General features: G+C 37.1%; 1 protein-coding gene across 2 annotated transcripts; it reads right to left on the bottom strand.

Moving 5' to 3' along the window:
• Positions 1-2,254: 2,254 nt before the first annotated feature.
• On the bottom strand, positions 2,255-57,572 carry EFNB2 (ephrin B2). Of its 2 annotated transcripts, XM_043997342.1 has the most exons (5): positions 56,304-57,572; positions 29,425-29,708; positions 8,590-8,682; positions 7,725-7,838; positions 2,255-6,051 (listed from the first exon to the last, which is right to left on the bottom strand). In XM_043997342.1, exons 1-5 carry the CDS (start codon positions 56,423-56,425, stop codon positions 5,663-5,665), a joined length of 1,002 nt encoding a protein of 333 aa, XP_043853277.1. In that variant the 5' UTR covers positions 56,426-57,572; the 3' UTR covers positions 2,255-5,662. The 2 variants fall into 2 exon arrangements, with proteins under 2 accessions (XP_043853277.1, XP_043853278.1); XM_043997343.1 differs by lacking the exon at positions 8,590-8,682.
• Positions 57,573-64,823: the final 7,251 nt, after the last annotated feature.

Consider the following 64,823-nt stretch of genomic DNA (forward strand, 5'->3'; position numbering starts at 1 on the left):
CCAATGAACCACACAGTGCTATTTTACTGATCTCCACTCCTACCCCACCCCCAACTATTCTGCCAAAAGCAGTCATAACAGGAGCTTTGAAAAATTGAATATACCTATGACTTACCAGCTGAAATAGATACAATTTAATGATGTTTTAAAAAGGATGAACTGAGAAGATGGTGTTTTCTAAAGTTTCAGATGGACATGTTAGCACTTTGTCATCCCTCCTCTGTGATAAGGAACCTTTTCTCTTATTTTGTTATCAATTGTCCACAATTTAAGTGAAAACCATCAATCCCTCAAGGACTTGTGCCTTCACTGCTTAGGAGTCCCTTCTACTTAAGCAGATCACAACTCATCTCTAACTCATTGTCTAAAACATTGTCTGAGGATAGGGGCACTAAAAGGACTTGCATGTGGTCAGATAGTGTAGGAGGCAAGATTTGAACCTGGGTTTTTCTAAATTTAATCCTATATCTATTTCCCATGCTCCACTGGCTCATGTTTAGATGAACAACCAGACATCTTAATTTTATTTTCTACTTAACTAAACCCATCAACTTTGATTCACACTGGGAAACTTGGTTTCAAACTGAATGTTGAAAGTATGGCAATATGGTGATTAGTGGTGGGGTTATCTGGTATTTAAATTGCAGGTTTGTAATTGATAGGATCATAGATGGAAAGGCCATTAAATCCAACCCTTAATTTTACAGAAGTTGAGGCTAAAGGGAGTTGTGACTTACCCAGGGTCCTACAGGTAGTATGTATCACTTGAACTCAGATTTTCTGCAGTTCTTTGAACTACAGTTCTTTGAACATGTTGTCCTTTTACACACAGTCTCATTTGATCCTCACAAGGACATGGTGAGGTAGGTGCTATTATTCCCCTTTATAAGAGATAAGGAAACAGACAGAAAAATTGGGTGACACGCCAAGGGCCTTACAGCTGATGTCGATCAAGATTTGAACCTAGATATTCCCAACTCAAAATGGATTGCTTCGTCCTCTATACCATGCAATCCTTCATCCCAGCAATGAAGGAAAACTAGAAAGCACCACAATCAATACCCATACTCTGGTCTTATTCTTTTCTCTTTTTCCCTCTGGGGAGCCAGAACTTCAAGACAAGAAGTAATCTCAGAGATCACCTAGTCCAACATCCATTTTTCATTAGAGTCCCAGAGAAGTTAAGTGATTAGTCCAAGGTCAACAGGCATATCAAGGACCAGAGCCCAGGCCTCCTGATTCCCAAGGCAGTGTTCTTTCCACCACATAATGCTACCATTGTTTAGCCACAGATGATAGCCATAAACCAGAACCAGCTGATTTGATTATGAGAGAAGCCTGAGAGAAAACAAAAAATGCAAATCCATCACCGCTGCTGGAAAACCAACTAGAACATTCCCTAATGATGGCAATGTTTCTCTAAATGCACTGGGCCATGGGTTTTCCTAAGGAAATGTGGCCTACACCAAAAGCAACTTAAGCAAACTAAAGAGGGTTACTTTTTGTAGTTACATAATGGCTCTCCCAGCAAGTAAGAAGCTGATTTGGCTGCAATGTGAGTAAAGCCGATTAAACTCACTGCCAGCCTCCAAGCTTACCTCAAGTCCACTATCAATAAATGTGCCCCAACAACCCAAGCTTCACCTATAGGTTTACTTTTTGCCAGTATTAACTTGTCAGTCATTCCTCCCTAGGTTACTTAGGGAAAACAAATGAGAATTATACAATGAAGGCTTCGCTTAATAAGCTGCCTTTCCCAAGTGAAGATTTTAAGACAACTCAGAAGCAATCATTGGAATGACAAAGTTATCTTTCCCCTCCTCTCCCACCCTGTTCCAACTCCTCCCACCCCCCACCCCCCAATCATGCTTTGTAGATGATTATCCAAATGATGCACTGCTAATTAAACTCTGGGACATTTTCAGAATGACTGGGTTTTAGAAAACTGAAGAAGATATAAAATTAATTTTTAAATGTGTGGCTAGTTTTTCAGGAAATGGTTGCTGAGTTCATGGCTGTTTGAGGTCAACATGCCCTACTTTGAAAAATTTATGCATACGTATCTCCAGAGAGAATGCTACAGGTAAAATTCCTCTGTAAATTACAGAGGAATTAGACTAGGGTAAAAGAAAAGAAAAGAATCAAAGAAAAGAAAAGAAAATAAGAGGAAAGGAAAATACTTTGAAGGCAACTTTTCCATAGGAAAAAAATATTTTATTTTTTAAGAACAAATTCAGTTTGAAACAGACGTGGAATGTGGTTTTTCACGGATTTCATTTTCCGGGGGGGTGGGGATGGGGGGGAAAGGACTAACTGCGATGTGGAACTAAAGCAGATTTAAAAACCTATGACAGGCTATTAAAAAAAAAACAAAGAAAGAAAAAAATATTTATAACTCAAGCATAATACTGTGTTACTTACAAATTGGACAACGAAATTTTAAATAAATATTCATGGTACACAATTACGGCACAAATATGCAGCAATTTGGCAACCTTTTATACCATTTTTTTCCTCATTACAGTGCAAAGGGGAAAGACACTGCCTTTAAACAAGCTGTAGCTAAATACATTGCAAAATTCAAATTTTATACAAAACATCTTGCTTAGACTTTATAAAAAACCAACATTGCTCTATGTACACAATCTGGTTAAGAAAAGCCATTTCTGTCTTGTTTTCATGTGTATTTTATTAAAAAGGTGAATAAGGCTACTGTAACACCCCGAATCCATATACAGTATATCTGAACCTATTTACAGCATCTTCACTTAAACATGATGGTGCAAATTCCAAAGTCAGGTGACCAAGGATGATAATACAAGCAAGGCATTTACAGTAACTTTCCAAAGCTGAACCAACTTCAAATAAAGGAACAGTTGGTAGATTGTCATATTCTGCACCAGACACAAAACAGACACACAGTACACATTTTCAATTGGTTGCAGGTAACTCTTCATCGATTCATCTGATTTTTCACAGTTCAGTACATGACCAAAACGTAGCCAACTGATGATACATAAATTTGATTTCATTAAAATCAGACTCACTATTTTCCCAGGTTCCCCCTTCTTTTCCCTCTCCCCACCCTGAAAATAAAATTTTAATGGCTTACAAGAAAATCTTGTATGGATTCACATAAAGAAGAAAAGGGTTGGGGGGTGATGGAAAGAATTACATATGGACTGTGGTTAGTCACCATGGTAACATTCCACAGAACTATGATATAGATATATATAATATATATTGCAGATATATATTATACATATATGTACACACACGCCACACACCCATTCTCTCACACAAACACGCATTTTGGACCAACATCATTTTTCAGGTTCAGGAAATAGAGAGAATTATCATTTCTGTGACAGTTCATTTTTGCAGGTACTCACTGGAGGTTTGAGAACCTTAAAATGCTGTTGCTACATTTTTTTTCCTTCCAATTCAGAAAGCAAAGTGTTACCATAGTAACAGGACCATGTTAAAGATGTCTATTTTGCATAGCACATAAAAAGTAGGTTTCATGTTTACTTTTTTTTTCTTTTCCTTCAGAAGGGAAGGCAGGGAGAATGAGGGAAGGGGGGGCGGGTAAAAGCTAAACTTTTAACTGGAACCCCCTCAATGTGACCTGCTGGATTCTAGCGAACACTTCAGCCATAAGGCAAGGGAAAACACAACACAGAAAATAAATGCCAGAACATCTTGTCATTGTTAAATATATGATGCAGCAACATCGATTTCCTGGTATTTGGGGGCTTGTATTTCCTAGTCTACTGTTACGTGAGATGCCTTCAGAGGACTTTTGTTATTTTTATATTTGCTCTCATTATTGTTATTTTTGGAATAAAGTTGTTTTTCCCAGAAGTAGCTGTCCAATTAAACAAAATCTCTTTTTCTTCTTCTTTTTTTTTAAAGCACTAAGAGGTCAGACCATTTAATTGCCACAAATGAATTTCACATCTTCTGGTGTGCACTCTGTGCAATCTTAAAATATATATTAGTAATAATCTTTCATTTTATATCCCTTGTGTTCTATACACCTATTATAAATAAGTCATATCTTCCTCTTCCCCCTCGACATCATAATTTATTTCAGTCTTGTGGACTCATAAGAGGTTTGCCATATGTGCTTTACTTGGAAACAAGAGCACCGGGTGAACTGCTGTGTCAGTCACAGTACCTAAACTGCACCATGCAGCCGGGACAGCACCGCCATAAACCAAAGTGTCATAAGGCTCAATCTGGGTCTCTGTGTACGGGGGATGGGGGACGGACAGGGAAGGGGAAGGGGAAGGGGAGAGATCTGACCTACCTTTTATATATGAGAATTCTTTAATAATGTCAATGATGATGGAATTACAGCCCATTTGACCTTTGGCTTTTGAATTTCTAGGTCAGATTTGGCTCTCTGCTATTCTCCTAAATGCTTTTCCTGTGTTTCATAAAATGTGATAAGTATAGCAGCTGAGTCTGCTTTAAAAACCATCCCGAAGCAGACTAAGACTTTCCTACAGCTTCAGAGCTGTGTCTCTTATTGCCAGTACCACAACAGTCCTGCCCTAATATATCATCAGCGGCCTACTATTGTCTTTCCCTCCAAGCTTGTTCATTTACTAACAATACCCCCCTTTGTTCTACTGAACCAAAAGGTACTACTTTTTTTCTCTCTGAACATTGCTATTTGATAACAGTGAATTCCTTCAAATGTAGCCCTAAATCCACTGCGTGTGGTGTTGTGTCTCCTACTTGCCTCTTAAAACTTAGCAAACCAAAGTGCTGTGCTACCTAAAAATGTTTTTGTTTTGTTTTGTTTTGTGTTTCCAGCTTCATGTTTCAGAGGCAGCAGCATTGAACTGCAATTGCAGTCAGCCCTTTCCCCCGCCCCACCCCCATCCACGAACTCCTAGTCTCATTCGGCGGACAGCCTGACTTCTGGCTGGAAGGCTCCTTATTAGCAAACACAATTTCTAGAAAATGTATTACCCATTCAACTATAGCTGCTGTAGCAAATGGAAGGAGCAAACAACTCCCAACAACATTAATGTTCCATTAGTGACGCCGGATGTGGAGTGAAAGGAAATCTCATGTGAAGTAGCATGGCAGGGCCCTGGATAGAACAGAAGTGAATGTAACAGTGATGGACTAAAAGCAAGAGAACTTTTAAGAGTCTTACTTAGCCACAGAGGTCTGTGGGACATATCCAGTATTCGCTGAGAGAGAGAGAGAGAGATACACACACCGAGTCGGGAGACTGTGTTTCAAGCTGGACATCCTAGAACACCTTTCCAGCGTGTCTAGAACTATTATTGTCCACAAATCACTCCTTCTTCCCTTGGCTTTTTATACATGCCTGAATGCCTGCAGCATCACATGGCTTAGAGGATGATGAATGTGTAACAAGAGTACAGCGATCAGAATGGGTATCTTCTATATAAAGTCTTCCAGCTTCTAGTGAATATTTTATTCACCAAGACAGAAATTCTACAGACTAGGTAAGCTGTCCAGCTCAAGAAGGCTCTCTTCGAAGGGGCTTGGTGCCTTTTTCCCCCACTGTGCTCTAGTCAATCCTAATGCACAATGTGTCATTAAAAACCCTCAACTGAAAGCATCTGACCAGTAAATTTCCTCTGGGAAATCAAAAGGTACCACCAGAGAGTTTTTTTCAGACTTTGTAGTAAATGTTTGCTGGACTCTGTGGAGGCATTTCTTGGACTATGTACACTGGATGCCCATAATCTCCACTGACTTTTTCATAGTGAGGGCAGAAAACACTGTCTGCAGTCCTTAAGGGGATAATAATGTCACTGGGCTCAGAGCCATTGTTGTTGCCACTTCGCTTGGGGGTGGCTAACGTACTGAGTGACAGTGTCGTCGTGTGCTGGGGTGAATGCTTCCTATGTCTTCTCCGGTACTTTAGTAAAAGAACCACTAGGGTGATGATGATGACAATGAAGATGATGCATCCTGAAGCAATCCCTGCAAATAAGGCCACTTCGGAACCAAGGATATTGTTCCCCGATTGTCCAGCACTGTTGCCATCTGTGCTAGAACCTAGAGAGAATCCAAGAGAAGGAGAGAAAAACAGAATTTATCACTGCCCTGGATGCTGACAGGCTATTTCTGCAGCCCTTAAAAAAATGTGAAAACTAAGCAGAACCAAAGAATTAACTGGCAGCTAAACTTTGACAAACCAATTACCCTGTTCGACAGCTGAATGCAAACAGCAGAAGTCAGCAATCAATAGGAAACAAGACTTTGTGTCTCTGGGTCTGACTTTTATGCTGCTTTCAAACCACATTGTTTTCTTTTCATACATCATCATCCATCAGCAGCAAGGACTGGCAGTGACAGCCAGCTCTTGATTCATGCCTCATCTCTTAACCGATGTTAGCTAGCCTGAGGCAGCAACAGGGGTAGAAAGAAAAAGAAAATAGCCAGTTCTTGGCTCAGGTTTTACTGTTCACATCGTATTGCCCTGATGCCTTACTTTAAGGATGGTGGTTTCTTGGGGAAATCTTCAAAATAGCTGACTTCTAAGGAAATGCCCCGCCTACTGGTTGAACAGTCTCAGAATGGGGGGAAAAAAAAAGAAAGCATGATGAGAACCAGGAAAGCGGTCCGACTCATAACCCGGTTTTATTTTTTGATTTGCACTTAAAATACAGTTGGAAGGCAGGAGAAACTCACACTGAACAGACTGCCAACCCAAATGTTAAGAGCTAAAAAAATTGCCTGGCATCATTATATTATCCATTTATCAGTTTGTCACAAGAATTTGACACATCTTGTCATAGAAAGTTAGAAATAACAACTTCCCTCCTTGACGCTTGATAAGAGATAGAATATTGCTGCAGATGCTAAATTCACATGACTACCCACTAGGCACACAGATCCCAGAGCACAAAATTGCTGACGTCTGCTCAACAAGTGCTATATAAAAAATTCATTAGCATGGCAACAAATATATAGCTATTGCTAGAAGAAGACTGTTGAGAAAATGAAGTTAAATGACAATCAGGTTTGCCTGGCGGCATTCTAAATCTCTCTTTGTCAGTGATCTGTTTGATTTTTATATAAATTTAAAATGCAAAATATTTTTAAAGCACTCTATTAAAAAAAAGACCAAGGCTAGAAAGTAATCTTTTAAAATCCAGCTATCTGAATGTACAAAAGGATCAATTAGGCTCTTTGTGGACTAGATATAATTAGATGAGAGATTAGAGCATTAATTATATATACATTAATGTAAGCTTCAAACCGATGCGGAAAACTGGCTTGATAATACATTAGGCAGGAAAAAAGAAAGACTGAAAATTACTCTGGTCTGCCAGTCTAGTGTTGCAGACTAGCTCTTAGAGCCACTAAATAAAGTTATTTTGAGATGTGTATAGCCCCAAATTTCTTGAAAATAGATTTTATTCTTATTAGATGCAATTAATTCTAAATTTAACCAGGTGGAGCAGGGTGGTAGAGGAGAAAATATCTGTTAGTTTCACTGCCTGGAGAATCTCTTAATGGGGAAGGGTAACAAAAATATGTTTACTTGGTTCTATTCCTGAAAGACTGCCTCCAGCTAATTACAGATGACAATATTTTCAATAAAACAATCAGCCAAACAGAAAACCCAATAATCCCAGGGTAATGGCAGGGAGAGGGGGAGAGAAGTGACCAACTGATCATTAGGCTAGAAAGTACCATCCCATAACAAAATCATGCTTATCTACCTGGATTTGGTTTTACAAATGGACTTGTTGTTGAACTTCTCCCATTTGTGCCAGCTTCCAGTTCTGGACGTCTTGTTGGGTCATTATTCCTGGTTGACCCAGAAGAACTGGCATCTATATGAAAAACAAATGATTAATTACGGCTTAGACATCTAATGATATTAGCTTTATGAGCTGGATATAGATCTCATGAGGCATGAATAGCTCTGAACAGAAGATTCTTTATGCAAAGTACTGTGAGATACAAGAATGTAATTTTCCTTTTAAAGCAAAATGGTTATACTAGTGATTTCAGAGGTTTAGATTGTGAGGCCATCTGTGGAAACTATAGGGATTCTTGCATTTGGCAAGCAAAGCTTTGCAGATGACATTTCAATTTAACTGAGCAAGTTGATTGACTACTATACCAATTTCTAATTAGAAGAATAATTCTTTCTTTCTGCACAATAGGTTATCTATATATGAAAAGACACAATGAACAAAAACCTCTTCTGTAGTCAGAATTCAGGAACGAGCAAAACTGTAGAAACATTAGTTTTCATTTTGTATCATGTAATTTTGAACCGTGGAGATATTTTGCTTTTGAAGAAGGAAAAAAAAAATATTGAAATGCTGGCTTCCTGGCTAGCTTTTTCTTTTAGAGAGATCTCCAATAAAAGATTCTTATTACATTGACTTGAGGAAATCTGTCAGTAGCTCAGAGTACAGTAAAAAAAAAGGCTTTGCTTTCAAAACTCAGGGGAAGAATGAGTGAGCTAGACTCTGTTGGCACACACTGGTCCACCCTATTAAAAGAAGCCTGAACTCTAAGTGTGGGGACTGAAACAGATCAAAGGGATTTCATGAAGCAGCAGATGGTCTTTACCTTGTCCAACTTTCATGAGGATCTTCATGGCTTTTGTCTGGCACACCCCTCCCTCCTGGTTATCCAGGCCCTCCAAAGACCCATTTGATGTAGCTGATTAAAAATAAAATGAACAAAAAAAATAAAGAAAGAAAAATCAGGAAATCAATAAGCCAAGTTTACATGAACATGAAATGTCTGAAAACAATTTTAAAAAATAAGAATTCGCTCTTAGTCAGTCAAGTTTTCCAAAAGGGTTTGTTCCCCAAAAGGCATGAAATGCTCAAAGTCAAAAAGCAAAAGAAAACAAAAGAAAAACCAAAAAAACCACAAAAAATAAAAATAAAAATGAACAAATTGGCAGGTTGTATATTTTACATAAACAGTGGGGTATGTATGTTATTAGGCTTCATATTTACTCAAGCACTTTCTTCTTCCTTCACAATTGACTGTCTAAGTATTATTATTCTAGATAAAAGGGATAGTGCCTTCCAAAAAAAGCCAACCAACCAACTATTTCAGGGATAAGCTCAAAAGAGCAAGGTACTTAATACGGTAATTTTTAAAGTGACAATCACCACACAACACCTGCTTCCTTCAGTATAGATTTCCTGTTGGAAGAACAATTAGCTTGATTCTCCTCCCTGCACCAGGGAATATAAGTTCTCTAAGCAAAATATAGAGAGAGACCCTTTTTGTCCCTCCCCTCAACCCTTTCTCTTCCCTGGCTCTTCTACAGTATCTCAAGAGATTTATTCTCCTGTAAGCATGGTTACAGGTCCTGATGTCATTCTTTAAATATAGACATCTACTTTAAAAATAGAAAAAAGGGGTTTCCTGTAAAATGCTTTCAGAGATTCACAGCCTAGGCCATATCTTTCACAATAATAGTCAGGTCTTGGGTAACATTTGAAGGAATGGTTTGCATCCACAACACTACTCTATTCCCTCTACAATACTGGAATGAATATGAGGTGACTTCTTTTTGACACAACATGCCTCATCAATCTGGTACAGAGGGCTTGAGAGTTCTATTCAAAGGCCATGGTACAGATAGGTAGGTAGGTGCCTGTAGGCTTCCTCATTGTAGTCCTGCCTTCTGCCCTGATACTGTTAGAAGATGGTTCACAAAGGGACCCCCACCCCCCCCCACCCCGAAGAGGACTGGATAATTGCAGTACACGGGGGGGGGGGGGGAGAATATGCGGACACTGTGATAAATCTAGTTTAAATATTCTTTTAATTCTGTTAATTGTATTTTTATTGTGAAATGCTTTGTTCTGGCCCCTGTAGACGGTGAGTCCTGATGAACTCTGTAAGTGAAGCTAAGCAGTTAGAAGAGTGACTGCTAGGGAAAGACTGTATTTAAATAAATGGATTAGTAATATCAGTTCCAGCCCCAAAGGACTAGAAGCAGCCAGAAGTAGGAGGTTCAGAAGAATGTATTTCTCTCTTCTAACTGCAGAGGTCAAGTAATGGAGTGTTTCATGTGACAGTGGAATTTTTTTTAATTAAAAAAAAAATCTCTGAAAAGCAAGAGAACTTTACATAGAAAATAGCTTATGCACTTTTGCTCAGGTAAAGGGAGGTCAGGATTTTTCCTGGCATAAATGCAAAGAGCATTCTCCAATGGGGATACAAGAGTATGTTCTCCAACTGTGGTGTCTGAGAATTAAATTCTACCTGATCCCATACGTGCACCTAAGCCTTAAACAAAGAAAGCTGATCCTTTTATGCACCAGGAGACAGCATATTTACTACCCTTGCTTTCTCAAATTCTCAGGATTCATTCTGCTTTCTGCCTAAGAAAGTAAACAGGTGTTTCCCCTGTGTTCATATTGTTCCTTGCTTTTCCCAAAGCACATCTTCCCCACCTCCCCAATTCAATAAACTTCATTGGCTCCCTATTACTCCAGTGGCTCCTTTTCTAGGTTCAAATATAAACTCTTCTGTCTGACATATTAAGTTTGTCACAACTTCATTTTATCTTTCTATTATTTTTCCACATTACTCCCTTCCACACACTTTACAGTCTAGCCATACTGGTCTACTTGCTGTTCCTCAAATACAGTACTAAATAACTAGCCTCCCAACCTTTCTACTAGCTGGACCCATAATTGGAATCTATACCCTCCCTCACTTCCACCTTTTGGAATCCTTGGTTTCTTTCAAGATTCAGCTCAAATGACCTCTCTACATAAAGATTTTCCTAAACCCCACAGAGCCAATACCCCTCTTCCCAAACTTACTTTGCACACATTTTATATATATTCTGTATATATTTATATATGCTCACGTAAGCTCCCTTGGAACATGGACAGTTTCACTTAAGTTTTTGTTGCCTCAGAGTTTAGCATATTGCCGGCATATAGCAAGCATTTAATAATTGTTTATTGATCACTTGATTAATATTTATAATCTACTCCCAATCCTAACCTTTCTGCTATAGATGGTACTGCATTTTTTCCATTTTAACAGGCATTTGTGAAACTAAGTTCTAAGCTTAAAATAACTTTATTGTAACATGTTCCTTCCATACAAAGCTCACGTAAGATGACAGAAGTAGATCTGGATAGTACTTGAGATCATTCAGTCTAACAGATGAGGAACTGAGACCTGGAGAGATTAAAATCAGACTGGTAACAAGCAACAGAACTGGGATTTGAACTAAGGTTTTCTAATTCCAAAAATATATATATTCTTACCCCTGTACTAAACACAGTTTTTCAGCTTGAAGGCTCTACTTATAATATTACTAATTGCATTATTTTAGTGATGCCATGGATTCTAAATAACTAAATTATCTTCCATACTACTCAACAGCAATAACCCTCTACTTAACATTTTGCATGAACCTAAGCAACGAACTGAATCTTAATAGCCTGTAAGAATCTAAGTTGATCATGTTTCCTTCATTTGGGTCCTCAGTTTTTCCCTTTTTCCTCTCCCTTTATCAGATTCCAACATAGATTTCATATCTTCTCTATGTCTAGTCTACCAAGTGATCCATCCTTTAAAAAACAAACAAACAAACAAGGAAACCACACATTTCTCTAAGTAGACTCTCATCATTTCTGGATATGGATTTAATTTAAGGCCCTACCTACATGGGGCAGCTCTTGACCCATCGCTCTTTCCCCTTTTGAGTTTTTTCAAATAAAGAGATATCTGCACACTAAGAATGAAGTGAAGAACTGTGACCAGTGCTTAGATGATAACCTCACTTTTCTATATGCATTCCTCAATGCTTTTCATCTAGATACAATTTATATTCATTGGATTGACTTTGATTCTTGTTCTTTTTTTCTTTGCCCCATCTCACATTTGTACTCTGCTATTGGCTAATGAGCAGTCTTTCTATATGTCTTATTCTTTGTTGTAGAAATGTGTGTGTGTGTGTGTGTGTGTGTGTGTGTGTGTGTGTCAGGCCCCACACAATGGAAGGTCAAAAAAAAATCAGTGCTCATGGTATTGATATGATAAAAACAAGATTTGAAGCATGCTGCTAAGTCCCACAAAAAATAATGGGAAGAAATGTTTGCCCTTTTTTTAATCTCTGAAAGTGAGGGAGGGAGAAATTCTGGATGTAAAATCAAACATGCTGGTGCCAAAGGTACCAAATGTGCCAAACTTTATGTACCTTGTGCCAAGATACAAGGATAAGGGGAAGGTATAAAGGAAGGATGTAATGATAAATAGATATAATATTTTTTAAAAGTTGGACAGACATATTGGCGATGGGTTCTTAATCTTTTTCATGTGTCATAATCTACTTTGATGGCCTGGCCTATGGACCTCTTCTCAGAATAATATTTTAAAGGCAAAAATAAAATACATAGGTTTACAAATGACCCCAATTATACTGAAGTAAAAGTTATCAAAACATCGTTTAAAATAAGTTCATAGACTCCTAGTTAACAATCCCTAGGCTAAGCAGTCACTTCTGATTACATCTGATTTGTGACTGCCTTGGGTTGCCAACATTTGAGTCATTTTAAAATTTCTTGTCTCCGGAATAACATTTCTGTTATGTTGGGACAACCGGATTTAGCCTAAAATGCAGTCAGACCAAGTCTCCCATCCACAAAATTCAAAACAGAACAAAACAAAACAAATTAAAAAAAAAAAAACAAGAGGTAGCTAGAGTTGATGCTTCAGAGACATAAGAAGATATATAAAATGAAGCTGATGCATGTTTTGATGAGACCAAACTGATTTTGGTTTGTTTTTGCTGCTGCTAAGCATTGATACTAGATGTATGAATCTGCAACAGAATCAACTTTTCCTGACCTCCAATGCTTCTTCTGAAGACATAGAATATTGCTTAGAGTCGAGGACTGACTGCATACTCTGAGAAATGACTTTCAGAAAAGGACCAGGATCTGCTCCCCCCTTTAATTAAACTGATAATTAGCCAAGGTTACTTGAGGAAATTATTCCCAAAAAATGTCATTAAAACTGCCAAAATATCACCTGATGTATTTGACTATAGGGTTGTTTGGGTGGGGGTAGCTGAAATCCACTGCTCTAGGCTTCAGAGTGATGAAGGACTTTCACTTTATAAGGGAGGAATCATCTGGGATGTCAAAGAAAACACTGTTTCGAGATGTTAATACTTGTTGAAAGCTTCATGTACAAAAGTCAAACATAATACCAAGTGCAAAATATTCCTGAATGTTCTCAGCTGGTTTTATATTTGATCCTAGAGTGCAAATTACAGCTACCTTGATCCAATTCTCTCCCCCCCCCCAACCTATTAGATGCTTGTCTGGGGAAAGGAGGGGGTAACAATAATCCTGTAGCCCTCTTACATTGGCTTTGACTACTTGCTGTAGTACAAAGATTTTTTTTCACTTTATGGTTTTGGGTTTTTGTCATTATTAGTACGTTGTTGTTTTTAATGATAGTTTGAGCTGGAGACTATGAACAGTTATGAAATCATGAAAATAATTTTCTGCTTTCAAAAAGAGAAATTAATGTTCTGAATCCTGTCTTTCCAGCAACAACCACCAAGAAACCTTTAAAACACAATTCTATTTGAAAAAAAAAATAAGAGGCATTACCTAATGCTTAGGAATAAAGCTTTGTAATAAACTTTAGGAACATGTAAGCCAATGATTTTAGCATTTGCTATATATTTTTTTAAAATTATTATTCTAACTAGAAAGCAAAAATACAGTTATTCATTAATCTTCAATTAAGTAATTGCAAATATTTCTAGATTATCTTCATCATAAACTAACGAAGCTACAAATATGAGATGGCTAAATGGATGAAATTATATTTACTCAATTAAATAGGGGCAGGGGGATCTGATTTTTGTCATACCTGAGTTTCTGGTAAGTGGTAAATTATTATAGGCTCCAAAAAAATAATATATAAGATGGAAAGTTGCCATAAATAGTTTTCCATCAGGCAGACCTCAAATGTGGGGGCTAAGTTTACTGGATCCCCTCCTCCCCCCAATGGGCTTGATTTGCAGTAAGCAAAGATATCAAAGATTCAGTCAAAGGTATCCAGAATCCATGTTGTTTAAATGTCTCCACATATTTCTGAAAACTGTACCAATCAGATTTTGAGTTTTCAGTTCTCTTCTTTTACACTTTCTTGCAGTCCTTGCTAACTATGTGTGTACTGCCCTGGCTATCAGAACAGAAAAAGGGAACCCGAGAAAACCAGAATAAGCAGACAAGAGTATTTCTGGCTATGATTTTTATACAGTCCCCATGGAGAGGAAGTAATATTACATTTTAATATGTCTTCATTTGATTGTTATTACTCTGCTTCCCAGGAGGCTAAGCTGCTGCATGGATCTTGGCTGTTTCCAGCCCATCACGTTGGTAACATTGCTCTAATCAGATGGAGAATTAAGCTGCTGGATTTGTGCCTATATATGGCTTTCCATTCACAAAGAGATTAGAAATGATGGCAAGAATGCAAAATCAAGGCTGTTTCACTCTAAAAACTAAAAGAAAAATCCCTACTACCTTCATTATTTTTTTAAAAAATGTTTAAACTATAAAAGCCTGGCCTATACACTAGCACTATTTCTTATGTATAAATTACTTTTAAGTAGAGAGGGGGCAGAGTGAGAGGACTGAAAACAATTTTGTATCCTAAATTAAATAAAAGAATTCCTCAAAACAGAAAAGGCCAATGAGAGAGAGAGAGAGAGAGAGAGAGAGAGAGAGAGAGAGAGAGAGAGAGAAGAACTGAGTAATGCTTGAAACATTTTCGACAGAAATAAAAACTTGGACTTTATGAAAAGCAACATTTATTGTCATTGATAAAATAATTCAATCCCATTTGTGACTGGTATAATAAATTATATAATAATCCCAATCTCATTTAATTATAAAGCAAATTCACGACTGAGGACTGGAATTGTGCTTTCTCTGGTACAGGGAAGAAGTCCTGGGTGAAGAAATTCCTTCTACCAATGCAGGCCAGCATCTTTTCTGTCACTAAAAGCCTTAGAAGGCTTCCCAAACCACATAGAGGCTAAAGTTAAGTGACTTGCCCTGGACCACACAGCCTAGCTTCAAGGCTAGCTCCCTATCAACTATGCTGCCTCCATGAGAGGCAGGTTACTTACAACAACAACAAGAAGAAGAACAAAGCAAATCTCCTATAGATAATCTTTTCTATGTATGCTCTTCTCTTCCACCATGCTATCATGTATAATCCACCTTGGACTGAGGTTTCTTCAGTCCATTCCACCTCTAAACAGAAATGGGGGCTTTCAAGACAGATTTCTTATATGTCAGAGAAGGGAAAAAGAATATGCATTTAATAGTGCCTTTTATGTGCCAAATACTGTGTTAAATGCTTTTTATAAATGCCATCTCATTTGATCATATCAGAAGAAATATGTAGAAAATAAAGAACTTAACAAAATATAATTTATAAAGAAAAGAAAGGCAAAGTGATTGTTAAAAATGCACATGAAATATGAACTAGATTATGCTTTTCTTCTTTTTACAAATCTTTGGGTTTCCACTAGAGACAAAAATGGAATAAGTTATGTCAGCCAAGGAATACGTAGGTGGATAGATGTTGGGTTGCTTAATATGAAAAGTATTGTGCAACAAAATCAGGATACATCTATCTTAACTAACTGTCATCAAACATTAACACATTCAAAAACATACTTCAAGAGATAAGGACTAGAAAAGGAATAAATTTCTAGGTACCAAACTGAAGTGGTTTGATGCTTTGGTTGGCATTAATGACCTGTGGCTATCATTTTCAGAGATAGTGTGGCTTAGAAAGACAGGCTTCTAGTGAAGCTAGAACTGTGTTAAAGTCTAGACTGTTAACCTATGCTGACTATGTGATACAGGTCCACACTTTTCAGCTCTAGCAAACTCTCGAAGACATCACAGTGGGGGGGGAGGGGAAGACTTCATTGGGGGAAAAGGTGTCAACTTGAACTGACAGATGGAATTTCTTCACCTGGGAGTTTCCTAAAACAATGGAAACACAGGTCTACTTCCTATCCTATACTTTTAAGGCAACTAAGAAGACAGGGCTAAACATAAGTCATGACAATATTCAACCAAAGACAAGCATTTCTTTTGCTTGGTAGCCAATTAAGAAATTCCAGGGAAAGCATGGGACAAGGAAACAGTTAGGTGCAAAGGCAGCAAATTCTGTGAGCTTTTGGAAAATGTCCTGAATGAAGAGCACAGCATGACTTTCCAAAAGGACTGCTAGACTAGTCTGTCACTAAGAGCAAGAGTCATCACCATCTTTTCAAAACTCTACCTAGAGGGGCAGCTAGGTGGCGCAGTGGATAGAGCACCGGCCCTGGAGTCAGGAGTACCTGAGTTCAAATCCGGCCTCAGACACTTAACACTTACTAGCTGTGTGACCCTGGGCAAGTCGCTTAACCCCAATTGCCTCACTAAAAAAACAAACAAACAAAAAATTCTACCTAGAAACTTCTTCCCATGAAGCAAAAAGAATGAAGAATGAATCCACTTTGTGGATGCTTCTATGTATTTTTTTCTATTGCAATATTAAAGAATCAGTTGATGCAAGAACAAACCTTTCCATGAGGAAATGTGTGATTCAGCATTTCTTACCACTTCCCAATTTTTTAATCCCCCACCCATGTTTTATCGTTTTTTCTTTGCTAAAATGAGTAGGGTATTTTCACTTGTAAAATGCTATTCCATGTTTGTGATTTTTGTATCCATGAAAATCTCATACAAGATTCAAGTGCTAAGTTATTACTAACAAAGCATGCTTTTTAAAAAAATGTGCTCTGGTCATTTTGGACTAATGCTAATAGTTACCTTTTTGAGAGGTAAATCATAGAAAAACCAATTTAGATAGGATTATACTTCACAGCTGAAAGGACCTTGTGGGTCTTGTTTTAAAGATGGGGGCTTGCCCAATGTCACACAGATGGCAAGTATTAAAGGTGGGATTTGAGCCTAGGTCCCCTGTCTCCAAGACCCGTGCTGTGTCTCCTATATCAAACGGCCTCTAGAGTAGCAAGTTACAATTTAATCTTTTTGACCAGTTCAGTATTTCCCACAAATACCAAAGGCTACTACAGATACATTAATTCTGAAATAAAAGATAATAAGGAATGGGTTACTTTCTCTTCTAGTTTGCAGTATGCCTCATATATAATAATCTATTCTAGAAATACGTTGGGAAAGGGAAGAAGGGGAACTTAGAGGTTTTTAAAAAGTGTTTTTTTTAAAGATATTTTGATTTGAACATTCACTCAGATGCCTTTGTGACGCTTAATGCTCCAGCCATTCTCAGATGAGAGACCAGGAAGGGATGAGAGAAAAGGAAAAAGGGAAGATCTGAGTCCAAAGAGCCAACACAATGCATGTGCCTCACCTAGGTGTCAATCTCAAATGTAGAGGTAATAGTATCAATTAAGAAATAGTGAATACGGAGGATTCAGAAAACAACAAATTCCACCCTATCTTACTCATAGATTCCGCACAGTATACTTACACCTTAGAGTACTTAATTTAATCAACTTGCTTATCAGAGGCCATCATTAACTTTCTTAAAGGGCCCTAGGCCCCAGAACAAAGCCTAAAGCAAAGTACTTCCCCAAGGTTCCGCCAAACCCTACTTTCTCAGGAAGATTAAATAGTCCTGGTCATAGTAAATTGTCTGACTTTTTTCCAACTAGAAGTATGCTAAAATACATGAAATTTAGTATGGTATAATTTAGTTTACTTTATTCTCTTCCCCTATCAAACACACCTTTCGCCCCTTTCCTACCCCCTCAAAAATCCCAACAAACTCTCTAGCTAGATCCATCACTGTATTCCCTGTGCAACTAAGTTCTAAGAAATGAATTCTATTGGGGTGGAGAATCCTTTAACAGGCCCCCAAATTCTACTGCTAAAAAATTATAAAGACTCAGACTGTTGGAATATCTCATTAGGACAAGTTCTGAAATAACTGTATAAGAAAGCTGCTCATTGGCAAACTTTAAGAGATCTTGTCTTATTGCCACAGTGATCCAAACATGGTAAATTTAGCAAGAGCTTGAAAGTCAATAGTATAAAGAGATCATGCCATTATGCATGTGAGAAGGAAATTTTATTAACGACAAAAAGCCATTAATCTAAGATGAGTTGGAGTTTAAGAAGGTAACTAAATGATCAGTTTCAAGTGAAGTCAGTAAATATTTTACACAGTTGGCCTTCTAGACACAGTGAGAAGAGCTTCATCACACACAAACAAATATAAATAGAGAGAAATGCTTCTCCATTGCTTAACAAAACTGATGGAATTGGTTAAAATCCAAGTGACTGTTATTTTCTTTACTGGCAATTTTGGAAGAGAAAAAAAAAAGGAATATATGGCATATATTATCTGAGGAAGCAATATTTGTACTCTACCCTTTCCACACATAAAACCCAAACTTCTTTTCTGACTGAAACTGCTGTTAAAAAATAAAAAAACAAAAACAAAAACCCTCGGCTTTTGTATAATGATGGAAGTGTCTGGTTAAGAAAGGGTTATGGTAAAAACTTCATAATGACAGAAAAAAGCCCAACAACCAACAAACTCACGAACCTCTTGCTCATTCTACTGTCACTAATTGCATGCAATGATATTAATGACCCAGTAATTGCTAGACCAGTGGCACTGAAGTGGAAAACATCATTTTGAGGCAGAGTTCATCTCTAGGTGGTAGGACATCACCACTGACTGAGTTAATGTCTACTGACAGTTTAGAATATAACACTAGAGATGAGAAAATGTGCCCCTCTGATGGTATAATAGTTTGGATGGACATGACGTTATTTGCTTTGACCATCTAGAGACCAGCAGTAACCCCAATAAAGTGCTACTGTCTGAGTTTGCCCTATAGATGAACCTCATTCCTTTCAGGGGAGATGTTCTATACTATAACAATCTAGAGCAATTTTCCACATGTTTGCTTCAATAAAAGAATACCTTCATCTCCTCATTTTACATCAGGCACAACAAAACTGGGCTTCATTGCAAACACAAAAAGCTATTTACAATCACATAACTATCCTTCAGTAACACATAGTTTGGCACCTCTGTAATTTGATCAATTATGATACTACCGGGGGATTTGCCAAAAACAGTAGCACTTTTACTTGGCTAAGCTAGTCAGAAGTTTGATACATATGTGAATGCGCATGTGCATTTAGGGGCTGTGGTTAGGAAGATGGAGATAGTGTTTATATAAGAATTGTATTCTACAGCATCTTTCATTGATTGGAGCAGTGGAGGGTTTCACAATCTTTTAAAAAACGGCACAGGCCTCCTGAAGAAATGGAGGTGCAGATGATTAAGTCACATGGCTGAGCTCCCCAAACTGGATACTAAGATGACTGTGAGAATCCAGATCTAACAGATTGTTGTCAAAACCAGTGTAGTACTTTCTTAGGTCTTTCTCCACTATTTAAAAGTAATCATTTAATTAGTTTACCTTTTACGGGGTTAAGATCTTTTGTTAGTTACCTAATGATGGAACTACAGCCCCAACATAATATAATCATGAAAGTCATTATATGTTCATTCTCTCTCTTCACCACATAAAATTATATATAAAAATATGTATACACATTTGTGTATACACATGGATCTATGTGAGTATGTATCCCCAAATCTCTAAGTCATGTTTTATATCTGTTTTCTCTCTTCCTAATATATGAGATAGGGTAATATAGTAGATAAGATGGTTGGACTTGGAGCTATGACATTTGGGTTCAAAACCCACCACAGTTACTTTTTTTTTTTTTTTTTTAGTGAGGCAATTGGGGTTAAGTGACTTGCCCAGGGTCACACAGCTAGTAAGTGTTAAGTGTCTGAGGCCGGATTTGAACTCAGGTACGCCTGACTCCAGGGCCGGTGTTCTATCCACTGCGCCACCTAGCCGCCCCCCACAGTTACTTTTTAAGGTATGATTGATTATAAGCAGTTCACAGACTCGGTGTTGTCATTTGTAGTTTTGCTTTGTTGTTTTTTGTGTGTGTGTATGTGTTGTGTTTTTGTTTTTGTTTTTTCGGGGCAATGAGGGTTAAGTGACTTGCCCAGGGTCACACAGCTAGTAAGTGTCAAGAGTCTGAGGCTGGATTTGAACTCAAGTGCCCCTGAATCCAGGGCCGGTGCTTTATCCACTGCACTACCTAGCTGCCCCCTCAGTGTCCTCCTTTGTAAAGTGAAGGGCTAAATAAGTTTAAGTTATTATTACTACTATATTGGTATAAATATATGCCATTATCCTAAATGAAGTTCTATTTTTTAAAATGTATATGGATACATGTAAAACTTCAATTATAGGTAATACTAAGGTTTTTGGGGGGGAGAGGGACATAGCTTCTATTTAACCAATGGAGAGTTTAAACACAAACTTAAAGAGGAAAGTTTTCCTCAACTTCCTTAATTCTTTAATTCAGCTTCTTTTAATTCTTATGGAACTGCCAACTTTTACTACAGGAAACTTGGCATGAGAACTTGGATTTAGGGAACAAATATGTGTGGCTTCTTAAAATTATGTAAATATGTCTCCACATAGTAACAGATATTTTTAATGTCTTTCTACACCTTTGTTGGATATTCATTTTTAAAGCATTTTATTTTGCTTTAAACTCTGATCTCAATGATGAATATTTAAAGGCTAAGAAGAGAATGTTTCCTTTTTTGTGTTTGTACTGTATCTCCAGTATTGTTAAATCATTTATAAAGCTAAGTGAACTAAAGAAAGGCTATAGATAAATAGTAGCTTGGATATTAAATCTTATCTTATGAAATATTAAAAGTAGTTTTATTCTGAGCAATTCCTAAATAATTTTTCCTACTAAGTAATCATTCTTCATTTTCTGTCTGCTTTCACATCCATTTTACATATAACATTTTTGTTTCTCTTTGCTCACCAACCCTTCATCCTTTTAACAATCAAATGATCTTGTTCTTTCATTTGCTCCGTTTGGGAATAGAGAAGTGGTGCTTACAGATTTCCTGAGATACTACCCCCTTCTGGCTTTAAACAAGATAAACCATCACAACTACTAGGTAAAGCCAGTGACTGAGAACTAATGCCATCAATTTATTTTTAGCCATATTCTCTTCCAAGTTCTGTGTGGTCACAGACAAAAATCCCATTGGTTCACAATTCCATTAAGCCCTCAGGCCACAGACTTGGTTTAGCCACTTGGAATTATGCAGGCATTAAGATTTTCCTTCTCTAATAACATAACTTTTATGAGCTTTATTTATATTCAGCTCAGTAAGGACTAAGTAGTTTTGCTGGTACACACCCTTTTGAGTGCCTCTATCCAAGTCAGAAAGTGACTTTCAGACTATCACTTTACATTAAGAAATGATAGACATAGTTTATCTAATATTCTGACAGAGGGGAATATCTGGATAGTAATGTATTTCCTGGCCAGTCACATCAACAAGACAGCTTCTAAACACTTTTTAAAAAAAAAGATCTATAGGAGACATTTCAAACTACATTAGACTACTCCTAAATTTTCAATAGATATAGTTTTCTTTACGTAAGGGGATTCACAAAAACATCTAACACTATTGCTAGAAGGAGTATGATTTCACATATCTGGAGATTCCTCCCTGTCTGTCTCTTGTAGGTATTAAAAAGGATCGGCTAACATGCTTGGGCAATACCAAGTACCAAAGGATTCAACTGAGTGTTTCTTAGTAACAGGAAACAGAGGAGAAAAGTACTTTATAATAAATAACCAAAGAAGATGAGTAAGGGAGGCCTTATAATTAGGTCATAAGTTATTGAAACTTACAAACGCCTTCATGTTTTATTTTATAGATGGTTTTTAAATGAGCAATTACAGGTTTACCGATCCACCTTCCCTGGGCCCTCTAGCTTTTGCAAAAGGACAATCTTTGATTCTACAGAATATATCACACTGCTTAAGCCACAAAGTCAGTGGAATAACAGACTCCTAGGATGTGGAGGTCATTTACAAAAGTGGCACATTTTAAGTATAAAAAGTTAATAGTGGGGGTAGCTAGGTGGCGCAGTGGATAAAGCACTGGCCCTGGATTCAGGAGGACCTGAGTTCAAATCTGAACTCAGACACTTGACACTTACTAGCTGTGTGACCCTGGGCAAGTCACTTAACTCTCATTGCCTTGCAAAAAAAAAAAGTTAATAGTAACACCTGGCAGTTACATAGTCTGTTAAGGTCTGTAAAGGATTTCATATTATCTTGCTTGAGACTCATTGCAACACTCTGAGGTAGGAGTTATTATTATCCCCATTTTACAAATGAAGAAAGTAAGGCTGAGGGAGGTTAAATGATTGGTCTGGGTTCACAGAGCAAGTGAGTGTCTCTGAAGGGGGATCTGAACTTCAGTTTTCCTGACTTCTGGTCTAGGGCTTTATGTACTGTGCCACCCAGCTGTGTCTGTTAAAAGGATCTACAAATGATCCATCTGTTAACAACAACATGTATATTTTACTTCTAACTACAACTGAAACAGTTACTATTTCCTTATCTAGCTACCTCTTCTCATCAAATGTGGCTATATGAAATGGTGGAAGAATATTTAACCACAAAATATATGGAGTAGGGGTTTGGGATTTTTTATTTTGGACAAAGTGTATAATCATTTTATTCAGACATATGACTATACCTCTATAAATCATACAAAACAAGAAAATCTGAAAGGTTAAGTTCTTAAAGTCTGATTATTTGGGAAAGAGGTTACAGAGTATTTTTAGCACACAAGAAAAGTTAATTCATACATACTTAACAAGGAGAAAGGGAATTTAAATGCTCTCCTCTTTTGGTCTTAATACTTTAAACATACTATTGTATCCTTTTAATCATTTTCATTCATTTTGCCATTCCGAATAGAAAATAAATAAACTTCTAAGCTTCTTCTGAATCCTACCAATTTTATGAGCTGGTGTGAAATACCTATTCTGGAGAACAGAACCAATAAATGTCTTTAGAATGTCTTATTCATTTGGGCAGTAGTGTTTCTTAAAGAATGTTTTACTAGGGCATGGAATGTTGCACTGTGGCTCTGGGAAATACCACACCCATGTATGAATTTACTGGGCACACCTCAGCATATACTTTATAAGAAAATAAAGTTCTTAATCAAACATAATCTTTAGGGCCTGACTTTTTACACTATTCTTTGGGATCAGGAACTTGGTGGTTTCTGACAAGACAGTGCAGCAAATGTAGAGGTGTCTAAAGCCCATATAAAGCTAAACCAAGATCTGTTCTCTTAATAGTGATTTCTTTGTCCACCCAACAGCTTTGTCACAGCTATTATTCACCAACTTAAAAAAAAATTTAAACTAATAAAGTGGCTTCTACTTTTTATGCAACCTCTGACTCATGTGATGTTGGTCATAAAATGAAAACTTCTTTATAATCCTTTCACATGTACTTTGCCTGGATCTTTCAGAAGGCTGGATGGCCAATCCTCAAACCCATGAAAGGGTGGGTGTCCAGGATTGCCAAATCATCAAAATGCTGATTCATTCAGCTCTGGCTTACCTCCTTGGAACACAAAATTCAAACCAGGCATGCAGTGTCCAAAAAGAAGGTCATGGCATAGTTATAAATGAAGACACCAAATTTTCCTAGAAATACTTTGCCAATATTAATTTGAGCACTCATTAAATCAAAAGGGATTTGCTTGCCCTTGGGAGATGGGCTGCATATTATGAACCACAAGTAGTTTCTTTTTCACAACTAACATGACGTCCAAAAGAAAAACGATTACATAGTTGTATAAAATTAGTATTGTTGTTTTAAATTCAATGAACATATCTTATTCTATTTAAGAGTAGGGGATCCTTGTAGGACCAAAGAGTAATAAAGTACTTCTTCAAATTCAAAGACACCATAGTGTATATATAATTGAATGTATATTAAAATTATGTAAATAATTTAAGACTAAAGCCAATTATTTGGGCAAGTCATTTGATAAAATTGACATTAAATGTTTTTTAAATCCCATATATTCCATTTTGCTGGATGTCAAAGCAAATGTTCTTCTAATGTAAGTCATGATAATGAGGCTCCACATAGTTTCTGTAAGGCAGTCTAGTCTGATAGACACCTTGTAAGTCTAAAAGTATAATTTCAACTACTAAACAAGATTTGCCTTTATCTCTTCAAAATGGTTAACTCTGTTTTAACACTTTAAATCAGAGATCTTAATTATTATGGGCCAGAAAAAGTTTTATAATTTCACTGGAAAATTTAAAAAAACCTTCAGGTTTGATTTACATTTCATTTGGGAGTCATTACATACTGACTTGATAAATCAATTCATACTTTGGATTAACCCCAAATCATGCTAATCATATTCTCCTTCAAGCTCATTTCTCTTCCTTTCTCCATTGTAAAGAGAGAACAATCCTCTTCATTCTTATGGCATTTACAAGCTCGTTAATATCAGGAATCATATATATATATGTAACTCCTCTTTTCATAATGCTGAATATATTAAGTAGTATTTGAATGAATTAATTAATAAAAGATAAATAAAGATAAATAAAAGTCTGCCTACTTCTAAAACGAAGAGTATTTATTCTCTAAGCATCACAAAAGGATTGGTAGAATAATACCATTTTGTTAGTGTCCTAATATCAGAAGTAATAATTTAAAAACTTTAAAACACCTTGGTTTCTGTGGAAATTTCTTATCTTTAAATTCTTCCATTGCCTTGGAAGATTATTAAAAGGCAAGAGAATGAGCATTTAGATTTAGACTAGAGGTTTAAGTTGTTTTCCATTCTGTACCCCTTTTTCTGTTAATGTGACACCTACATAAAAATCAGTTCTGTGGGGCCCTAGAAGAATTAGCTCCTAGATTTTCTCTATTGTACCAGAACAGGACTCAACAAATTCATGATATCTAGAAATCTCATGTCGCCTAAGCTCCCTTCAACAATGTGTACATATACAGATTTTAAGGTTAAAATTTAGTCATAAATATACTGAAATTAGACATTCAAAATATCATATATGAACACAGTTCTTTCTGGAAGTAGAAGAAAGGATGTATCAATAATGGGCAATGGACATTCTCAACATCCATCAGCTAGACCTCTTGGGACCCCGAGGGCTAGAAGAACATATTGGAGAGATACATTTCCAAACGTATCAGGGCTCCACTGAGACCAGTTATAAACCACATCTCATTGTGTGTGGATACCCTGCTACAGTTTTTCTCCACACAGGCCCCCACCAAAACCACATACAAATGTTTGCAGAATAGATGAATGAATTTTAATGTCTTCTGCTATTATGACTGATCTACTTTGTAGTATTTTTCCCAAGGCAGCATTTATACATCTGAATTTATTCAAATTCAACTAAATCCAGTGTAGTAAAGATATTATATTATGCACTAGAGTTACTAGGAAACAGTCCTATCTCCCCTCCACCCATCCAAAGCAGTGAAACTGAGTCAGACGTGTACCCATAGTAACAGCTTCTGCTTTCCAACCCTTCTCTGTTAACGTCTTCCAACTCACACAATTGTCCATTTTTAGTAATGGATGACGGCACCTTCTTCCCTCCTCTCCTAAATTTGCTTGCTCAAAAGAAAGATGGAGGCTCAAAGCTTGCCCCTTCTTTTGTGATAGTTCTACCTACCTATGTCATTGAATGTTAGAGGTGGAGGGAGATGGCATTCTTATTTAGGGCAAAATCTCAATCTTTACTAAGGTTAAATTTCGAGATTAGTTGCAGTGAGATGCTAAAGCCTCCACCTCTTTCTCCTTTTTCCACCTCTCTTTTTCACTTCTCTGTCTGCATGGGAAATGCATTAAATTTAATGCATGAAATGCATTAAAATGCATAAAATTAAATGCATTAAAATACTTGCTCACTTGAAAGCACTTTTTAATGAGGCTTCCCTGTGAAATTACTGTCATTCCTTCATTTTGTGACTGATTTCTACATCCAGAACAAATTTTTGAGATCTGCCTTAAAACTCTAGTACTTCTTTCTGTAAAGTAGTAGTTCTCACAGTCTTATGAAGATAACAGTGAGACGGGGGAAAAAACCATAAGAGAATATAACTTTTGGTTGCTTTATCTTCTTGGTAAACTTCACAGCCCAAAATATCTTTTCTAATTATTTGACATTCATGTACTAAGGAATGCACAAACAAACCTTCAGTTCTTTAAACTTGTTTTTATGACCCCCCCCCCCAGGTTAAGAAATAATGAAGGGGCAGCTAGGTGGTGCAGTGGATAAAGCACCAGTCCTGGATTCAGGAGTACCTGAGTTCAAATCTGGCCTCAGACACTTGACACTCACTAGCTGTATGATCCTGGGCAAGTCACTTAACCCCCATTGCCCCGCAAAAAAACAAACAAACAAAACAAAAAGAAATAATGAAGCCACACTATTACATCATTTTTAAATAGTAAGTTGTCTATTGCCAACCATTCAGATACCACCACTGAATCATAAAATGTGTGTGTGTGTGTGTGTGTGTGTGTGTGTGTGTGTGTGTGTAGTTCCTATTACCTAATAGCTCAATCTAAGATACCGATTCAGCAACTGAAATACCATTTATCTAACTGGAACCTCATTTTCACCATATTGCTAAAAATTGTGCGACAATACACACTTTCCCAGACACATGGTTGAACTAACTTTATCTACTTGAAAGACTCCCAACTCAGCCATCTATGTGACTTTGGTTAAGATGTTTAACCTCTATGGATCTATTTCTTCATCAAGCAAAATAAAGGGGGTTAGACTAGATCATGTCTAAGGTCTTTTAATAGCTCTAAATCCTATGACTCTCTAAGTAACATTTTGTGTAATTCATAATTGTAGATCTCTTATGAAATAATAAGGCTAATTGAAAGGGTTATCTACCTCAACTAAAAATGGCCTACAATGATATTGTTCATTTATTATGACTCAAAGGTCAATTAGAGAACAGTATAAATGTTGCTTTAAAGTTCTAGGGATTTTAAAAAAGAATCAGAGTATGGGGCAGCTAGGTGGGGCAGTGGATAGAGCACCGGCCCTGGAGTCAGGAGTACCTGAGTTCAAATCCAGCCTCAGACACTTAACGCACACTTACTAGCTGTGTGACCCTGGGCAAGTCACTTAACCCCAATTGCCTCACTAAAAAAAAAAAGAATCAGAGTAATCATGAAGATCATTTCACTCAATATTAAGTCCTCTACATGATTGTTAAACATTGAGAACAAAGCCATTATTTATCCATATTTTCTCCTCAACCTATAATATAGTGCCTTAACACCAAAGTGGGAACTAATTACCTGTTTGTTGAATGAATAAATGAATGAATTGTAATGTCCACTATGGTAAGTACTCTGCTCTAGGCTATTTACCCTAAGGCAGCATTTTTTTAAAAACTTCGAATTTATTCAAATATAGCACCTTTTGGAATAGTAAAGGATATGACACTGTACATCTAAACCACTTAACTTCCAAAAAGTCTTATTCTACTACCTTGCCAAAAACAAACTGAACCAGGTTCCAAATTGTCAGAGAACTAACAAATCTCAGTTCTGTAGCATTAGTATTTTTACTTACACAGTAACTATATCTTACTTTAAAAAATTATCCCTTAATGTTATTTTTCTACATTTCCTTCTTAACCTGATTATATCACCCCTTAGATTCATTTTCATTTTCTTTTATCACAATTATCCCTTTACTTACAATATCACTTCGTCCCCTTTTATTTTATGTGACTTGTTCTGAATGTATCATTCTGAATTAACTTGGTTTAAAGCTGATTTGTAGTATCTCTAGCATTCCAGGTTCACAGAAGAGGCCAAGAGACAAAAACTACACAACAATTTGAAGGCAATTTTAGTACTGCTTTCAATTTCAGCTGTAAAATGTTTTGATGCTTTTGCTTTGATCACAATAAAATGCATTAGGAAATATCTGTTATTTGCCACGATTGTTCCAGTAGAAATGAGAATAACATCCAGCAGAGTATTAACTTAGTGTAGTAAAATGTGGTAGCCTAGTGGAATGAGAAAGCCAACAACAGTTTCCAAATTGCAAAAAGGAGTTTAAATACTGAGGGATTCTGATCCAATATCCTCTATTTTAGAAGCATTATAATACAAAAAAGAGAGAAGCATTGTGGAGTAGCAGATAAGGAGCCAATCTCAAAGCAGAGAAGACCTGGGTTCAAGTCCTGTCTGAGACATCCTATGTGACCCTAGGCCAAGTCATTTATGCATTGGTAAAAGGAATTTCCTTACTCAATTGTTCCCTATTACAATGAAATCACAGGTCTGGTCCCTATCCCTTTAATATAAATAGAACCTTGTACACAGTAACTGCTTAATGAATATTTGTTGATTTGATCAAAAGATTTACTAGGAGTTGAGAATAAAGACCTATGTAAATTTAAAATTTAAATAATTATGTGTACCTGTCAAACCAAAAATATTTTCAATATTGTAGGAATCCCCCCCCTCCTCCAATTCCCCCAATGTATCTGGATAACTACATCATTCCACTTTATCAAAACCTGATTCAAATTCTGACCTTCTGATACTATATTCTTATACAGGAGAGTGCCTTCCTGACTTCAGTACCCAATTAATACATGTTGATTTTATTAAGGAGCTGCAGAGTTATTCATTGTATTAATTAAAACATTAATAAAAGCAGTATCCAACCTGACCCAAGGATTTGAACATTCATACTCTGTGTAATCTCTTAAAGATTGCTCCATACGCGGTACTGCTGCCATTTCTGAGTTCCTATCATTTGCACCATTTGTGTATAATTCTCCTACTATGGTACACTATTTGGACTAAGGCCCAAAGTGTGTCAACAAAAATGAAATTATCTTAATGCCTTAACTCTAGCTCTCCATACATATCGAATATCTTAAGCTGGTTTTAACTAGAAGATAATCATGATGATCACGGTCAGAAACAACCACAAAGTCTAAGACAAAGTTCCACATTTTTTTCGAAGACGATATTATTCGTGTGGACTACAACTGTCACAGATTCATAAACAATCATTAAAATGGATTTTGTTAGTCAGAAAGCAAAAATATATGAATGTTTCAAGTGGCTACTAGTTATTAGGCAAACCCCTTTCTCATTTTATGCATGTATACACACAGTCTTTAACTAGAAATATACATATGTGCATTTAGCCAATATTATTATTATACTGTAATAAACAGAATTGAACTTCAAAGTAAGCATCTGAATGTCGACATCCTCAATGAAATAGATTTACCAAGAAATCATTTTAAGAAAAAGTTTAAAAGGATACAAACCCATTCAGCTTATCTTTACTTTAATATTTAATAAAATAAAGCAGTAACAATATTTGTACTTTATACTTACATATAATGTAATAATCTTTGTTTTTTTGAAATTCTAAACCCCAGAGGTTAGGGCTGAATTCTTGAAACTTGATGGTAAATTTAACGTCTTGGTCTGGCTTGGCACAGTTGAGCAGAGGTGTGTTTTCCTTTTTAATAGTGCATTTATCTGCTTGGTCTTTTTCAACCATATAGACTTTATAATATTCATACTGGCCAACAGTTTTAGAGTCCACCTTTGGGCAGATTATATCCAGTTTGTCTCCTATCTGTGGGTATAGTACCAGTCCTTGTCCAGGTAGAAATCTAAAAGAACCAAAAACAGAAAAGAGATGACATTTGAGTTGAACTTAATAGCAATACTGCATAATGCAATATTTCTAAAATTTCTCATTTGGCAGTTCTATGCCCTTAATAACCAAATTTGTCCTACACCACATCACCCTACCATGGGATTGTCTACTACTAAGGTCTTAAGGATCAAGCTTTAGAGGGGTGGAGGGGGAGAGGAGTAAATACACCCTTTAAGAGAAGTAGTGTGTTCTGTCCTGCTGTAATTATTTAACCACCCCCTCAGTCATAAGGTTTCAGTAGTTCTTTGTTTAACTCTGCAAGAAATTTTCCTTCATGGTGAGTCAGACCTTCCCACCTGTTTATTTTGTATGTGTGTATGTGTGTTTAAACGAATTGGCAGCTTTCGTGTATTGGGAATTCCATACAAAGATCTCATCAATCTCAGAGAACAGTGGATGTACTAACACTTTGTTGTCCTGTTATTTTCCATTTGCTGTTGATGTTAATTAACAGACAAGTTTCATCAAGAATGTTTCAAATTACTTATCATAATTAGTCAGTCACTGATCAAACAATAGGTTTTTTATATACTGAACAAAAGAAATGTCTTACAAACCCATAAAAGATAACTAGAAATAATTAGTTGTAATATTGATTCAGCTGCAAGATGAAGGGCACTCCTCCTGGACAGCCAACAGCCACTGTCCTTCTCTACTAATCTTTTTTTTTTTTTTTTTGAGATGTATTTGCTCCAATTACTGCTTAGAAGCAACGCTTTGGAATGAAGGCTACTGATACAATATCCCCTAATGCCTGAAGCTAAAAGCTTCCCGCCCGCCCCTCTTTCTCTTTCAGGCCCTCCATGCTGCTGAAAGATCTTTCTTTGAGAAGCTGAAACAAGAGCTTCCTAATGAACATCCTTCTACAACTGCTAACATTAAACAACACACTTAGAAATCCCAGCTCATTCGTAGGCAGCCAAGCCTGCAGGCTCATTAAAATATTAAAGCCTGAGAACAAAGCCCTAGGTTCTGAATCCTTCCAATACAATCCTTTATTTAACTGAAGAAGCCCACCAGCCATGATTATTATTGGGTCATCATTCACTGGTGAATATGAAAAAAAAATATGGTTTAACACCCCCCAATTTCAAATCCATATGGGGACTTGCTTGGTCCCATAAGCTTATGATTTATACTAATGAATGGCATTAATTTTCTCTGTAAGTGTGAAGCAGCATGTAACATGACAAAGAGAAATTTAATTACAGGTTTATTTTTTTTAAATGCCATTTTATGGCAGGAAAAATGTATGTTGTATACTATAGGATGCCATTCTCCCTTGGGCTTTTTTCATTTTAGAGCTAAAAAAACCCCCAAAAACCCAATAACCCATTTTCCTCTTTAATGGCCTCCTTTGTAGCTTGGGCATGAACATTACATTCATATTGCTCAGAAGTAAACCAGAAACGAATCTAAGATAAAAGCCTTCCTTAATGCAAAAATCAAAATGTCCATTTGGTTATTATGTCATTGTTATACTAGAAGTGTCAATTAGAAACAACTTTTTAGTTGTACCCACAATTAACCCATGGTTTTTCCAGAAATGTTGATGACATAGTTCATCACAGTATCTTCTCTAACAGTTTTTGTTGTTGTTGTATATATAGTATTTTCTTTGGAGAAATCAACAAACTCAGTCCCCTCTCGTTGACTACTTGTGATGGTGTCCCAAATAAGTTTTCTTAAGAGGGACCTGAGAGATCATTTAGTTTATGCCTTTGTATTTTACAAATGAAGAACCTGAGTCTTACAGAAATAAGGGACTTATCCTTAATAAGGGTAGTAAATAGCAAAACTTGGATTTGAGCCCTAGTTCCTTTATCCCACACCCAGCACTCTCCCCAACGCCACACTGCTCCATAGCTTTGACGTTCATTGTTCTGCCTGTATATTAGGAATCCACCTAATTTCATCTGTTCTGTAAATGAAACAGCAGTCTGTCTACCACTAAACTTTCCCTCTGAAATCTAGCTCCTCGTAGTATTAATAATAATAATAATAAGTGCCAGGCACGGTACTAAGCACTTTGCAATTATTATCTCACTTGATTCTCACAAGTGGGGGTAGGAAGAGTAGGTGCGCATTATTACTCCCATTTTACTTTTGAGGAAACTGAGGCAAACAGAGGTTAAGTGATATCCAGGGTCACACAACTAGTAAGTGTCCAAGGCTCAATTTGAATTCAGATTTTCCTGACTTCAGGCCCAGCACTCTATCCACTGCACCACCTTCTAATTAAGTATGATACCTGACTACAAACTCAAACTACTTAAGATAGACATAAAACTATTCTCTACATATCCATTCTCTTGTGTTGTTTGACCAATAACCTACTTCTCAAGTAGCAAGAGGCATGGAAAATACCACTAAGCTTTCTTTCACTTTACATTAGCAAAATTCCATTATTTCCTTTCTGACTCCCCTAAAGTTGCCCTTTCCTCTCAATCACTGGAACCACACACACTACGCTTTTGTATGCTTTTCTGAGAAGGGGTCCACAGGCTTCAAAGGGACTACAAAGGGAGTTCGTGACACATGAGGTCTATGATCTTTTCACAGACCACAGTCCATTTCTAAATGACACTTGCCTTACTCCCCCCCCCCTTTTTTTTATTCATTCAGGAAACTCTAGAACTACCTATTTCTTTATGAGAATTTTCCTGAGTAAGTGAAGAGGTGCTTTCCTCCTCCAGAATATGTAGGCTCATACCTCCTGTGAGTTGCTGTATTATCTACTAGACAAACTGTGGTTTCCTTTTTTTAAGTTTAAGCTACAGTTATACTAAGAAAGCATAATGAAGAACTAAAGAAATTATCTAAGTAATTTGAGGGTTTTAAAAATTGCTTTTAAACTTTGATCATTTTTTTCCTTTTTAAAGTTTTATTGATGTGTGTTGCTTTAATATTACAAACATTTACAGATCACTCCCACTTCTTGAAAAGTCTCTTGTAAACAAGCAAAACAGTTAAGTAAAACAAATAATACAGTGACCTCATATGAAAGTACATGAAACTTTCCACATCTGTAATACCCTGCCACTTTTTTTGTGGGGCAATGAGGGTTAAGTGACTTGGCCAAGGTCACACAGCTAGTAAGTGTCAAGTGTCAAGTGTTTGAACTCAGGTCCTCCTGAATCCAGGGCCAGTACTTTATCCATTGCAGTGCCACCTAACAGCCCCCCACTTTTTTTAATGAACAGAAACTTGTTTTCTCTCTTTCCCACTATATCCCATCAGAAAAAAAGGAAAAAAAATCCTGTAACAAAGTCATCAAGAAAAATAAATTCCTTCAATCTATGTATACAAATGTATGTCTTATTCTGAAGCCTAAATCTATCACCTCTCTGTAATGATTTCAATCACATATATTTTGGAGAAAGCATTGGGGAGGAGAAGGGGAGCATTCCTACCTAGTATCATCTAAATAACTGCCTCAATTTTCTAATTCATTCTGCAAAGGTAAACCCAGACTTGATTCATAATTTATTAAATTCACCTATTCAATATTTGTAGAGCATCACTCAGTTTTTTAAAAAATAAGCCCACACAGGGTTAAGAGCACATCTACTTATCTATCTTTACATAGGGTCCAACATGTGAAACCAAGAGCTTGATAATTTTTAAAAGTAATAATAATTGTAATCATGAAAATTAATAAAGCCAACATCAATTTACATTTTAAAAGGCATAAAAGTAATGTTTTAATATATCAATTATCGGGGGCAGCTAGGTGGCGCAGTAGATAAAGCACCAGCTCTGGATTCAGGAGAACCTGAGTTCAAATTTGACCTCAGACACTTGACACTTACTAGCTGTGTGACCCTGGGCAAGTCATTTAATCCTCATTGCCCTGCAAAAAAAAATTATATATATATATATATATATATATATATATATAAATTATCCAGTGTAGCACTCAAAACTGAAAAGTATGTCATTACGCACTTCTTTCATTTACGGTTGGAGAAACTGGGCAACAGTTTAGTATGCTTGTCTAAAGTAGTAATTAAACAATTCAGTCAAAAAAATTAGTAATTTATCTACCATTTACCAGTAAGATAAGATCCAATATCTTATACTAAATAGTTCACAGTTTTACAAAGTATTAAAAATCTAACCAATCACAAATTTCCATAAGAAAACTAGCCCACTTGCTTATTATACCAAAGGTATATCAGAGAAACACATAATCTCAGAGTTTGAATGACTTGAGAGGTCATCTAATCCACCTAGTACAAGGACAAAGAATTGGGAACTCAGACCTGAGCCAACTCATTTTTTTTTTTGAATGGCTCTAATGGTTAGGAAATTTTCTTGTAGATCAAGTCCATAAATGAGAATTCTCATGCACTGAAAAATAAGTAATTTCTCAATAGAAAGAGTCTATGGTTGTTATAAGACTAAAGCAGACTTTTCTTATTCCTTTTCCAAAATTCAATCTACTATACATGAAAAATAGTTTTAAATTAAATATCGACCTATCCACTGAATGTAGATCTCTTTTCCAGATGAATCTGTATACCCAACAAGAATATATATTGTATAGAAACAAGGAAGCTGAGTAACAGTACAGCAAAAGAGCAGGAACTAAGCCACCATCCTAAAAATCATCATCAACAACAGCAACAAATATTAAATGACTACTATTTAATAAATTTCAACATTTATTAAGCACCTAGTAAGTGCAAAGCATAATTCTAGTAGTTGAACAATTAGGGCAAGGAAATTCATGAACAATTATGTATGGGAGAGAGAGAGAATAAAATAAATGCACAACCATTGTGAGGGAAACATTAAGATGGTCATAGAATCATGCTGAAGGCAATAAGATGTGCTAGAACCCAGGTTTCCTGATTCTCAGATCAAGGGTTTTCCCCACAATATCTCACTTTCTCCTGGCTCTCTTCTATCGGGGGTAAAACACGCAGAAATGCTACAAAGTAGAGATGGGTGATGCTGGTAACTAAATGCTGTAGGAAAGAGAAGGAATGATCATCTGGGATGGCAGTTATCAAGGAAAGCCAAACTTGTTGATAAAATCTGAGTTGTACCTGAAGGATAGTAGACTTACAAAAGGTTGAATTGGGGAGGGAAGGCAGTCTAGGCCGCAGGAGAAGTTTGGTAGAACACTACAAGATTTAGGAGATAGTAAGGAGAAAGGATCTAAAATGGAGTTTAAGGCCTATAATCTCCTTCATCTATTTATAGCACATGTACATAACGAAGAAAGCTACAAAATCAGTGACAAGTATGATAAAGTAAGTTTAGCCCAGAGTCCCTCCTTTGTGAACTGTCCTGTCTATGCTGCTTAGTCTTAAATTCAGCATTTTTTTTTAAATTGCTTTCAATTTTGGGGTATTTAAAAAATGCACCTTTAAAGCTGTAAAAGGAAGTCAAGCAAAGTGAAGAGAAAGGAAATATGCCACAAGGGCTCACAAGTGTCACATTAAGAGCCATGGGGTGTAAAGCTTCTAGCCGAGTGCACATCAGCTGTGCCTAAAGCCCTGAGGCTTCTCTTAAGGTAGACATCTGAGACCATGGGGCCATAAAAAATTCCCACTAGGTATGTATACCTAGCTCCCCAGGGGCATATAACCCCAAAGCATGAATAAGCAGACTAACTACATGGTTTTCTTTTTTACACAAAATTATAATTGATATACAAAAGCAAACAATCTCTGTTTACCAGTGAGGGAAGTTGAATACAGAGGCACATAATAATAATGGTATACATTTCTTAATAATAAAGCTATTTTAAAACATAACAAAGTTATGGGTCCTTGTGTTCTTAGCATGTTATTAATGGGGTCCTTAATGTTACTATAGGTCTGTTCTAGGGTTCAAAATTAAGCCTGCTATAATGAAAAAGTAGCCCTTGAGGCTAGTCACTGACCAATGATCAAATCTTTTTTTTTTTTTTGCACAGGGCAATGAGGGTTAAGTGACTTGTCCAGGGTCACACAGCTAGTAAGTGTCAAGTGTCTGAGGCTGGATTTGAACTCAAGTCCTCCTGAATCCAGGGCCCATGCTTTATCCACTGTGCCACCTAACTGCCCCTAGCCAATAATCAGATCTTAAATGCTATGTTTATATATAAGATCTCAAGCTGAAAGGGACTTCAAGAGTGTACCTAGTCTGATTGTTTCATTTTCTAGATGATGATTTTGCTGCACAAAATCACACAGGTATCAGACCCAGGATTCAAACCCACATCCTGACTCCAAATCTTTTGCTCCTTTTACTGTGCTAGTTATGTGATCACAGGCAAGTTACTGTTTCTGAGTCTGTTTCCTTATCTGTAAAATAAAGATAATAATATTTGTACTACCTATCTCCCAGAGTGGTTATAAGGAAAGAAAGTACTTCGTAAAAAATTAAAATGCATTATACATGGGAACTTTAATTATTTGTTATTGTGTTTTGCCACTTAAGAATCATATGTCATATTATTATATTTTTTGAAGCTTAAGATTTTACAGTGTAAAGTAGTTCATTGGCTTCTTATATTAACTTTGGAAGAAAAAAAAGTATGATAAGCCCAATGACAGCGCACTGTACTAAATTGATAGGACATATCTGCATTCTCCAGGCTAAATGTGAATTTCCTCTAAGAGATGACACTGTTGATCTTATTTCCAAAATAACAAGGTATGACCCTTTTGTAATACTGCTTCTTACTTCTGTGCTTATGGATATGACTAACACTTTCCTTACAGGCTTCCTTGGCTATAGGTTTATTGTCTATCTGCAGTTGTTATATTTGAGGGGACATGATCTGATCTGTGTATTAACAAGCCATATCATGAACAAATTCTATTGTACTATAAAAACCTGGTAACCAGAAAACTGGAAATGACAATCCTTACCGTAATTCACCAAAATAAAAACCTGATAAATAAAATTAAATAATTTATAAAAACTGGCCAGTTATTGAAACAGGAAAAATACCAAAAATAAATCCCTGTCTCTGCACTAGCTGTTCCTCACTCCTGGAGTGCCCTACCCTCTAACCTCTACCTCATGGTCTCCCTCACTTCCTTCAAGACTGTTTAAATCACACCTTCTGCATGAGGCCTTTTCCAGCTGCTAGTGCCTTTCTTTGAGATGAGCCTACTCCAATGCCAAATGTATGTGTACATACACACACACAAGTGGATGGTAGATAATATATATTTGTGTTCATATATACACATATACAGGCATGCAATTTATATGTCCTTATAGAGATATCTGTCCATCTATCCATCCATCCATCCATCCATCCATCCATCCATCCATCCATCCATCCATCCATCCATCCATCCACCTATCCATCCATCTCCCCTGTTAGACTGTGAGCTCTTTGAAGACAGGGATCTTTTTTTTCCCTTACTTTGTAGGCACTGCATTAAAAGCACAGTCCCTGGTACATAGTAAGCACTAAACAAATGTTTGTCGAGTGACTAAAATTTATATCGTCCTTCAAGATTTACAAAGCCTTTTATAGACATGATCTCATTCTGACCACCATCACCCCCAACAACCCTGTGAAGCAGGTGATATTATTCTTGCCATTCTACAGAAAAGAGATGCTGTCCACAGCAACTACTTGGTCAGTCATACAGCTAGTAAGCCTCTATGGGGAAATATGGAATCCAAGTCTTTCTGAATGTTAGTCCAGTGTTGTTATCCAGTATATTAGGTTGTCTCTCTAAGCATGACCTAAGCAACACAGTACCACCTTTCTCCTCTTATCCTTGTTCTTATTGGAGATGAGTAGGGCTTTGTAACTGAAACCATATCTCTGAATGGGACAACCATGGAACTCAGGTTCCACATCCAAAATCAGAAAGGGCAAAAAGGATCTATGAAAAAATCACTCCATAGACAGGGAGGACTATTTGTCCTGCCTCCCATCTCCCCAAACACACATGACCAATTAGGCCCTTAAACATTTGTTCAGACTAAACCAGTAAAGACAGAAGCATTAATCTAGTGCCCACTTGGATGTAGCAGTAAACACTGTGAATTAATTACAGCTTCATAGATCTAGAAATAGGAGGGATTTTAGAGATCATTTCATCCACCCTCTCCTCATTTTACAGATTAAAAACTTAAGGCTCAGAGAAGTTAAATAACTGGATAGAGATCATATAGGCAGTAAGTATGAGAGCCAGGATTTAAAGTCAAGTTGTGACTACAAATTCATCACTCTTTTCACATGGTTACATTACTCGAGAGTTTAATAAGAGAGGCAACTTATACTCACAAAAGGAAGCCATGTTAAAAAGCAAGATGTAAACAAGGGTAAATTAATGTAGTGTAAATTACATACATAAATACTGAAGTAACACTAGGTAAAGGCTTATAAGCAGTGCCACTAAATAATAATGGAATAACAAACTTCTTTAGCCGGCCATTCAAACTTAACTGACTGGGAAAGGCACCTCCTCACAACTGGAGAGAAACAGGGATGGTGTTTCTAGGGAACAAATTACAAGAACATCTTCCTTTAAAGAGGCCAGTTTTGGGGGGCAGCTATGTGGCATAGTGGATAAAGCACCAGCCCTGGATTCAGGAGGACCTGAGTTAAAATCTGGCTTCAGACATTTGACACTTACTAGCTGTGTGACCCTGGGCAAGTCACTTAAACCCCAATGCTGGCAAAAAAAAAAATAGTTAAAGAGGCCAAGTTTCTCAGCTCTCCAACTATTTCTCTGTTTAATGCTATTCACATAAAACCCTTTTCAAAATAAAATTATTTATATGTATGTATATTTATGGCATGTAGCATTTACCTATGAAAAAAGGGCCCTATTAATTATATAATAGGATGAAAGGAAACAGAATCATACATTCTTGTTGCGATGAAAAATATTTAAAAGCAAATGAAATATGTCATTGTGCTTTATCAGCACTACTTCTAATTTATTCAGCAGAACTTGGTTCTTAACCTATAAAAAAATTTGGCAGACTTCTATAACACAATACACAATAAAAACTAATTCTAATCTCAAGTCTGGTATCCTAAAATCAATGAAATATTTAAACACGTTATGAAAATAGGTTTTTTGGCGATTAAATTTCAAAATCCAAATTGTATTTTATTAGAATTGATTTTAAGTCATTTATAAATATTTCCTCTATTACAATATCAAAATGCTTTTGCCCAGGTTTCTTGACATCATTCAACTCCTATTTTTTCATTGGGTACCAGGGAAAATCCCAGATTTTTGTAGAATAAATAATGCATTTTAAATATTGCACAATTCAGATTTTCAAGACAATTGTTTTTGTTACGTTAATTAAAAAAAAATACCCATATGGTATGTATTTTCAAAGAGACACACACTAATGTATGCTTCAACTTTTCAGTATTCAGTGGATCTTAAGAATAATTACATAGAATACTGAGAATGTCTGTGCATTTTTCAAGTTTGGGGTGCTATTATTTGGGCTGCAATTTAATGCCACAAAATTACACCCTTACTTAGTAAGATTAGTCTACAAATTCCTGGAACCAAAAAAGACATGATAATGTGCAGCACTAGTTGTTCTTAATTGATTTGATGTGTTTGATCTTTATATTCTCTGAAGATATGAGTCGGGTAACATTTCTAGGAATCTGAATCCTCACTCATGCACTTCACAACTCTAGGCACTGAAAACCAGAAATATATCCAGTCACGGATTTATTCATTAGCAACCTGTATATGTATTAAACACACTTCTAGTTGACTGTGTTTCAGGAGAAATGTAATTATTTCCTAAAATATTTTCATTTTTCTTTCCTTTCTCAATTATTCGTCACCAATGCCAGGGGCCCCAGGGAAGAACCCAACCTTTATAAACAATTCCAAAATTTCTGAATGAGAAAACCCTCTGGAGGTTCACTGCAACTGGCTATTATTTTTCCCTAGTTAACTCTTGATAAATGATGCATGTTGCTGTGGATCAAAGCCCAACTCTTGACCTATGACATTACCACACACTTTGGTACTTCAACTAGAAACCTCAAACTTATAAGTTTTGTTTTGTTCTGGTTTTTCTGTAGAGATGTAGTTACATTAATACAGGAAGAAAAGGAGCCCTATGTTCATTGGAACTACAGATTTCTTTAGGGAACATTTTAAGTAGTTGGGAACTACATCAATATTCCTGAAAAAGGATTTGGATCCATACTTCCAATTTGATGGCCCATTTCCTATATAGGGAAGATATTATGTTTTGCATTGATTTAAATGCTAGAATGCTTAGTGATGCATTCTCTAAATGCCAAAAAGAGTAAAAAAAAATTCATTTGAAAATGACTAAATAAGATCAGAGACCCAAGTATCACTATAGCCGTCTGTATTGGCTATAAAAAGAACCCTTGAAAAAATATTTCCATTTTTGTGGACAGCCCTTTACCGCCCCCTTTTGCACTCTAACATTAGAACAGGTTTCTGCAGATAGAGTGAAAGCAAGAGAGACAGTGGGGTGTAGTTATGGGGTATTAGGTTTATACTGAATTAAGTTACCAGATCCGACTCTTAGAGCATCAGGCAATTACCTTAAAGCCTCTAGCAACCAGCAGTACTAGATCTTCTTCTTGGCTTTAAACTGCCAAGAAGGAAGGCAGAAATTGGAAGCTTTTACTGCCATTGTCTATATATATCTGTATGTGAGTTGGGACAATTGCCTGTTTTCACAGGTGCCCCTTCTTCTAAAACAAAGATCATCTGCAACTTGAACCTAGTTTATTCAAGGAAAAGAAAAAGGGTAAATTGGGGATTTGATTTCGTTTGGGACATTAAAGTGTTATGAATCTCAACACTAAAAGGGTGAGGTGTGTGTGTGTGTGTGTGTGTGTGTGTGTGCGCGCGCGCGCGCGCGCGCGCATTTCAAGCTTCACACCAACAGCAAGCACAATCTCCGTATCCACCCCCACCCCCCAAGGAAAGATGAGAACCTCAGAGAATCAAATGCACTGTAAGCATATGGGCCAAAAACCAGTTCAGCAACTCTCCAATGCAGTTACGAATGTACATGTCATATGTATACATTTGAGAAAAGTAATAAATCTACAGTCCAGAGGCCAGTTATTTACAAAATACTAATTCATAATGACAGAGCCAGAGGGCTCTCTCCTTGCTCCAATAACCTAAACTTCCATTTGACAGAGTCCATGTGCTATTGTGTACACTTACATTTAAACTTAATCCATTTCCCTCTGTCATTCTACAATTACTGTACAAGTCACAATAATATTAAATTTCACTGCCTACAGCAGTGCACAATCGAACCTTTACTGTAATGAAAACTGACTCCCTTTGATATTAATGCTGGTGTTTTTCCTTATTTATCACACAATGCTTAAAAAACCTGATGCTAAATTAAAGCTTTATTTTTAAAATGCTGCTAAGAAGATTATAATAGTTTTTCCCCCTTCTCCCAGAAAAAAATCCAATTATTTATTGAGTTTTTCTTTATGTGGGTCTTGATTACACTGTAATAAAAACCTGTTCCACAAGGAGGGTGGTCACATATACTGCAAGCAGAGGATGAAAAACATATATCTTGCTTTAAAAGATACAGAACTACAGTGTGTTAATCGCCTGAAAACAAAGAAGACAAACCAAACCCATGTGTGTGATGTACAAAAATCTGTGAGATGTTTTCTCTTTACAGGTTAACACAGAACAGCCAGCATGGGCTAAAAAAAGTGAAACAGACCAAAACAAAAAACCCAACTCATTACCTTCTTCAAAGTGAAAACTGAGGCATTCATCTGGGTGATTCTATAGTCCATTCTCCCTTAAAAAGCCATTTTTAAAAGTTTCTGAAATATCCATAAATAAAGATTGAAAAATTGGGGGTGGGGTTTAAAGAATGATTGCTATGCAGAATATGGGGATGGGGGATGGGGGAAAGCCAATGGATGATTTCATTCATAGCGTAATGTACCATGCTGGCTCTGCTGCCTCCATTACTGAAACAAATATTTCATAACCCATAGACAAGAAGAGTTCAGAGTCTTCTCTTTCCCAATTGTAATTTATTCTCACCTGTACAGTCTTGTTCTAAGTCATGTTCCTAAGCAAAAGTCTATAAAAGAGGGTGGGGACTCTTGTTATTTATAGGTAAAGCACTAGACCACAGTGGCAATTTCTTATATTTATATACCTATTGATATATAAAATGTAAAGAGTATTTTCATCTGGTTTTAAGAAAACTACAGAGATGAAAGAATTCCTAAATAATCCAGTTAGAGACTGGGTGGTATTAGCTATTTGAAAAGGTAAAGAAATGGAATTTATAGATATTTTGGTGACATATATATATATGTAGATATGTATATATCTACACATATACACATACACATACATATTCATATATAAACAACCTATAACTGGAATGGTGTATAGTTTCATATCACCACTGTCTTCTCCACCCACAATTAAATATTTTTCTCATTTTGAAGCTCTTAAATTATACAAAAGGAAACATTCATGCTACTTAGATTACTGTCTTTTTTTTTTTTAAGTAAGATAGAGTTCCCTGTAACCCAGTTCCAAAGAGTGAATGCAAGGGATCATCTTAGATTCTACTCTAAATATCATCTCCATGTGAGTAGGTATAATAACCCTGGCAACAGTTTTCTAGGGACACATTAAAACTGGAATAATAAAGGGGCTGTGTAAAGGAAGGTATTAGCAGTCCTTCATAATCAGATAAGTGACTGCTATGTAACCAGAGAATTCCTGGTCAGGCATCTTCCTTGCTGCTGCTGCTGCTTCTCCTCCTTATGTTCTCTCCCCACTCTCCTCCCCACCACCCCACTACTCCCCTTCCCAGCTTAGTTCAATGGTACTGATGCTCTATACTCAAGCATGACAAGGAAGACATTCTTTCCTTTGTAGTAAATTCATGGAAGTTCTCCCTCTAAAGGTTTGAAATAGCTCACTGTTTACCCTCTGAAAGTAAGAAGTTAAATACACACACACACACACATAGATTTTGGGATAATGTGTGATCCACCAAAAAAAAGAGGTAATAGAATAGTGTATGTTGTAGATACAAAGCCACAGGTTCAAATCTCACCTCTCTGACTTACTGTGTCCCTTGGACAATTCACTGAACTCTCCCTCAGTTTCCTCACCTGCAAAATGGGGTAGGGCTGGACCAGATAATCTATAGAATCAAATGAGATAATGTCTTTAAAAATTCTTAATTTAGTGCCTGGCACATAATAGACATTTAAAAAATGTTTGCCCCCTTTTCCCTCTAGCACCCTTCCAGGCCCTAAATCTATCATCTTACTTTGGGTAATCAATTCATAGTTAAATACATATTTTCTGCTAAATATATGCCTTTGAAAAACATGTTATGTGCTACAAAGCAATTTTGTGGCCAACATAGTTTTCCTCTTGCTCAACCACCCTGAGCAGCCTACAATTACCTTGACCAAAAAAAAAAAAAATGTTAAGTGATGTAGAGTGATTAAAACGGGCTGCTATTGAACTAAACTGAAGTTAATTGAACATGAAGAAAGCAAGTGAAGTGCAGACATTGAATGCAGTTGGGCTTCAGGGCCCCAAAAGAAGTCAAGATGTTCCTGACTTCAAATTTGTATTTTTTACCCAATCAGGTATAGAGACCCTCCGCTGCTCAGTCAATAGGTAAACAGATGGCATGCACCAGTGAAAATGCAAATTTAAAAGGATGCACCATTCTAGACTCCACACTACAGCGATATATAAAGACAGATAGGTTCACCAGGATTCACTGCATAGCTTCCTTAAACAAACTGCTTCAAACTTGCAGAACATCAAAAGCCAGATGGGGTACATTGAATCAATCTACAGGCAAGAAGCCAGGATTCCAGTTTGCTGTAGAAATAGGCCTGGACTTGATTTGAGTCTTCTCAGCTCTGACAAGCTGGAAGCTGGCAAAAATCCCAAAATTCAAAATAAAATGGCATTTAATTGTGACTAGATTTTTAAAAAGATGTCATACTATCTCCTTAGCCTTAATACAAACTCAGTCTCTAACCAACCCAACTCATTGCTCATCTGACCTCTTTTCTTTCCTCAAAACCAATCAATTCATAAAATGGATACCTCTTAATAGACAAAAGACTAATGTATAATAAATGTATTATTATCTTTGTTATATTAACAATTAGAAAGAAACCATTTGGAAATTACTATATATTATAAAGAACTCTTTATGAATAAAATAACATGTAAAAAGATTAACAAAGCAACAACAATTCTATCAACCTTTTAACTCTTATTTTGATCAATGTTTTAACCACAAGAAGTTTAAATTGTCTGGGCTGCAATTAATATACCCACAAATGAAAGTATTAATGGATATTGAATAAGCTTTCTAAATAAGAGGGTTAATGCAGTAGAAATTAACTATATTTTCTATTCCAAAGACTAATTTCCATTTAACAGATTAGTTAATTTTTCAAAGACAAAGAGTGGGGTAATCATTTAATATTCGCCCTTAAGTGAAGGTGAATTAGAACATGACAAAGCTAGGTCATTCATTTTAGATACACTGGGGAAACCAGTCACGGAAACTAATTTAATCATGTGAAGTAAAAGGAACACTGGATTTGGAGTAAGAACTTGGTTCAAATCCTAGCCCCTGCCATTAACATATTGGGTGGCCTTGAGGAAAGCCCTTTACCTCAGTTTTCTCATAGTGGATTTGTGGATTTGACTAAGTCTCTAATGTCCCTTCCTGTTCTAAATGTTATGTAACTAACTGTGCCAGGTTTTATTTTCTTCACATATATAGGGATAAATTTACTCTGACCAGAATTATTTTGAAATACTTCTAATGTGTTAGAAGCAAATCCCACTATTAAGTTCCTAAGCTCTAACATTCTCAATAATTTCTAATGCTGGAACTAACTACTACCTAGTTCCAAACTTTATTTTACCTATAATGTTTTCACAGAATCAATTAACAATATTCAGTGGGGTTAGTCCTATGGGTCACATCACTGTGTATCACTAAATCTCCACCCTTTGTTGTTTGGGTCATTTCAGTTGAATCTGATTCTTCATGGAGTTTTCTTAGCAAAGATACTGGAGTGGTTTGCCATTTCCTTCTCCAGCTCATTTTACAGATGAGGAAACAGAGGCAAACAGTGACTTGCCCAGGATCACACGGCTAGTAAGTATCTAAAGTCTGATTTGAACTCAGGTCTTCCTCAGGCCTGGAGTCAGAAAGACCTGAGTTCAAATATGACCTCAGACACTAGCTGTGTAACCTTGAGCAAGTCTCCTAACCTGTTTGAGGAGAATAACAGTACCTACCTTGCTTGGCACAGTGTCTGGCACATATAAGACACTGTACAAATGCTTATTCTCTTCCCCTACCTTCTACAAAAATCCTCTCCCTTCTACTCATTCCCCTTCACATGAATACATGTTTAATCACCCAGTAGTTTGTAAATTCCTTCAAGTCAGGGACTGTTTTTGTCTGGGCATTTCTAGCACCTCGCTTAATGTTTATTGAATTGAATTTCTGCTCTAAGTTTTCTGAGGGCTATAATCCAGCTGTATAAAATAGTATAGCAATAAATTTATGGACAATATATAACTACACATCTACCTGCGTAGCCTATGTTCAGGTTAAAATATTACCACTGCCTTTTCACTTATCTGTTTTTTTTTCCCTTATTCCTCATATTTACCCATGACCCTTCACTAAAGCACTACTCTGACACTTCATTCATTGTGTTATGGAAATGACATTGTGCTGTTGGAGACTAAGCTTGGGGAATACACATAGTGGCAATTTGGCAAGTAAGAAAGGTTTCAAGTCTGGGTCCAATTCAAGTATGGCCATCACTCTGAGAACAGCCTAGGTTAAGTCTAGAGAAGAGACTCGTTACAAACTGGCCAAAAGTTAAGTAATTTTTAAGATATAGCAACTTTTAGATAAAAATAATAATATTTGTATGCATATAACCTCATTTGATCTTGAGAACAACCTTTGAAATAGGTGCTATTATTACTTCCATTACACAGAGGAAGAAACAGAACTTCAGAGCAGTAGGTGATTTGTTGAGGGTCCTACAGCTAAGTATTTAAAGTCAGATTCAAAACCAGGTCTTCCTGCCTCTACGTCTATCCTTTAGACCACTAGTTATCTACTTATTATGACATTGAGATTATAATGGGAGCCAATGCATAGGCTGAAAACTGAAATAATAGATTCTTGAAATTGTTTAGTAATATTTACCCATAAGTGACAGAAATTCATAGAATCAAAGATTTAGAACTGTAAGGGATCTTAGAAAGTCATCAAGCCCAGGCTCCTCAATTTACAGAGACACTGAGGCACAATGAGACTAAGTGACTTGCCTTATCTAATACAGGTACTAAGTTCATGAAGTAGGATTTGAACCCCTGTCTTTCTCACTCCAAGTTCAGTACCCTATTCCACTACTCTATAACCAGACAGAAAGGAAAGAGCTAGTTTTTCCCACTGCTTACAAAGTTTTTCTTAAGAATCTGATAATATAATAATTGGCGATGGCTTTAGAAGTGTTCCTATAAAAGTTGAATCTCTAGAAATAAATTTGATATTTATGCAATATAGAAATTCCCATTATAATGAGTAATCTTCTGAAGATTCCCTTTTTTACATTTGTTTGGAATTAAGCCCATATTTTCACATATCAACCTATCATAAGTTAAGAGTTCCCAGGAAAGCCTCCAATATATATTTAATACATAATGACCCTGCAACATAGCACTAATATCACTATTTCAGTTACTCCTTCCCCCAAACTATTTATAACACTTTCTGTGCAAAAATGCATTCTGGGAATGATATTATAAGTTTCCAAGGAGCATATAATAGATACAAAATGTTAGCATGAAAGAAAAAGTCCACTATATCTACCTATGTCCGAAGTTTCTGAATTGGAAAACACAGGAGAAAGACTGGTCATTTAATCATTTACTCATATTCCTTCCCCCATCCCCAATACACTATGATCTTAATCTCAAATATGCAAATAAATGTCATGGTTTAGTGGAATGAACATGGGACTAAGAGTCAAAATGTCTGAATTTTCTAGTCTTGGGTCTGCCACAGTATGACTCTGGGCAAGTCACTTAAATAAATTGATGATGAAAACAACCATATCTACTTCCCCATTAGCCCCACAACCATCATTGGGGGGAAGTCATTGTGGAGAGGGGGCCCACCTTCCTCATCACCATCTGCCACCATCACCAACTGCTACCAACAGGTACAAGAATTGTGGCAGTGATAGCACCCCTCAGACGACCATTTCTGCTTCCAGCCTAACCTTCGCAGCACAACCAATGATTCAAAAGCAGAAACTAAGATTTTATCACTGGAAATGACATTAAAGAAAAATTACCATCTGCTTTGCCTCTGCACCCTAAGGACCATGGGAAATTTCCATCTGACTTGCAGCTGAAACCTTCCCTAGTTGTAGCCCTCCCCCATTAAAACGTGAACTCCTTGAGAACAGGGACTGTCTGACTTTTCTATATGTATGCCCAGCACTTAGCATAGTGCTTTGCACATAGCACTTAATAAATGTTTTATTCGTTTATTCATTCATAATAACAATTCATTTTTGTAAGGCTTTAAGAATTTCAAAGCACTTTTGATACATTATCATTTGATCTTCTCCATGACCCTGTAGGGTAGGTAGTAAAAGTATTATTATCTCCATTTTACAGATGAGGAAACTGAGAGTCAGACAGAGGTTAAGTGACTTGATATATGCCACACAACTATCAAGGAACAGTGATTCCAAATCCTGTGCTTTCCCCACCAGAATAAGATGCTTTGGGTCTCAGTTTCCTCTTCCATAAAAGGAGGGAGCTGTACTAATGGTCCTTTACAGCTCACATTTGAAAAATTCTATGAATCTGGGCAACAGAAGCAAAAGTGGGTGTGTGAGAAGGGTTTGTCTGAAGGACATGGATAAAATGCCTGAGGTCTAATGCAGACCTGGCTAGTGAGAACTAGAGGAATGTAGCACAACCTCTAATTAAAATTGGCTGCCACAGAAGTAAAGCAAAGGGAGAATGTGGGTGATTGTTTTAATTAAAAAGAGAAAATAGAAAGGTTCTGTAGTATTGAAATACAATGATGGGCTTTCAAATCAAAGTGGTGCAGGACACCTAAGAGGTATCCATTCAAAGAGCATTCATTAGAGCATTCATAATGTCTACCTGCCACTTAGTATTTTGAAAATCCACATTTAGTACTTTGGAGAATGGGAACAGCAAACCAATTTCACTTTTGCCATTTCCCCCATCATATTTTGTTTAGAAAACTACTAGGAGCAGGGCAGACTTGTTTTTCATAGTGGGACTCTCTCATATTAAGTGTTTTTATTTGAAATCAGCATGAATGCATTCACCAACTGCAAAATTCTTGGGACACTAAGTATACCCTTAAATTTATAAATAAAAATGAACAATATTTTGATAGCATAGAACCTACTGCTGATTCTCTGTAGGAACTACATAAATAGGCCCACCTGGCATTCAGTGCATAGAAAATATTTCATAAATTGATCACCTACTCTTTCCTATGGTTTGCCAGATAGATACACTACCCTTATCTATAATATTTCTAAAATGTGCCATGGCAAGTAGGTTGGGAAGCTAAATGGTGGATAATGGTAAGCAAACAAATGAGGTTGCTTTTTGCATTATTTCTTTAATCACTTTAACCCTAGTTCTAACTGAAAGCCTAAGGCCAGAGTAATTCAGCTACTTCTTTTGTCATTTGCCTGCCATAAATATGCACCAGTCTGCATTTGAAAAGCTGAAGGAGGCCGCAAGCTTGCTGGACATTTATCATGCTCTGTTCCCTGTTAACAAGCAAATACTTTAGTTGAATGGCCCATTAGCAATCATTGTCAAATGCAGAATGCAAGGTGCTTGGATGTGACCAGCCTGTAAATTAGAAGAGGGTATCCCTTGGCTTAGCAGAGTCTGGATAAATGAGGGGGAAAAAAAGATCTTTTGATATAGACTACTGAAGGTTAAATTAGGCAAGGAGGTAAATGCATCAGCAGTCCACAGGCACAGTCTATTTGCTTGTGTGACATTTTGTAAAACCAAAAACATCCCAAAAACAAAACCAAGAAGGGAAAAAAAATCCTTAAAGTCTACTAAAGAATAAATATGATTATCAGCAATTCAGATGCATCTAAGGATTAGGTTATCAGGGTAAAAAACTTCAATAGAAAATGGAGGGTCTAATTAAGATCTTTCACAGATTTTCATAGGCCAAGTATAGAAACTTAGCTGCCATAGCCAATGCCTCCAAGAATACACCACTTAATTCCACTTAGTCCAGCGCATCTGAAATTCCCTTCCTCCCTCAAGATATATCATAGCTATGGTAACTTTAAGTATTTTCTTAGTGCATAAAGTGTAGGCTCACTCAAAATAATGGTAAGATCTTTCCTAGCAGCACAAAATGACAGACAATAAAGCAAATATTTCCTTTGGGGCTTGTTCCTATAGGATGTTAACTCTGCATGGTACCTAATGATAGGTTCAAAGGCCCTTTAAAAAAAATGACTATGATGGTAAGTGTGGAGGGCGAAAAGAAAAGATCAATGTCTTTACACAAGGCTATTTGGGATAGGTACAATAAAAGACCTATGTAGAAAAAGTATGTTGGATCTTTTCTTACTTTCAAAGCTACAGACCATTAAAATGGTTTCTTCTGAAATCTTCACAAATTCAAGTGCAGCCTATCTTCCTTAACTCAGAGATTGATTTTGACATTTCAGAAGTAAAATATCACCTGGATTAGCCACATCACTTTTGGCATATTGGATTTACTGCTAATTTGAATGAAAACTAGATTTTCCCCTTTTATTTTTGGTAGGGTGGGAAATGCAAAAATGGCAGAAGAATTATCTTGCTGAGGGAGAGGGACAATGTGTAATGTTTATCTTTGCCTCTCCCATGCAGTGTGAGAGTGAGACCAGTCTGAAAGATGGCTAAAATCAAAAGGTCTCTGTTTTCTTTTCAGATAACCCTAGCCCTACCTATCCCCTCTGGTCTCTGTTCCTTCCCAGCATGTCCCTGCCTGAAGCCCAAATAGATTAAGGAAACAAACTCAGAGTGCAGCTAATCCTACAGAATGGCTGCTGCTGTTAGGCCAGGAGTTAAAAAGGAAAATCTTCCAGAGCCTAACAACTGCAGTGATCTGAAGTTTTAATCAGCCCAAATCTCCCCAAAAAGGAGGGGGAGAGGGAGAAGAAAAAAAAAGGGGGGGGAGGGCAGTAAATGAAATCTACCTTTACCATATTATACACCACCAATGAGCAAGAACTGAGCAGCTTTTCTTCACTTCTTTAACCATCCCAGGCCACAAGTAGGCCTTTCATACTTTCTAATCCTAGTTTCCAAGTTCTGTGCAGTTCTCACATAATACCTAACAGCCTCGAGCAAGGACCTTAGTTCTCTACACCCTTTTCAGAGACATGTCATTTTTAACATCAAGCTAATCTATATGTTGCCATGGTATCACTCTTTATCTGCCTTTACATCTTATGAACTGCATGGATTTACCACATTATTTTTATCTGAAAGACAGAAAATGGTGGTTTTATTGCCATACAATCAGATTACTGCTGCTAGTTTCTCTATGCCTTTTTACCATACTTCAATCAAAAGGGATCAGTTTCTTTATACTCTGCCCTTGATTTACATTACATCTGTAAAGACCTAGTCTGGGTTGTAATCCCCTTATTAACTATGACCAGGGTTGATTTGCCTAAAAATAAAAGCAAATTGTGTCAGACCCTTTCACTTTGTTTTTGATTCGGAACTACAAAATGGATTACTAAAGAAATCTTCAGAGTTCACACGGCTGGTATAGTGCTGAATTTAAAATGAGAATTAAATAAGTTAAGCAGGGGAGCCGTGTCAACGGTTTACATTTTCCATCATGGGAGAAGGGCTGAATTGCTTACGTCTTTGTATTCTCTGCCTTTATAGAGACAATGAAGCCACAGGAGTTTTTCCAAGCTGTTCTAACGCTGTCCCATTTGCCATCCTTCCTTCTTTGCTTTTCATATATGCCATCTCTCTTTTAATTCTCCCCTCAAAAAAAAAAAAGAAAAAGAAAAAAAAAGAAAAACCCTCTTCCTGAAAGAACTAAGTCCTGGCTAGAAGCTTATAGTTCTATGGGTTCTGCATATTTTAATCAAAATATTTTAAACAGTTGAACACTCCCATTTAAGTCTCCACAAGGCTCCACAAAGGGTGAGCTCATAAGCAAATCTATGTAGATGTATGATAAGTGACCTGAAAAACTGGTTCTTTATGTCAGCAGCAAAGGAAGGCAGAGATTAGCCACACATGAAGGCCATCTTAATCACAATTTTTCTCAGGAGGCCACTTTTCCTAATTTGCAATTAAGAATTTTAAGAATAAAGTTTTCATTAAAAAAAAACAAACTTTTTAAAAAAAGTCATTAGGGCCTATCATAAGTGCTCCCTTTCCTTACCACTCCCATCTTTGTGACTCATCGCTGCAGTCATCCTGGGATTTCAAATAGTTTCTCATCAGGTGAATGTTCTGTGAAAAGGTAGCTCTAAGTTATGTGTCACACTGAGGCTCAATGAGCTCACTAAAATCTATCAGTGGAGGGTCGAGGTTAAAAAAAAAAAAAGAAAGATTTCATCACTTTCTTTCAATGCCAATGGAAAGGTAATTACTTCACTACCCAACTGCTTGGCCTTAGTAAAGTTTACAGATAAGAGGCTTTTCGATAATTACTATAAATAATATGCCAATTATACTCCAGTTGATCCTGCTCATGGAAGGCCAGAGGAAAGCATTCCAAAATTCTGCTCTTGCTTGTCTAGAAGTCTCTTGCTAATTCACCTGCACTAATAACGCCTTAGAGTAGGTGTCAGGAATACTTATTAAGGGTTGGAGGCGCTATTCGAATTTCTTTGCATTAGCATGGCAAGTGTCAACAGCTTGGCTTTGTGGAAGATTTAAAACCAAGTGCTTAACCAGTCAGTTTAACCTCTAGCTCCTATTTCTGAAGCTTGAAGTTGTAATGGTTTGAGGTTAAAAAGTGCAGTCCCAAGACACAAGGTTCCCAAATAAATTCTACCCTGAAAAGAAGGCAAACCAACATGTTGTGAGATATCGCTTTAGCGAGTTCTTTGTGCTTTGGTTGGCTCAGTTGTCCTGTGAAACGACGACTGTCCATTACCTACAGTTTATCATCCTGACAAGATGTGAGGAATGTGGGTGTGAAAGCACTAACGATTCCCACCCCTGCTGCTTTGTCCTTTTTTTCTCTATATATTAAAACCGACAAGATTAACCCAAACGCAAACTGCAGAGCGTAGTTCAAGGGGTTATTCAATCAGCAGTGAATGTGCATTTGTTTACTTACAAAAATAAGAATTTGGGGTACAATGGTGGGGTGGGGGTGGGGCAGACTGGCTTCTATATGCTACTGAATAGACTGTTTAAACAGGACACTCCATTGTAGTTTTAGTTTATCAATCTCTGACATGTTAGTATTTATTCAGAGGCAGACTCTACCAGAGTCCATGTATTATAGGTTATCTGCCAATTATTCAGCCACTCTTTGTTTTTCGTGAGTCAATCAATATAAGGAATAGAGCATGATGTAGAGAAAGATCCCATAGAGAGAAAAAAATGCTTTGTTAACCTTACATGTGGTGTTCAGGGAATCAGACAGACAGACAGACAGACAGACAGACAGACAGACACACACACACACACACACACACACACACACACACACACACACACACACACCACTTTTTCCTGATAACTAGGCTGCTGTAACATTTGGCCAAAATCATCAATAAAGTCAATAGAATTCATTCTGAAAGGTAATATGAAGGCACTGTCATTTCCTGTCAAGTGGACTTGTAGAATAGAATTGGGGTGTACCATTTCGTTTGAACAAAAACCCTGAAATGGGGGGTTGGTGGGTGGTAGTGGTAGAAATAATCCTTGACTTAAGCATGTTAATGAAGTAATAGAAGCTAAGCGTCCTTAGTCATTCTTGCATTCCCCAAAGGAAGACTTAATAGCTTCAAATGCTACCATTTACCTAAGTCGACTATAAAAGGTAGCAATGCAATTTATATAATTTTACAGGGTAGTTACTATGTTTCATTATGTGACATTCCTTTTCATTAATTCCTGAATGTCCTGGGATTTGGGGGGGATAGTGTGATGAAAGTAGCTATGGAGACGGTGAATTCGAAAAGGATTTTCTGGACCCTGTGCTCAAACAGCTGCTGCATGCTCCCTATGCCAACCACCTGCTAAAAAAGATGACCTCCAAACTAAACAAAACTGATCATATTTATATATGTATCAGGATATATCCATGATGGTATACTTTATATTAACTTGAGACACCAAATTTCAATGTATTTGACTACTTCCATGCAACACCAGACTTGCCAATCGCAACTTTTCATTGGAAATGAATATGCAACTTCCTTCCAAAAATAAACTGCTTGTAACTAAAGAGCTGCAATTATTATATTCAGGCTAAAAAAGAGGTCCTTTAACAACACTCTTTCCTGAGCTTCAGGTGACCACAGGGAAAAAAATATCTAATTTCTCACGTTAGTACTCATATTCTCTGTGAGGATGACCTTTTCTAAGGGAAAAATTATTCAGGATCCTCTGGGCAAACAATTGTGACAAGAATTAGAAAGAAATTTTTCTTTTGAAAAGTGGAGCAAACACACCAATGGCAATAACAGTAATGTCAGCCTCTTTGAAGTACAGGTCTCCAAGTGGCCTATAAATCAATGGCCCCAGCAATAGAAAAAGACTAATTTTAATAGTGTGCTTCTTCACAATGGTGATGACCCTTCAATTGCTCACCCATTCCATCCCAGAACACAGTTACATAAATGAAAAGAATATGTTCCTATAGTTTAAATTGAAAAAAAAAGCATTAAATATTATGCGGAGCTTTTTTTTTAAGTGGGACCTTTCCAACTCCAAAAACACGAGGACCAAAAAAGTGTTAATGCTCAATTAGACACAGTGTAACAGTGAAAAAACTTAAGTCAGAGGAATGTAAATATATTCTAATAAAGGTTAAATTTAAACATTTCCATCATGAAAGGAAAAATCAACACCTAAGAAGAGCCTATTAGTGAAAGTGAGAAGTAAGGGCAGCCTAACCAGAAGGAGTAGAAAAGAGGTCCATCCTGCTGAGAGCATTACATATTGGAAGAGTGACCTCTGTAGGAATAAACTGCTCACCAGCTTCAGAATACATATTCATTCCTCCAGTGCAGTTATGTGCAACTATTCTCAGTCACAACAGGCCTACCAGTGCATCCTGTTCCTTGCACCTATTTAGCTTTTATACTCTGGCACATTGCATTTTTGGGGTGGTAGGATTTTTAATCACTACTCTCTAAGTCAGGGGAAAAATAATTATCATATGTTTTTAAATAGCATGTTCAGGCAGGTAGACTAAATCGAACCTTTATATTAATTTCTAAATTATGAACAGGATGTTTAAAATATTGTCATTTGGCACTGAAGGTTTTTGAAAATTACTACACATCAATTTTTACCTTTTGAATAGAGAATATGTGGGTAACTTTTTTGGTGAACATACAATCTAAATATTCTTGAGAGTGACTAAAGAAATCTATAACAAATTTTCTTAAAAGAGTGGAAGGTAAATTCTTTAGTGGGAAACATTGTAAATCAGCCTGACATTCTGACACCCCTAAATCTAATCCAAACTTGATTCAGACCTAGATTAGACTGGCTGGTAGTACATAGCTCCCTAATTCAAAAATCAGTCTAGATCACTTGATCATAGGCTTCCCCTATTTGTCTTTATGCTGGGATTCTTTAAAATAAAGTTTTTCTGGAACAGGAAGTAATCCACATCCCTAGAATGGTTTCATATACAATGTCGAATTTCTACATAAACACATTTGCCGCCTTAGTTAGGGTTATTATTCTTGAAAATGTGTTTCATTTGAGCCTCAGTTTATTGTAATAACCGTCACACAGAAAGTTATTCTCTACAAGACCTTTCTTCCAAATAGCCCAGAAATAGAGGCGGATAGGGTTCGAAGGTAGGAGGGAGGTGCTGGTCGAGGACGAAGACGTCATAAAACCAACCTTTCTCTAAATAAAACTTTGTTTAGTTTAGATTTAGTAAATACATCCTACTTCAAGTTCTTATCGAAATAAAACACATCTGAGCATTGTACCTGCTGCCTAAGGAAGCCGTCATCACTAAGGGATCCTTTCCAGAATATCTGATTCCTTCTATCTCAAAATTCGAATATTTAGGGTGCAAATATATGCAAACCCCCTTCCTTTAAGTAAGATTCTTTGAATAAAGAGCCCGCTATTATGACCACGCAGAGTTTTCTTCCCTGGGTTGTTAATGAAGAGAAGCACAGAGTGGTATAGAAGCGAAGATGCGTATATGCGATTTAAAATTCGATTTCTCTGGGGGATGCGGGCTCGGGGTGGGAGGGAGATCTAAGTTCACCGCCCAAGTTCTATCTTTAGATTCTCAGTAGTAGCTGTCTGCAATCCCCATGGCTAGTATTGCCCCCGGATGGCTGTTCGGATGAGGTAGTGCAGGGTTGCCTGTGAGATGTATCGACGACGCTTTAAACTGGGGGGTTGCGGGGTGATGATCAAATAGGGGTTTTGTTTGTTAAACCCTGGGGATTTCTTGATCTTTCTCCTTTCCACCTCAGCCCCATCACACGCACACGAGATCCAGCTCTTACGCTTCTTTATTTCACTCTCACCTTTCAACCAAATCAATTCCTACGGATAAAAGAAATCTTTCCAGCCGTTCCACCGCCTCGCTTTCCACTCCCCAGCCCCCCCACCTCTCCAGCGCGGAACATTTGTTGTGAGCAGGGCTCCCCCCCCAACCCCCACCCCCTCCCCTCTTAAAGAATTGTGGATCAGGTATAGATAATCTGACACCTTTCAGTGGAGTGAAAGATGAAACCGAAGGCTTTTAGCACCGGAGAACGCTTTCTTTGCTTTCCTTTGGGGGATGGGAAGAGGAAAAGGTTGGTGGTGGGTTTTTTTTTTTCTTTTTCTTTTTGTTTTTTTTCCCCCTTGGTGGCCCAGAAGCTAGGGGATGCCGCTGCTCTAGCAGAAGGCTCTAAACCAGAGGAGGGAGTCTCCACCTAGTGAAAAGTGACTACAGAAGGAAGGTTGGGGGCGGGGAGAGGGAAAAGGGTTAAGGCTCGGTGGTTAGATTTAATAAAAAGAAGACGTGATCCGAGACGGCGGCTTCAGCGACGGCCGTGACACCTTCCTCTGGGAGAAAGCACTTGAGAATACCGCACCAAACCCGGTGGAGCACAGGACCACTGGCGAGGGGGGAAAGTGCGCTTTGAATCTCTAATTCCGTTTTTACGATGTTGACACTGACAGAAATACAGGAATCTGGCAAAAGAGGATGCGAAAGGACGGAGGAAGGAAGGGAAAAGGGAATGAAATGGGCGAATGAAACTTACTTGGAGTTCGAGGAATTCCAATATATCGGTTCTAAAACTATCGATCTGGAAATGGCAGTCCTGAATAAAACCATCAAAATTCCCCAACAGTACTTCCAAACGGAGTCCCTCCTCACAGCCATGCTCGAGCCGCTCCAAGTCCCTTTTTGCAAAGCCTCTCCCAACTCCTTGAGATTTCCGTACCTGAATAGGACCAAGTATAGCGCCCGTAATTCCAATTCTTCCGATTAAAAAATAATAATAATAAAAACCTAAAGCCAAAAAAAAATGATCTGTGCACTTGGTGATTGCTGCAAGCCAATTTACTGAGTCATCTGAATTACAGTAGACCTTCGAGCGCTCCTCCAAACGTAGGATTCCAGAAACCAGCTACACCCCCAAACTCTCGTTGAGTCCCCCCCCCACCCCCCGCCGCCCGGCTGCTATCTCGGGGCTCCGGAATATAGCGCAAGATGCAACTCAAACGGCAAACTCCCGTGGGGATCCAGTGTGCCCGGGCACATTCACGGCGTTTGATCTTTGAAGGTAAAAAAAGGAAAATTAAAAAAATAATAACAAAAGCTGTATGTAGAGCGCGCGAGTGACCGGACGCCCCCCAAAAATAGGTAAAATCTTCTGAAAGGCGTCTCGCCGTCTCCAATTTTCCGTCCCACCCACCCCCAGCCAAGCTTGCACGGTGTAATCCCCAGAGGACCGGGCCGGATAGTTGCAGGGCTCTTGAGAAAGGCAGCTTCGGTCTATAAATCCAGGGGGAGGATCAGCGCCCGAAGTCCATTAAAGCCACATTTGCAAGATTCCATTTCTTTCCCTGGGAGCGGGGTTCGCTGACTCTGCTGAAGAGGACGGAGAAAATTGGGGGGGGGGGGGAGGCGGCGTGCGGGAGGACCTCCAAATCACATCAAAATCTCCCCACGGTTCTTCCTCTTTCTCAAGCTTGCAAGCAGTACTTGCGGTGCCGTGGACCAGCAAACGGTGTCAAAGAAAAGAAAAAAAGGAAGAAAGAGCTTTCCTTTGCTTTGGGTGTGGGTTTAGCTTGCTGCCCCTGCCGCCGCCGCCGCTGCTGCCGCCGCTGCTACTCCAGCCCCTGCTGTTGCTTGCCTGGTGTGTGTGAGTGTGTGTATGTGTGTGTGTGTGCGCGCGCGCGTGTGCGTGTGTGGCTTTGTGTGTGCGCCTGTATGCGAGAGAGCGAATGCGAGCAGCAGCAACCTCTTCCTCCTCACTCCTTCAGGCTCTAAAGTCGCTACTGCTCCGAGTCTTCAGTGAACGAAAGTAACCGCTTCCAGCTCGCTGTCATAGCAATATAAACTCAGCCCATCCGCCCCTTCAAGCGAAGCTCATAGGGCTGCAGGCTGAGAGCTTGGCTCTGGTTGGGTGACGCCCGAGTCCATCACACACCTCCAGAAGCAGACATTCGATCTCTGGGTGGGGCTTGCCGATGTCTGACAGGTAAATCCCCCACCCCCACCCCCACCCAACCCCCACGCCCCCAAGCACAGCATACCCGGCCGTAGCGTTACTAAACTGGACCACAATACTGTAAATTGGAAGTCACAGGGAAAGAAAGCATCCCCAGTGAGATTTATATTCACGTCTCGATAATGGTTTCAACAATGAAATACACCCTGCGTTTTTCTTCCGACTCCTATATAATTTGGGAGAAATACAGAGAGCGAGCGGGAAAAAAAAAAGAGAAAGGAGAGGAAAGGTGAGGGGAAGAGTAAAAAGAGGGGAGAGAGGAAGAAAGGAAGAGAGGAGAAAGAGGTGGAAGGGAGGAGCGAGAGAGAGAGAGCGAGAGAGCGAGAGAGAGAGCGAGAGAGAGAGAGAGAGAGAGAGAGAGAGAGAGAGAGAGAGAGAGAGAGAGAGAGAGAGAGAAACCTATTACTGTAAAGGGATTATTACCCTTGATCTTTCGCGGCTCTCACTCCCAACAACCGAGGGTTTTTCCTATCCGTTCCATCCTCAAAATGAAACCATTCTAGAAGTCTGGCATGTTTTCCTTCCTGAGGAATTTTCTGTGTAATTTTTATGTATGTAGGTAATATCAGAAAGGGAAATCTTATGCAGTTCCGAAAACAATTTATCATGAATCGTTCAGTAAGTAGCTTTTCTTAAAGTACACTGAAACCTCCGGAATTCACCCAGGCACCTTCTCTCCTCTATTGTTACTTGGCTCTCTCCAATATTTCCCACGATGCCTCTTAATAATGGGTTTCAAAATTTATTTTGTTACAAAACAATTAGCTAGGGGCCTTCCTAAGTAAACAGGGCATGGAAATGCAGAGCAACTTCAAAAGGATGTGGCGCCTGAATATGCAGCAGATAATTAGGGGCTCCCAGCTTGGGTGTGAATTTCCTCGCTCTCCCTGGTCTGTCAGAGTCAGTGCCACTTTCTCCCTTCCACACATTTCTTGTGGGTGTTTTTCTCTCTCCAACTCCTCACTTTTCTTGGGAAAACAACATGGTGTAACTTTTCGCGGCAAACCTGCGTTAGCGTTCTCCTTAATTAGCCTCTCTATGTGAGTGAAACTAGCACTTTCCCAGAGGTGACCAGGAAACTTAACCAAGAGGATGTGAGAGATAAATAAGTACATTGGAAATGCAGGGACTTATTAATAGAGATTGAAAGGGCCCAGGTGAAGAGGTGGCAGGAAATACTTCATGGCTTTCATTCCTAGTAAATGTGTTTGCAGGAAGCTCAGTTTTGAAACACTCCTAGGGTCCAGAACGCTCTCTCAAATTCACTGGAGCTCATTTTCACGGAGCCACAGCGCCCACTTGCGGGCAATTCTCGCTTTCTTGTAGTTTAGTGAGTTCAAGAGACCTGTCTGTTCACCTACCTACCAGGGCTAGTAAACTCGGTGGAATCCAGTCCTGGCAGAAAGGCGAAAGTATTTTAAACAAGTTTGCCAGCAAGACGCATATGGAAAGAATAAGACAATCAAAGTGAGTTTGGCATGATCCATTGATCTAATTTTTTAAAAAATTGAACAAATATTATACGCTAAAGATCTATTTTAAAAAGCTTTTTAAAAAAGAGAGTGATATAATATCCACAGAACTGAGATCTTCAATACTCTAACGACATTTAACGGGATAAGACAGACGGTAAACTCACTTCATATTGTTTTTACAATTTGTTACCTCGTTTCATAGGGGAAAAATAGTAGTAAGACGTTCAGTTTTGATACTTTAGATAAAAAGGGAATCTTTTCCCATACCTTCAAGAAAAACATTAAACGCGAGATAAAGCAAAACTTCCTTTTCCTTAAAGGCTTAAAAGCTGTATAGCTTTTGTTATGTCATTGTACATTTTAATTCGGAATTCAGAACAGAATGAAATAAAGAACAAAAAAGTAAAACAAAATCCGATCAATGTAAATACTGGCGATGATTCATTACATTCAAATAGTGCTTTGAACGTATCTCCTGAAGGGTAAGGAACTGAAATGCTCCTATCCATTAATTTCAAATAAACTCCTGATTTAATTAGAAATATAAGGGGGCTCAGCTCTGGTCCAATTGTTAACGGACAGGTCTGACGATGGGATCTTAGGAGATGACGCTTATGTATCATTCAAGGAAAAGCACAGCTAACAAAAATAGTTAACTTCTCAGTGGTAATGGGGGAAGTAGTTGATGAATAAACTTTTAAAGATGTTTTAGGAATTCACTTGAAATCTGATCTTAACGGTGAGCTTGATTTAACTTTTTTACAAGATGAAGAAATTCATAAAGACAAATACCTGCACTTCCCTATTATGCTGTAAATTCATTTCTGTAAAAAAGGTTAGCAAATACTGTTTTTAGGCTTTCTAACATCCTCGTTTTAAGTATACAAGAGGAAACAGGACCTGTGTTGTCTGAAAATACTTCTGGTTTCTAAAAATATATTTTTTTAAATCGAATGTTTTAATATTTATCAGTAATTATCCCACTACCTTGAGTCTTCTGATGTTCCCTCCCTCACCTTTTAAATATTTAAACGATGGGCACAATTTCTAGTATTTTTTGTATCCTTCCTCCTTAGCATAGTGCCTAGTAAGTGCTCAAAAATGTTTGATAACTGATAGTGAAAGGTGGTAAGGTGGTAAACTGCATAAATGGGATAGGGAATAATTCCTGAACTGCAGCATAGCTGAGAAAAAGAAAAAAACCAAAAAAAAACCTAATGAGAATTAACACAATTCCAAGGTTTTAAGATTTTAACAGCAACCTAGAGCGGATTGATTTCATTAATCTTTTGCTCTTATTTAGTTTTAACTATATTATGCCAGAAATGAGGCATCCTTTTAAATATACTAAATATTTCCAGGTCCCCTGATATAAAAATAGATAAAGTGTAGAGCTCTAGAAAGTATCTACTAGGAAATGCCTTAGAAGTTTTGCTAGTTTATTTAATCCAAAATGCAAAAGTTAACTACCTGGTCAACTTATTTTGATTACTTTCTATACTTGCTTTTACCAGGACAAATTTCAAGGAACCAATAAGTTTAGGGAAGTAAAGATAAGCTCAGCTTGAATCTTCTTAAAGGAACCATTTCTGAGGAATCTATTCATGCCAAGTTTAAGCATTTCAGAAAAACTGAAGCTTTTGTTCATATTTGGGATGACTGATGGGGATGGAAGTGAGAGTAGATATGGGCCAGCAGAGAGATTATTTTTGTAAGGAACTATTCTGCTTGAGAAACAAATATCCTTTCACCACACAATATAGTGAAACCAAGTTTTGTTTTGTTTGTTTTAAACCAGACCTGTGATGAGACTTCTTCCCCTATAGACACCACCTTTGAAAGTTTTCTTTAAAACTACCTAAATACTGAGGTTGAAGTTACTTGATCAAGGTCACACAGCCAGTGAACTAAGAGGAAGGACTTAAAGCCAGTGCTTCCTTGAAAACCAGCTCTTTTCACTCCACCAAGCTGTTTTAAAAATTCTTTCAGAACTTCCTCTCCCCTACTCCCCCCAGTAGTTTCTAAGGTCTTTGAAAGAACTTTCATAGAACTCAAGTAGACAATTTACTACAAATAAGGAACTCTAATTGGATATCATGTCACATTTTTGAATCCCTAGAAAATAGAGCTAATACAGCTCTAAACTCCCTACTAACAAAGCTCCAAGAATAAAAACTGGGAAAATACACATTTTCCCTCAGTAAGTTAAATATCTTAACTACTCTAGTGACTCTACTGGGACTTTGTTATAGGACTCTTATCATTCTCAATACATCTACCAATAATTCTTACCCCAAAAGCTCACAAAAACTTTGGGTAAACTTTAAGATAATTTGTAGCATATTTCATTCTTCTATTAAATTGTAAGTTTCTTTGGGAGCAAGGAGCCTATCTTATTCTTCTGTTAATAGTACAGAAAGTGCTGAACTCAAGTCAGGAGAGACAAGTTTGATTCTAACCTCCCACACTTTATCTGTTATTCTCTTATTAAGCCTGTAAGAAATTAGCATACTATGGATAAGTTTGATGTGAGGCTCACATGAGATAATGCAGGTGAAGGTTTTGGAAATCTTCAAATGCTGTATAAATCTCATTACTCAATACTATTTAAATCAAAATTTTGGGGAAAAAAATCTTTTAAATGGATTAGAAACCCTGTGGTGAAAGCTTTAAAAAAAATACCAAGTATCTACTTACTCTCATTTGTCAAATTTAATTTTCCTATATTGAATTTTTTTTTTCTTGTAGTGAGGCAATTGGGGTTAAGTGACTTGCCCAGGGTCACACAGCCAGTAAGTGTTAAGTGTCTGAGGCCAGATTTGAACTCAGGTACTCCTGACTCCAGGGCCAGTGCTCTATCCACCGTGCCACCTAGCTGCCCCTATTGAATTTTCTTAAAGCATTATATAATCTGTTTTTGAAAAACCTGGCAGATAAAAATGTTTTATTACTCATTTGCTGTTTGTTAGTGGTCATAAAGGTCATGTCTTCATATAAAATACTAATATTTGTTAACTTTTTACTCTAGATAGGCTGTTTTCAGCTTTTCTTTTAGCTCAACAGGTGATCAGCATGCTAAATTTGGCTATTTTATGAGAAGTTGATCTACATAGTACATAGTCAAGGAGGATATACCAACCTTCCTCAAATGACAATGTACATACCCAAAAGAAAGTAAGCTTTATGAAGCCAGGGACTTTTTTTCATGTCATATTTTATAGAAATACCCAGAAAAGTAAGTACTTAATTCTTGATGGAATGAATTCCATGGCCAGAAAACTAAATGACATTTTTATGGTGTAATACCAAGATCAATGACCAACAAAGTCTTCAAGTCTTTTAAGTTCTTTACCACTTCAGTCATGCAGAAGCACTAAAATAAATTTAAACACAAAAACAAAACTATTACAGGTATATGCTGATTTCTTATTCTCCATAATTTACTTCATTTGAAGAAACTAGAGCAATGTACAAATAACCACTACTTTCTAAATGAATTATTTATAGCAGCAATAACAGCCCACCTTAATTAACCCCAACTCATTTTAAAGAAATGAGCTAGTGTTTTATATGATAATGTATATTATTAATAACTTTTCCATGTGTCTAGATACAGTGTTACCCCGTAAAAAAAGGGTATGAATGAGTAACATGTCAAATCAGTAAATTTGTTGAAAGGTATAGAGTCATGGTATTTTACAAATATAACTTATGTCCACCCTAATGCTGATAACACAAAAACAAGGGTGCTTAGAAGAGTAGGCTCATCTTCTTTCTTCTTATCCATTCCATGTGAAAACTTTTATTGACACAACAGTAATATTTTGGAAAATGCCAGTATTCCATAATTCACTTAAAACATCCAAATAAAAGAGATTGTAACATAACTGCACAAAGGTCACTAAAAGAAGTGCTGCTATTGAAATTTTGCACAACCCCAGCAAAGACCTTATTATTTAGAAAAGCTGGGTAATCAGCTCTCAATTATCTACATAATAGTGATGTTTTATGGATTATCCTAAACTATTTAATCCCAAATCTTTTACCATCTGTTTCCAAATGATCCAGCTCCCCAATTATTTAGGAAGTGTGGGCTCAGAACATTCACATTAAATATTTGAAGCAAAACAATTAGGAATGTAAATCTGCTATAAATCCACATTCTATTACAACAGCAAATAGAAGCATTTTGTGGATTAACTACAATACTGATCAACAGTTATCAGCAATGAATAATTGAGGGTAGGCAGTAAATGCTTTAAATTTTTTTTTTTTTTTGGTGGGGCAATGGGGGTTAAGTGACTTGCCCAGGGTCACACAGCCAATAAGTGTCAAATGTCTGAGGCCGGATTTGAACTCAGGAACTCCTGAATCCAGGGTTGGTGCTTTATCCACTGCGCCACCTAGCCACCCCTAAATTTCTAAAACATACAGAACTCATTTCCATCATATCCAAATATATTTTAATTGCTTACAGAAATAGGAAGAACTGAATTAACATCTGAGGACACAATAAGGTGTAATCCCCATTCAATAAGACTACATTAATATAGCTAATCGTCAATTACTGTTCAGAAATCCAGTTTGACTTAGACCTGTTCTTTTACTGTTAGCAAGATTTGTTAATGTTTTATAAACAATTCTAGATAAAGTCAAAAACTAAGATTAGCCAATTTAGTTAGGCTGACAGCTCTAAACTCTTGGTTGTAAAAATGAGATACAAGACGTCCATTACCTATATCAACTATGTCCATTTTTTCCCTTCTATATTCATTTACAAGTTTTTGTATGTAAAAAAATACTGATACTTAGTGAGAGGTTGAGTATGTTAGCAAAACCTTTGTGTCACATCCACTCATAATTTAAAATGAGCTATTTGGCTAAGGTTGGAAAGCAGCATATAGCTTGCTTCACCAGAAAGGAAACTAAAATGACAAACTTCAATTCTAAGCAAGTCAGTAGTTTCAAAATAGGAAAGACTCTTTCAGACATTAAAGAGTCTTCACACCAAACTAATTTGAAGGTTTTCTTTATACAACTGGTATTCTGCAAACTTCATAGTAGGTCCATAGCAATGGCATTTACTGTATTTAAGACATTTCAAGTTACCAAAAGTAAACAAAAAACTTATCATCAAATTATTCTAGGATGCATTGAAATTTTTAAAAACAAGTTCTAAATTTAAGAGACCAGATTCAATGATTATGGTACATTCTCAGTTATAAATAAATTGTGCTATTTGTACTTTTATAATACTTTTAACAAAGGCAGTGGATACATAACTGTAAAGGAATTACTACATTGTTGCAGCACAAATAAGGACTTAGTATATATTATTTAACATTCATTCATTCATTCTCTTCCCTGCAGCCTGGCAGAGAAGCACTTTTTTTTAATTGAGCACATGAAATATTTCAAAATCTATAGTCTCAGATGGCAAGCAGATATAATACAAATAGACATTTGTCAATATGCAACTTACTGTGATTTGACCATATCACTTGTTGCAGTAAAACAGGATAAAAAAAGGCATGAAAAGCTACCTATAATAATGTAAGCCTAAGCCATC

Source organism: Dromiciops gliroides, chromosome 3 (assembly GCF_019393635.1).
Source record: "Dromiciops gliroides isolate mDroGli1 chromosome 3, mDroGli1.pri, whole genome shotgun sequence".
Lineage (NCBI taxonomy): Eukaryota > Metazoa > Chordata > Mammalia > Microbiotheria > Microbiotheriidae > Dromiciops > Dromiciops gliroides.

Excerpts from the sequence above, each read along its gene's own strand:
- EFNB2 (XM_043997342.1), bottom strand. The coding sequence starts at position 56,425 with ATGGCTGTGAGGAGGGACTCCGTTTGGAAGTACTGTTGGGGAATTTTG. Across the intron at positions 8,683-29,424 it reads CAAAGATTATTACATTATAT|CTACATCAAATGGGTCTTTG; the intron begins GTAAGTATAAAG and ends ATTTTTAATCAG. Across the intron at positions 7,839-8,589 it reads CCTCATGAAAGTTGGACAAG|ATGCCAGTTCTTCTGGGTCA; the intron begins GTAAAGACCATC and ends TTTTTCATATAG.